Source organism: Nothoprocta perdicaria, unplaced genomic scaffold (genome assembly GCF_003342845.1).
Source record: "Nothoprocta perdicaria isolate Ctin4 unplaced genomic scaffold, notPer1 scaffold_151, whole genome shotgun sequence".
In the NCBI taxonomy this organism is placed as follows: domain Eukaryota; kingdom Metazoa; phylum Chordata; class Aves; order Tinamiformes; family Tinamidae; genus Nothoprocta; species Nothoprocta perdicaria.
In genome coordinates, this window is record NW_020454661.1 from 68,859 (window position 1) to 138,158 (window position 69,300).

The 69,300-nt window shown below is 44.5% G+C and overlaps 5 protein-coding genes across 6 annotated transcripts in view; 2 read left to right on the forward strand and 3 right to left on the reverse strand.

The window, feature by feature from the left end:
- Window positions 1-6,542: 6,542 nt before the first annotated feature.
- On the reverse strand, window positions 6,543-12,074 carry TDP2 (tyrosyl-DNA phosphodiesterase 2). The gene is made up of 7 exons (XM_026034896.1): window positions 11,982-12,074; window positions 11,707-11,927; window positions 10,312-10,479; window positions 8,937-9,028; window positions 8,356-8,474; window positions 7,786-7,956; window positions 6,543-7,134 (listed from the first exon to the last, which is right to left on the reverse strand). The coding sequence occupies exons 1-7, from the start codon at window positions 12,072-12,074 to the stop codon at window positions 6,853-6,855; spliced, it is 1,146 nt and encodes a 381-aa protein (XP_025890681.1). The 3' UTR covers window positions 6,543-6,852.
- Window positions 12,075-12,166: 92 nt separating this feature from the next.
- On the forward strand, window positions 12,167-16,836 carry ACOT13 (acyl-CoA thioesterase 13). Its single transcript, XM_026034908.1, has 3 exons — window positions 12,167-12,274; window positions 13,960-14,144; window positions 16,200-16,836. Exons 1-3 carry the CDS (start codon window positions 12,194-12,196, stop codon window positions 16,351-16,353), a joined length of 420 nt encoding a protein of 139 aa, XP_025890693.1. The 5' UTR covers window positions 12,167-12,193; the 3' UTR covers window positions 16,354-16,836.
- A 6,738-nt stretch (window positions 16,837-23,574) lies between these two features.
- On the reverse strand, window positions 23,575-29,998 carry CUNH6orf62 (chromosome unknown C6orf62 homolog). The gene is made up of 5 exons (XM_026034876.1): window positions 28,975-29,998; window positions 27,001-27,177; window positions 26,338-26,463; window positions 25,329-25,463; window positions 23,575-24,755 (listed from the first exon to the last, which is right to left on the reverse strand). The coding sequence occupies exons 1-5, from the start codon at window positions 29,101-29,103 to the stop codon at window positions 24,630-24,632; spliced, it is 693 nt and encodes a 230-aa protein (XP_025890661.1). The 5' UTR covers window positions 29,104-29,998; the 3' UTR covers window positions 23,575-24,629.
- A 9,418-nt stretch (window positions 29,999-39,416) lies between these two features.
- GMNN (geminin, DNA replication inhibitor) lies at window positions 39,417-45,489 on the forward strand. The gene is made up of 7 exons (XM_026034877.1): window positions 39,417-39,427; window positions 39,776-39,839; window positions 41,700-41,798; window positions 42,114-42,252; window positions 42,925-43,007; window positions 43,082-43,192; window positions 45,017-45,489. The coding sequence occupies exons 2-7, from the start codon at window positions 39,783-39,785 to the stop codon at window positions 45,149-45,151; spliced, it is 624 nt and encodes a 207-aa protein (XP_025890662.1). The 5' UTR covers window positions 39,417-39,427; window positions 39,776-39,782; the 3' UTR covers window positions 45,152-45,489.
- Window positions 45,490-53,046: 7,557 nt separating this feature from the next.
- RIPOR2 (RHO family interacting cell polarization regulator 2) overlaps window positions 53,047-69,300 on the reverse strand; it is a 31,574-nt gene continuing 15,320 nt past the window's right edge. For both annotated transcript variants that reach the window (XM_026034879.1, XM_026034878.1), the window contains 10 exons: window positions 68,229-68,918; window positions 65,551-65,735; window positions 63,623-63,791; window positions 62,074-62,209; window positions 60,959-61,120; window positions 60,129-60,287; window positions 58,881-59,083; window positions 57,369-57,452; window positions 55,962-56,052; window positions 53,047-54,315 (listed from right to left, as the gene is read on the reverse strand). In XM_026034879.1, the coding sequence (XP_025890664.1) occupies window positions 54,215-54,315; window positions 55,962-56,052; window positions 57,369-57,452; window positions 58,881-59,083; window positions 60,129-60,287; window positions 60,959-61,120; window positions 62,074-62,209; window positions 63,623-63,791; window positions 65,551-65,735; window positions 68,229-68,918 (1,980 nt within the window). In that variant the 3' untranslated portion in view covers window positions 53,047-54,214. The remainder of the gene's footprint in view (window positions 54,316-55,961; window positions 56,053-57,368; window positions 57,453-58,880; window positions 59,084-60,128; window positions 60,288-60,958; window positions 61,121-62,073; window positions 62,210-63,622; window positions 63,792-65,550; window positions 65,736-68,228; window positions 68,919-69,300) is intronic.

Consider the following 69,300-nt stretch of genomic DNA (forward strand, 5'->3'; position numbering starts at 1 on the left):
CGCTGCTCCCGCGCCCGGCCCCACGGCGCCCGAGCCCCACGGCGCCGGGCAGGCAGCGCCCGAGCGCGGCGCCATCGGGCGGCGGGCGCAGCATGTGAAGCGCCATCCCGCCTGCGCCTCTCGCTTATTAACGAGCGATGCTGCACTTCTGTCTCTGTTTTCCCTTCACCATTGTTATTATTACTGAGTTATTCCTCCCCAAGGCCCTCTGCCTGGTGACCTGCCTGATGCCGCCCGCCCTCCCTGGCCCCTCGCAGCGCTGCTGGCAGGGGGAAGGCCGAGGCACCCGCACGGAGCAGGAAGGCGCCCGGCTTCTCCCTGGGGCGCGTGAGGACGAGCGCGGCCCCCAGCACCTTCCCATTGCGCCTTGGCACCTCGGCAGCTGCTCAGTGCAGCGTTGGGGCACCTCACTGGGGACTGAGCGCTTCCCACAGCAGCCTGGTGCACAAGGGGTTGCAGGTGGAGCGGGATGGAGCATGGCACCTCCAGCGCTCCTCCTCAAGTGCCCTGAGCCACATGTCCTCCATCTGCTTTCCTTCTGGTTCCTCCTTTTTAAGGATTGGAGACTCAATACCGCTTAGCTGGCAAAGCCTTGCATCCTAGTGAAAATACCTCTGCCTAAAGCCTCTGTAGAAGTACCTATACCTTATTCAGCACCACTTTTCAATAATACATTCAGCATTTCTTTCTCTTTGATGTTGCTATACTCCGTTTCATCCTCATTCACATTCTCTGCTGAATGACTACAGCATATTTGTAGCCAGAACATGCAGAAATTGTTTCTTTGCTTGTTTTTTTGGAGTGCTTTACAATTGCACTCCAAAATAATTGCCCTGTTTCCAGGTGGCAGAAGGATCTTTTCAACTCAAGACCAGAGTCCACGTTCCACAGACAAGAACTGGGTTAAGCTGGTCCCTCTTAGCAGTTCCGCTCTGAAGTGAATTTGAACAGAAAACACACAAGAAGTTTGGGCTTGAGCAGAACACACACACAAGTTTGTATCTTTACAAAGGCGGGAGGAAATTGCTCCCCCTTCTTTGGCTGATGAGCAGGACAAAGGAACATAGGCGGAACACAGGCAGGTGGGAGACTGAGCGGAGCCATGAGTGGGGGGAACAGACTGAGCAAGCCTGGCATGAGGGGGACAAAGGACCTGGAGTGACCTTAGGTGAGAGCACATGGAGGGAGGCAGCGAGTTGGGTGTAGGTGGACGGGCAGGCTGTAACTCCTGAGTTTCTTGGTCAATGGGGAAACGGAGAGGGCCACCTCGGCTGGGAAATCAGGATAAAAAGGGGTCTGTGACCCCCAGTGTAAGGCCTGTAAGGGGTTAACAGGGTAGCGTGCTATCTGCTTCTGTAAATAAAGCTTGCACGCTGAAGATGTATAAGATATAGACTAAGTAATTTACATTTAACTTTGCCATCCGCTTCTGTAAATCTCGCTTGCTATAAGGGAGGATAAGGACTAACAGGTAATTTATAGTTAACCTTGCCATCTGCTTCTGTAAATATYGCTTGCTACACGGGAGTATAAGGACTAACWGGATACATACCCTGCTCTTGTTGCTTTTGCCGTGACCCCAAGATAAGATTCCAAACATGCCAAATGGTAAGGGGATTGTGAAAAGGGGGGTTAGTCAATKGTGGTCGTAAATAACATTTAACAAAGAAGTTGTAGTCGTCTATAAAAACACGAACCTCTCCTCAAACGGCGCGGATCTCGGGACAATCTGTAAGAGGTCYACCGCCGGCCGGCTAATAAAGCTTGCTTTTAAACCACCAGGTTGAGCGTGCGGGTGATTACTGGGATTACGGACTAACACCAGCAACTGGAGAGACCCCACAGGGATATGCCTGGTGGAGTGTCCCTTTGTTCAAATAAAGTTTTAGGTCTCCTCTGTCTCCTTTTTGGACATTCAGTTCTTGACAGCGAGGTTTTCCGCACAAAATAAAATAGGAAGAGCTTTGAATTTCAAACTTCAACCATAAAGGTTTTGTGCCTATCAAGGCTGGTACCCATACGCTCTGCAGGGCTGTGAGATCCTAATTTTACTAACTGTAAAAGCACCAGATGGGTCTGCACAAGATCTTCTATGTCTTCTGCAAGAAGGAACATTTCTTGTTATGTCCAGAGCCAGCAGCTTTTCAATGACCTGTGCAGGTGTGGAAAAATGTTGATTAGTGTGGCACAGGCTTGGGGAGACGAGGCCTCTGCTCGCTCTGCGAGGAGGTGCATCCTACCATCTCGGTGACAGCATTAGGGAGAGAATCAGAGCGGGAACTCTCCTTCCCATTCCTCTCCCTGCACGGGAAGAGCTGATCCAGTGCCCCTGATGCTCACAAACAGCCCACTCACAGTCTGTAAACTCCCGAAATGCGCCGAAACGGAGGAGCAGGATGAGAAAGTGGGTTTGCTGCAGATGGCTGAGGCTAGGATGGCGTTCTCTTGCTGAGCCAGGTCTTGCCTTTCACAGTGCTGATGAACTAATGGGCTTAAGACTGATGAAATAAGAGGCTTAGCACGCTGTAACTCTACCTGAAGACCTCTACAGCCTCCAACTGTAGCCTCCTGCATAAATTCTGATCTGGTTACCTCCATCTGCCTTTCCACAATGAGTGCAGTCATTTGGCCAGACAAAAAGCCCTGGGCAGCTGTCATCACCCGGGGGGACATCCCGGGGCACTTTGGCACCTGCCTCTCATACGCGCCCCACGTGGCCCCGCAGATGACTGGGGCACCGAGGCACGGCCAGGAGAGGCCCGAGCTGGATTACCAGAATTTTGTGAGGTTTTGTTACACTTTTTTTAAGAACATCCTCCCTCCTGCTTCTTAAAAGAGAAAAAAAAGAAGAAATAAATAGTGGTGGGTTTTTTTATTTCTTTTTTATTTCTTCTTTTTATTTCTGCCAACATGACAAAAGATTTTTTTGTTTTTTTTTTTTTTTTTTTTTTTATTTTGTGATTCATCAGTTTTCATTTTTGGAGGTTACCAGGAGGCGAGTTCCCCTTTTTGGCCATGGTTGGCCAGTTTGGTCAGTTGTTTTTGTGGATTCTTTCTGGTACTAAGCTCAAGTAAAGCTTCTGCCTGTACAAATGATGCCTTATTACAACCTTTCCTCTCCCACCTGTGGCAGCATCAGGAATTCTAATTACAGCAGAAAACTTGAGAAGAGCATAGTATAAACCTGCCTTTCTTTCTTTAAAGCGTGCTGTCCTTCAGAATGTTCTTCTTCAGAGGAATACTCTTTCCGTATTCACAACACTACTCTTACAGTATCTCCTTATGTCAGTAGCTCGAATCCTTTCTGCTTGTGCATCACCACATTAATAAGGCACACCAGTGATTTTGCTGTGAGTTGTCACAGATAACAATATTACTTCCATTTGAAGTGGTGTTATTTAGCAACGTTTCTGCCTACCACATCTTCCATTTAAGTGCCCAGCCTTGTCAACCTTTGCAGAAATGTTTAGTGTTACGCTGATGGCTTCCTAGTGGCTGAGGTTGTGGTTTTTCTCAGGGCTGTTTTTTCACAGCATGCCTTACCTCCAATAAATAAAAAGATGTTCTTTTGGAATTGCTCTTAATTAGCCTCCATTAATCTTTACCTTAGTGACGTGAAGCAAAGTCACTTTGTAACCCCTGCTTGAGCTTTACCTGCTCCATGTATTTCAAGACAGCATCAGCACACGCTGTGTCTTCAGTAGGATTTTGTATGGAGATACCTCACACTGGGTAAAAACACAGTAAAATATGACCTTGGGAGAGTGTTTTGGTCTTGATGAGCTGATACAACTGAAAAGCACACCATCTTGTCATCCAAACACCACCCACCTGCCTCTGGGCTTCTTTCACTTCATTCCCTTCTTGCCAATCTTTCCGACTCTCTGCATTGGGTTAGTTTCTCTGTTAGGGCCTATAGGGCTGGGAGTGTGTGCAGGAGCCACAGCGAGAGGCACGGCAGGTGTCGCCACCAAGCTAGTAATGGGCCTCGTGTTTTCATCGAGGGATTTTGGATGCCCTGTCTGCTCCTGTAGTATCAGATGAACTTACCAACCCTCATATAATATGGGATATTAATAGGCTCGATCTTCCTTGCACTTCTTTGTAAAACCAGTCTTTCAGGAGTTCTGGTTTCAGATTACTCCCTTCAGTTCAGTGGACAGACACTCGTTAGGTACATGCTTTTAGCCTAGACAAGGTTGTTTTCTGCAGTTACACGAGTTTTTGCTTTCTAATCATTGTTTTACATTTGATTTTTTAAAATATGCCCTTTTTTAAAGCAATTTTATGCATAGCTCTTCTACATAAAATATTCTGAAATTCCTAAAAGAGAAATGTTCAAGATTTTAGCCTGATCCTCAGAGGACATTGCTCCCTTTGATGTCTGATTCAGAATATTAATGAAAGGATAGTACCTCATTTTCTCAAGCTCTCTTCTTATTATCAGTAACAGAGATGTATTTTATTTTCTTGTATTCATGTTTGCATCAGTCCTTTGGGATATATACATGCCATTACATCACTGAATCAGCAAAAGAAATCAAATTATTGTTTGTATTCCAAGAATTCTTTTAAATTGTTTTACTTTACTATTTCTGTCCCTTTAAATATTTAGGTTTAGTGTTCTCACAACTTTGAATTACCATATCCAGCAGGTATTTTACCTTTTACATCACTGATTAAATGAAGAGGCAAATTAATTTAAGTGCTCTGACTGCTCTTGACTGTCAGCAATTTGGGTACTTACTTAAGTGGTTTTAAGTGTATTTTAATTAAAGAGTGTAGTGGTTGCTTCTCATTCAATAATCAGTAAAACATATAGCATTTATTTCCTTTTTTTTTTTGAGTATGATTACTTTTACTACAGTTCAAGAAGTTTTAAAAGCTGCATAATTTCCTCAACCTGAAAGAATTACTAACCACTAATTATACTGAATATAGTCTTTTCTCCCCTCTTTATAATTAGAAAAATGAATCGGCCCTTACGAAGTGTAATGTCTTCACTTGTTTTTAATAAAATATGACTCTAATTATTTCAAAGGATAAGAAAGGCTGCCAATGAAAAGAGGGATCAGTTAGTCAGTGCTAGAGAGGGATCCAGAGTTTGGACACCCATAGGTGCAGCTCTCGAGCTAAATCTTACATGGGCCCAAACAACTTTTTTTATCTTTTATTTTTTTCTTTCACAAATTAAAAACCTATCCTAGAACATCACCCATGAGCTTTTCTAACCTTCTCAAATAGTCCAGAAGCTGCAGCCCATGTCCAAAAGCAACCAAAATACAGGAAGCCACCTCAACCGGTGCTTCCTCTGGCAAAGATCTTTATGACAGTTAAAGCATCACCCTCTCATCTTCTCCAACTACCAGCGTGAGGAGGGACTCTAAATGAGAAGTATATCCAAATGCTAACGCCTGCAGTTATTTTCTCATGCATGCAGTTATTTTCTAGTAATTGAGCTTCAAAAATAAGGAAGACAGGGTGGTGCTGCTGTCGTTTTCCTCAGACTCTGCAAGCAGCTACTCAGGTAGCAGAAAGATCCCAGCTGACTGAAGCCAGGCCCAGGGGTCAGATTGCCTTCATCATCATCATCATCATCCCATCCCAGCCTTTTATCCTTTTCACCCGCAGCATATTCCACTTGTCCAGCTCATCTAAGGGAGTGCCTGTGCCAGGGAGCAGCAGCCGGCACCAAGAAGAGAGAAGGGCAGGGAGGCGAAGAAGAGGAAACACAACTTTGATGCTTCAAATCTTAGCCCAGCAGTCTACACATTTTTTCACTGAAGTGATTTTACCAACATCAGACCATTCTCTATAGATACATACACACAGATACATATACACACACACACATATATATAAAGTACAGGAAAAAAAAAGTCATTTTTTAAAGCTTGGACCGGAGACCCAAGACAATAATAAAAAAATTAGACTCTCACAAGACCTAGGAAGGCAGGTGGCAGTTATGTGCATCGCTCTAATCTTTAGAAAGAGTGAGCCTGTAAAGTTGTGCTTGAATACAGACACCAACACAGCTTCTTTTTCCATGCTTCCTTTCCACATGAGTGCTCTAACCTTTACCTTTGAAATTTAGGTGTCAGGGTTTCCATTTTTACATCATCGTGATACAGCTTGGTACTTTGTACACCTATAAAAGGACAGTTTCCAAGACTGATTACACAGTTCTCTGAGTAAGGAAGTCTGTCTGATCTTTTGCCTGGTCAGTTAAACCTCGAACTGCTTAAGCTTTGCACAACAATTTATAATGCCCTTCTTTTTCTAAAACTTCCCTGGAAATAGAAACTGTGTTGTTATCCACAGCTCTTACAGGCAGGTTAACAAACATAAAGCAAGTTAGAGCCCCACCTAATTGTACACTGCCAGGCACCTGGCTACATAAACACTTCAGAAGCTACAACAGAGCCCTGCAAGAGCCATGGCTGTAAGTGACAATGGGGAAGAGAGGGGGGGGAAGGAAAAAAAAAAGAGTTAAGAAAATTTAAAAATAAAATCAATATTTATTATGAGACATTATAACACATAAGAAAAGTCACTTAAGCAAAAAGTCATTTAAACCATCTCCTATGTTTATGAACTGTATTTAGTTCTTTTACCTCCTGCTTTAATATCAGAATTTGCTACTCTATTTATGTACGCTGTTGAAAATGGGTTAAGGAGTGATTCAAGAATCCATGCAGAAGAGGAGCAGAGCCTTAGCTTGAAAGGAAGACATTCCAGCAGAAGTCAAGAACAGAGACGTCGCTACGACTGAAAATTTACACAAGCCTAAAAACTGAGAACGTAAAAACCCAAAGAAAACACTTAAAATGAAAAACACAGGCCTTCTTCCTTTTACAATATGACATCAAAGTGACACAGGACACCCCAGTGATCACTAGGGAATCGGCCACAGTCCAGTTTTTCCAGTCCGATGAGGTCCATGCTTCGCGGCAGGAGCTGAGCCCCGCGCGGCGCGGGCCGCAGGTACACGCGGTCGAAGCGCAGCTTGCACGTGTACGCCGCCGCCAGGTTGCTGTTGCAGCTCGTGTCCCACGTGTAACGGCAGTGCTTGGGTTTACCCAAAAACTCCCAGATGTCCACAATGCTCTCAGGCAGGCCGCCTAGTTTATTAACCTGAAAGAGAAAGCAAAAAAAACAAAGCAAAAAACAACAAACTCCACACCGCTGAATTCCCAAATACTTCTCAAAGAGAAACACAAAGCCTTCTCTCCCCCACCACTGCCCCTGCAGAACATTCGCTGTGGAAAACAAAGCAGTTTAGAAAGTCTAATTAATTCCTGTAGTACTACCTAAATGAAAACATGCTATAAAATTGCAGCTTTGTACTTTCAAGGTATCGAGGTCAGCGTGGTGTGCTCTAAAACCATGCCATTTCAGTGCATCCGGATGGAGATTCACTACAGAAAATAAATAAATAAATCGGCCTTTTAGTAAATGCACAAATTTCACTTTGAACATCACCAGCCAAAGTGACCTTAAATTTTGAATGTCTCCACGACAGTGGGAATAATTTAAATTTCTAAGATCTCTTTGGAGAAAGCACATACTCTCTTGTTCACTCAACTAGCTTCTCTGAAAAGCAGCGCCCAAGCTGAGCAAATGAAGACCGGACTCTCAAAATACCCTCGAAGGTGAAATCTCATTAATTCTCCCTGCATTTTCTAAGAAACAAACATCACTGACAAAAGCATTTTGTGGTGCACGTGGGAAAAAAAAAAAAAAGATTTTTGTCTCAAAATAATTAGGTTGCTAATTTTTATTTACCTCACTGTCTCTGAGATTTGTATCCCCTCCAAATATAACAGTGGTGGACTCCGATTCCTTCTGCATGTTTTTAAACACCGTTTGCAGTTGCTTGATACGCTCCTTCGAGTGATCTTTAGTGCTTTCTAGATGAGAGGTCATAAGGCAAAGTTCATTGCCGGCCACATTCACCTGTGCATGAAACAAAGCAGCAACATTGCATTCCGCACCAGGACAAGAAGGTTGAAGAGAAAGCAAAGAATGATCACAAAGCGACCTGCTCTGCCAGAACTCTGATTAATATTGGTATTAAATTGGAGCAGAACGGCTCAGGCTTCTAGTTCTCTCTTCTAGCTAACCTCAGAACAGCTAGCAGGCTTCTAGTTCTGCTGTTTGAGGTTTGACAATGAGGTATGGCCAGTAACCCTCTTTAAAGATTCAGATCATTAATATCAAACTTAACTGAGTTCACACATTTGGAGTAAAATTGTTTCTGCTCTCTTGAGACTGCCATTCACTATGGTCAGTCCAACCTTTTGGGGGATGTTTTTCAAAGGCAGACATGCAGCTCTTTAGCACATACTGACTTACATGCACAACCAAAAGGTTCCTCATCATGGATGTTGTTGGAAAAGGCACAATCTCTTGTTTGACTAACTTCACTCTAGAATTCTTCAACATTACAGCAGTGAAATAACCATCTATGTTACCTAAGGAACAGGAGAAGAAAAGGTCTAGGAAAGGTTGTCAGTCTCATCCTAAGGAGCTCACAGTTCTGAATGAGATCTCTTCACTATCATCTGGGAGAATCGTGCTAATCTGGAAGACCTGCAAACTCATTAGTTCAGAGTTTCATAGCAAGGGTGAGAGATTTTTTTTTTTTATCCAAAAGTTTAAGAAACTACTTGGCTAGGACACTTTTTGGCCAATCTCACAATTGGTCTTTCAAAATAAAAAATAATTAAAAAAAAAAAAAAAAGAGAAAACCACTATTCACATGGATATTTTTGCATCAAACTATATCCCGGTATCAAAACAGGAAGTAATTTAATTGTGTCTTTCTTCACTTTACCCTTTTAGCTCCTATGAGCTTTTGACAAGGGAGACCCAATAAAATGGAATTTATTTTCTTTTCTAGTTCCTGTCTCATGAAGTTAGTGTTTATTTCTTACCTGGAATAATTGTGTAATTGCCTGCTCTCTTCTGTAGGTAACACAGGTACGGTGGGATGACCTCCTGTAAAAACACCACATCGGGACTGTATCTGAAATCAGTAAGATAAGGTTTTTAATTAAACTCTGCAAGGTGACAGTATCACCCCTGTTGGCAAACAGAACAGGCTCAGGGATTTCAGATGCACCTTTTCCCTTGTCTTCCCAGTGTAAGCATCTGTTAAAAAACAAACAAACAGACAACCACTGCTCTATTTACTAGCATGTAAACACATTACCATTACTGAGGGGAGCAAACAATGATTATTACTGCCACAGCAATACAAGGTAAGAAGCTGAGAGCTGTGCAGCCATATGCAGGCGAGATGCGCGACTCAAATGGACAGAGAGCAAGCTTTGGAGCAAGCTCTTGCAAGGTCTCTGGCAGACGCCAAGCCCACCTTGTTCCCTTGCAGTAACCTGTCATTTGCTCCCTCCAGTCCCAGCTCTGCCAAGCTCCTGTTTCTTGAAGGGCTGTGAGCAGCAAAGGTTCATGAGGGCAGCAGCCTCAAGAGGGCTCCTTCAGATGTTCTTTTGCAACTGCCCCTTATGCTGCACCCCAAACAAGCAGCTCTAAGCAAGTGAAGGGCAAACCTAAGGACTTTGCTCTACAAGAAAAATTAAATCGCCCCAGTTTAATAAAATCAAATTAAAATTGGTTTAGTTAAGGGCTTTCTACTGGCTTAGCAGGAACTTAACACTTTTTAAATGCAGCTTAATTTACATTGATGAGTTAGTGCATTAAGCTAAAACTATTTCTGTAATTGTTACACTGTTTAGAAATATACATTCATGGAAGGTTTCCAGTGGTGTAACCACAGAAGCTGATAAACGCTGCAGTTTTATTCTCCTCACAGATTCTCCTGCTTTTGCCTTAACCTGCACATTTTCATTTTTGATAGACAAAGAACAGTAATGTCAAAAGAACCACTTCCTCATATACACCACATAACTTCACTCTAGAGGAAGCTATTTGCCTGATTCTAGCAGAATGAGTAAGTTTCTTGGATTTTTATCCCATTCTCACACACAGAAGTATGCTCTTGCTATATGATTGCAATTTGGTATTAGCAACGTTATTCATTCTGAAGAGCATTTTGTAAAATGTAGCCATTGTAAAATATTTAACCTCTGTGATGTGGCAAAGGTTCAGACCTCTCCTGGACAGTACATCAGGTTTTATTCATTTATTTCAGGATTTACACATTTAGGACTGCTGAAGCTAGTGTTGAGATGATTTGGGCACCAACACTTTGTTGGCACCTCGAACTAGGAGACTGCTTTCTCCTTTGAAGGGAGCGGGTACACGACACCCTAGACATGAAAGCACACTTACAACGCCAGGTAAGAACAGACCCCTCTAGCTCGGTCTTGCTGGTTTCCTAAATCGAGGCCATCGATGTTCCAGGTGAGAAGTGAGAAGCTGCTGTCATCTTCTTGCTGCTCTGGGGCTGTGCCATTGACGGCAATATTACTAGTAGTTGCATCTGTTGTCAGGTCAACGCTAAAAAGATATTTTATTTGTTTGTCAACATCATAACAGCAATTCTCCCTTCGATTACATTCCTGACTTTCTTTAGGAAAAAAATGTTTTAGAATCCTTGCAACTTTGAAGTGGTCAACGAAAACCCTTCCAACAAAGAAGCTACTGTAAATTGATCCCTTACTCCAAGAAAGGCACCAGCTGTAACACACACGTCCCAATGGGGCAGAGGCTTCACACTTAAGGTGAGTTACATTAAGGTGCCTTAGGTTAAGTGCCTTATAGACACAAGACAACACATACCATTCCATGTGTGCCCTTCCATGCGAACCATTCCAGCCCGAGTTCATCTCATGGAAACCAGCCTAAGTCAATGGACTCGAGCAATCCAATCTTTTCCCTATTTGAGCCTTTGCAGAGGGGTTCTACACATTAATTTCTCAAAAACTTACCAATACATCAAAAGCAAACAACTGCTGCCAGAACTGGCTTTTGTGTGCCCAACTTGGCTCAGCTTTCCCAAAAAGGCCTCACTGCTCTGCCCGCTGTGGACCCACACGTGCTAACTCACTGCACCACAGAGCTGCTGCCCCCTGTGCTGCCGAGTTATGGGCACCCCTCTAGTCCCTGCTCTGAGACCGTGTTGCTAAAGCGGACCAGGCTCTGTTCTGTTAAACCTGCTAAATTAGAATCTGTTAAAAATTAGAAATTAGAATCTCTTAAATTATAATCTGTTAAAAATTAGAATCAGAATCCGTTAAATTAGAATCCGTTAAAGCACCATCCGATGCAAACCCTCACAGTAAAGGGACAATCCCTAGCAAAACATGTCAACTAGTACAGATGGGACTGGACAAGCTACTTTGGCAAAGCCTTAACAATAGAGTTTTGCTTTTAAGCATCACACACATAAGATTATATATACGCATGCAGATAAGGCCTTGAAGCAAAGCATATTTAGAACTTTTTTCACGCTTGATGTTGCACAAAAAGAAAGTACTACTATGCATAAAGTAAACTGAACAGAAGAAGATGGGCCAAGAAGGGAGGCGGGGAAAGGATACTGAAATAAGTGTTACTTATGGTGTAAGCCTGTGAAATTCCCCTGACGCGGTAACACCCTATATATGAACTTATCTGCACCAGCACCGCTGCTCCTGCTGAGCAAGAGGCCGGGGCTGCTGCCAACGCGCCAAACGCTGCCTTCCCCCCGCAGTTTCGGAGGAGCAGCCGCCGTCCCGCACTCACCAGGCGCCGGGCTCGTCCTCGCGCCGCGGCGCCTCGAAGTAGGCGTTGAGCGCGCCCTGAAACACAGCGCGGGCGCCATGGCGTCCCCGTCCCGTTCGCGTTCCCGTCCCCGTCCCGCGGAGCGGCCCCGTCCCCGGCGCCGCGCGCACCTGCAGCTCCCAGCCGTGCTCGGCCAGGCAGCGCCGCGCCGCCTCCTCCCCGCTGCCCGTGATGGCGGCGAACTGCGAGCAGAGCCCGCGCCGCCGCTTCGCGCGCCCCGCCGCCCGCGCCCCGGCCTCCTGCTCCTCCTGCTCCCCCTCCTCGCCCTCCTGCCCGCGGCCACGCGGCGGCGGCTCCGGGCCGCTCTCCCGCACTGCAGCCTCCTCCATGGCGGAGCGGCGTCACGGCGGAAGCCGCCGCCACGCTCCGCCCCGGCCGCCCCGCTCCGCTCCGCCCCGGCTCGTCCCGTCCCGCTGGCGGTCGCCGCGGGGAGGTGACCCCCGGCGCCATGGGCCCCACGGCGGAGGCGCTGCGCGAGGCCATGCGCTACATGCTGGAGTCGCAGGGCTTCGACCGCGTGCTCCGCAAGGTACCCGCGCCCCACGGCCCCCGCGCGGGCTTCCCGCGCCCCCAGCAAAATGGTTTGGGGGTGCCCTCCCCCCCACGGCGTGATGGGGGACGCGGCCCCAAATGAAGGTGCCGCTCGGGGCCGTTTGGAAGCAGAACGTGCCCGGCGGGCGCGGGGGGGCTGCCAAGAGCAGAACTGCTCGGTGGTCCTTAAGCGGCTCGCTCGGTAAAACCCCGCGGGCCGGCTAAGCTGCACGCGCCGCTTCGCGTTTCTCTTGTGGTATTTTATCCTCTCATCATCATTTAAACACAAGGGGGAAAAAAAGCAGCTCAGAAAAGCAGCAGCTCAGGCCTCTCCCTGCCGCAGGCCGGGGGCAGAAGCTCTGCTGGGTGCCAGACCCCGGGGAAGGTCCCGGTGAAGGGACCCGCGGGCGATGCTGCCCCGAGGCCGTCGCCAGTGACCCTGGGCACCCGCTTCCTGAGCCCCCGAGCCTTCAGACCTCGTCCAAAGCCCGGAGCTGCGCCTGGCTTAACCCAGGGGTCACAGTCACGCGGGCTCGCACAGGGCGGCCTTGGGAGCCTCTTCCGCTCCGGCTGTGCGCGGTGGTGCTGGGAGCCGAAGGAAGATGAGCCGTGTGGGAGGACGGGGCAGGCAGGCACCACCGGCCCTTGCAAAAAAATGGGGCAAAATCGGGATAAATTTGGGCCTGCCAGAAAGGGATGCTAGCTGGCCCTGAGCTCTTACACCACCTTATAAATAAGCGGTAGTGAAGCTAAGGTTTTAGGATTAAGGAGAATAAATCAATCCTTCTGATATAGCATGGAAACTAGGGGAAAAAAAAAAAGAGTAAAAAAGGAGTAGAAATTGTAATAAATATCATGCCCACATTTCCCGTGTCAGTTTATAAAGTTACTTCAAAGTACTAGTTGTAGGGCTGAATATATACATGTATTTATCCCACTTTTGCACCTATAGTGCTCCTCACTGAGGAAACTCGAGCAGAACATTTTAGCTACTGAAATGCAATGAGAAAACTAGGAGCTAGGTCTCAGAAAAACTAGTTCCTCGGGTTGCGTGCACAGGAAGGCCTGGGAGCAGAGGAGTACTGTAGTTTTGTCACCCTATGAGCCGTGATAAAGGTGTAACACAAGTTACAGTGCTGCAACATACCGTGTAGAAAACATTGGATACCTCTACCAAGACACATGAATTTCTGCACAGAGAGGTCAGTCTATTCAGCACTTCCAGTGTTCATTTGAAAATACTGATTTTTTTCAACGTGTAGATTAGGTTGCTCTAGTAGTAAGGTTAATGGACTCGTGTCAGTCTTTATTTTCATTTGTGAGCTGACACACCTTTTTAACTCAGTATGCACAGGCCATCAAAACACTTCAGTGTTCCAGATTAAAGCAAGAGGCAAAGTCATGAAGAACTCCATCTATGCAGCTCCTGAAAGCTTAGCAAGTATTAGTTTTTGTTCAGCTGTCAGTGTGAATATTTATCTGTACCAGAATTAACTTTTATTTTTTTCCTAAGGCAAGAACCTTAAGCTCAAAGTTTACAGATATATCTAACGTGGCAGCTGAACTTTTTATGTTTAAAGTCTCGAAGTTTTCCTCAGAATCGGACGAGGTTCCCTTGGGGCTCGGTGCCGCGCAGCCCGCGGGGCCGCGCGCGGGTGCTCAGCGTCTCTCCCGGCTCCACAGATGCGGCTGGTCTCGGCGGCGCCGGGCAAGGTGGTGTGCGAGCTGAAGGTGGAGGAGGAGCACGCCAACCGGGGCGGCACGCTGCACGGCGGCCTCACCGCCACCCTCGTGGACGTGGTGTCCACTGCCGCGCTGCTCTACACGGAACGAGCAGCGCCCGGCGTCAGCGTGGACATGAACATCACGTAGGTACCACCGCGCGGCTGCAGCACAACAGCTCTCCTTCCCCTAGCAAGCTGCCGAGGCCAGGGATGTGTCTTTCTACGCAGAAGAACCTGCGTGAGAAGATTCTCTTTTTTTTGGTTTCAGAAGACTTGTTTCGGTAAATTAAGGGGAGGCTGTACTTGAGGATACTGCCTGTTGTGTGGAAAAGTGAGTCGGGCTTGTTTTCAGTTTGCCCCTGCTTTGGGAGGCAGCAGCCCTTCGTCCACAGGATGCCCAAGGGGTGTTGAGGGGTGGTGGCTCACCCAGGGGCCTCAGCTTCGCTCTTCACACGTGAAGGTTCTTCAGAGAGTATCCTCAAGGTCTAAGACCTAGGGTAAGGGGCTTTCTTTTTAGTGTTAGTCCATAAAATATTAAACCAGGAAACATTTTAGCTCCATTGTATGATGCAATGGGATAAATCAAAGACGGGTTCGGAACTGCTCACTCGAGAAAGACTTTTTTAGTGTACTTATTTAAAGCTAGCTTTTATATATTGAGAACAATTCAGTAATATATTCTAAAGCCCTTTTTTTCTTAAACTTGTTCCAAAGTCTTCTTTGATCATACTATTACAGCTTCTATTACAGCTTGTCAGCTTTGCTTGATAACTCTTAATGAAGAGATTATGACTGTTTGGAACAAAAGTAATCCTACTTGAAAAAAAATCTGGAAAAGAATCCCACATCAAAACAGACTGAAAAAAGAAAAAAGAAAGAAAAGAAAAATCCCACAAGCTCTGAAAGCATGAGTGAGAAAGAGATCTGTGCATCTGTACCAAGTTCTTATTCACTCTCAGAGTATCTGATCAAGCTTTCTTCTACTACTGTGAGGATGACAAAATTACTTGAAATGAAACCCCGGAGTTCTGATATAGTTACACTCCCACCCTCAAGTACATAAGGGCTGAAATCCTTAGGATTGCTCCCTCTGGAGGCACTGCAGAATGATGCCGAGCAGCGTCACCTTCAGGAAACACCAACTGCAGCAAGGTCAAAAGCTCTGTTCAACCCCCAACCACTCCTGCTTTCCAAGAACGAGCGATACTGGATATCAAATATTACTAGAGTACATTTTATTTTTCCTTCTGGGGAAGAAAGCTTTTTAAAAAGTTGTCACAGGAAAGCTATTTCAGTAATGCAAAGAACAGAGACACTGATTTTTTTTTAAATTTTTAATCTCAATTCAAGAGGATCAGCAGTGGGTTCTGAGAATGGACAGGGGCTGAAATCCCACCCACTAATGGGGTGATGCTGCCCTGGCCTTGGGCTTGACTGACATGCTTTGGAAATGGGCTGGCTGAGGAAGCTTATCTCAAAAAGAGATAATTCTGCCCTCCTGCATAACTGCAGCACTTAAATATTGCTGCCTTACCTCAGATCATGGCTGGATCACACTCATCCCGATTCTCTCCAGACTTTGGGGGGGAATTTCTTCCCATTCCCTGGAGAGGGTATATTTTAGAAGCATACTCACCCACTCATGTAAATAAAAAGTTACCCAATGAGTGAAAACCAAGTTACATCAGGAAAGCTTGCAGGCCTCCCAAATCTCCATGACTTCCCTAAGACAACTGCAAGAGAAACAAAAATGAGTTAATCTGTTGTTGGCTTCTGGAAAAGAAATGACCACCTGCAGCTTTTGTTCCAGAGACATTTTGCAACTAAACCAGCCAGACTGGTTTAGAAGGGCTGTAGGGAGTCATCATGTGGGGAGCCCTGGAATGAGACTTGAGCAGGATCTGTAAGTCTTCGATACCTAAATGTTTCTGCTCCAAAACGGACCTTTATCAGAACAAAGCAATGATTCCTTCTCCACTACTGTGCTCCAAGTCCCTGCTAGCTCCTACAGCAAGTAGTAGGAGGTTTAGTTTAGTAGGAAGTTTGGCAATTAGTTGGGGTTTGAAATCAGGCAATTAGAGATGTATGTTTATTATGCAGTTTTTCTAGTTCCTTTCATGTTTACCTGACATTTGTGGATTATTCTTGGAATTGTGCTCTGTATAGAATCTTACTTTTTCATTTTGTTTTCCATTTAAGATACACCACTGCTGCTAAGATTGGAGAAGAGGTGCTGATTACAGCCCAGGTTCTGAAGCAAGGAAGAAATATGGCATTTGCCAGCGTGGATTTAACAAACAAGGCAACAGGGAAGTTAATAGCACAAGGCAGACATACAAAGTATCTTAATTAATACAAGAAGGTAATTTAAAAAAATAATAATGTTGGATGTAAGAATCCCCTATGGAGTGATTTTCTCATGTGTGCACTAAGATGGATCATTAGCATAAGATGCTGATACCCTAATGAACGTAAGCCTGTACTACCATGAAAATTGCTACAAGGCTGGAATTAGCATCTCCTTTGGCAGGAACAACAGAAAGTGTTAGGATGAGATACATGTAAATTTTTTGTTCCAGATGCCAGAAGGATAAAGCCTTTGGACCAGCAAATAGCTTACCAGCACGACAGTGTTAGCTTGGTGGGTGAATAAGCAGCTCTCTCTCCTGGTTTGTCACCAACACAAACACTGTGTTTGCATATAAAGCACTTGCTCTTTAGGACAGTAGCAAAAGGTTTTTACAGATGTTGTTTGAAACTGCATTTGGAAGTGGAAAGTAGGCTAAATACAAAGGGTAATTCACTGATGCTGTAACAGATAAGTACTCAATAAAACTTTTGTAAACTCTTTAAAGACTAGTGAGAGTAATTCTGGGATTTCTGCATTGAGTAAAAGCCCTCCGGCATGGAGTTACTGGAGAAGTGTGCTGTAGATGGTTTGGCTCACTAATTTCAACATTATCACCCTGTGATTCCTATATGGGACAAAATAGGTACAACATCAGTGGTTTTTAAGTTCTACCTAAATTTATGGTTATAGTTCTTTAAAAATCATCAGGTCGAACTCCAAGCTGAGTCTATCTAGTAAGTCTCAGATCAGACTTTGGCTGAAAATTGCCTGCCCGCTGTTGAATTATGTAGGCAGATATTCATCAGCTGAAGACCTGTCTCCTCATGCTCTGCTGTGGGCAGGTTTAATAACATTCTTTACACGGATGACAAATGATCCTTGGCAGGGCGATCGCACAGTATGGAAACAACACCCGTGGTACGGACACCGTGTTCTCTACACCAGGACCTTTGTTTTTCTCCTCTAGAAAGCTTGGAAGGAGTTGAATACACACAGTAGAACGCATGCAGAACTCCTCCAGAGATCTGAGTTGTGATCACATGTGTGTGTAGTTTGGGTTTTTTTTGCTATTTGCAAAACCATTTGCAAACTATTTGCTGTGAATCAGCTTTGCTGGGTGACAGTGAGCTGCCCTGCAAGCCAATTATCAACAGAGTGGTGAACACATTTAGTATCCGAAGTCCTTCTAAGATGACTTTAAAACAAGCAGGATTGGCTCCTGTAACTTAACCCTCAATGGCAGCTTTCCACTCGAGTCCAGTCAGCTCGAGTCCAGTCAGCTCAGGCATTTACCTTTGCTGCAAGTCTATGACCCAGTCCCAATGGAAGCTTTTTCTGGGGGGCTCCAAAGTGTCCTGGCTCACACCCCTGCGGCTAATGGAACTCGCAAGGGTGCCAGGCTGGTATTGAGAACAAGCTTCCCCTCTCCATATTTGCTCTCGTGCTCAGAACCACCTCTGAATCCCCTTTATAGAAACATGATGTTCTCTAACACAAACCAAGACAACATTTACCTCAGCTCCAGATTTATCTTTTTCCCTTTCTTCCCCAGAACTCTATGCTTCACCAGATCAAGTTGTTTCTCCCCTTAGAGCATCCTCTTCCCGGAGATCAGCTGTGAGCCTTGAACATCCCCAGCTCCTCTGAAATTACAGGGGAGAGGATCAAATTGAGAGCAGATCCATCACTGTGCAGATGAGCCCTTTGATTTAGCAATTGCAGTTCTGTCTTCCCGTTAGCGTATTCTGGTACCACCAGTTGTCATTCACTCTCCTGCTCCTGATTCTCACCTCTATTTTCCCCTCCTTTTCTCTCAAATTTCCACAGGTTACCCACATTGTAAGAGTACAAGAGGTCAAAGATACAGAAGTGAGGAATAGCCCCACTCTCCCTCCCCACTAATATAACCCCATGCATCACTGAAGCACAGGAGTGATTTTGACTGCTGTCTGAAATAAAGGGCAGGCAGCGACAACGAACAAGCTGCTGAACTTCAAGTGCTCAAAGACTGAGAGCTCTCTGTGCACCGGGGCCACCCCACTGCTGCGTAACTGCCCCAGGGCAGCTGTCCTTGGGCGTCCGCACCAGGAGCTGCCTGCTGCAGGATGCCACCAGGTCTCATGCCATCACCCAGCATTCATCAGCAGACCTAATTACCACCAAAAAGTGTCCAGACTAATAAGGAACAGCAAATCTCAACACATGAACAGCAGTGTCCTCCCGCTCTGGTTCAGGTTGGGAAAGGACTGTGGCAGTTGACGGGTGAGGAGGAAAACCTTCCTAGAGGAGCAAGTGAGCTCCCTTCTCCCCGTAACACGGGATTTCAGAGCTGCCCAATTAATAGATAATTGGTATTAATATTAGTATATGGGCCAGTTATTTTAAAAGCAGTTGATTAAACTGAGTATTTCAAGACATCCATGTTTGTTTGCAGCACCTCTCTGATCTCATCATTTATTTCCCAGCTTAACATCGGCTTGGGAACCTTCTCAGAAAGGCCTGTCACCCCAGGGCTTGGGTATGCTTGGGTGTACGCTGTCTAGCGCCAGGCAGTATTGGGAAGTTTTCTTTGCTGATTCCAGCCTAATCTCCCTATTGAAAGAAAAATAGTATCTTATTTCAGTTATATTTGAAGGAAAACAACAGAGAAAATATTTGCGTAATAAGGACAGAAAGCACGTGGTTCCCCTTGACATCAGCACAAGCACTTCCTTTGGGGTGACTGGGTTCCAGCAGTGTAGATTTAGGCTTAATTCCTTACAAACAAGATAAAAATAGAGATCATCCTATGATGCTTATTGGTGTATGAAATACATTCATCCTTGACTGCTGCAAACGATGGGCCAGTCCCTCCCCAGCCATACTTTTCCAGTAACGTACTAAACATCAACGCCACACTGAGATCCGTAGCTGTCTTTATGCAGGGCGAATGTTTTCTGTCCATGAATCTCTAGCACTCAGTGGAACCGCCCACCCCAGCAGCGAGCACGCCTGCAGCCAGCCCTGCACGCAGCCCTCTGCTCAGCTCAGACTGCGGGTGCTGCACTGAGCAGTGGCTCTGCGCTGCGCTGCTCCACCGGCGGGGTCCGAGCCGCTCCCGGGGCACCTGGAAGAACTCCCAGACACGCTGCATCACTACGGAGTTTCACACGTTTTCTACCATGCACAGAAACTGCCTATTCAGGGAAAACAAAAAGAAAACTTAGAATCATAGATTCCTTAAGGTTGGAAGGGACCTCCAGAGATCTTCTAGATTAACTCCCCTGCTCACGTAGGGTCACCAACAGCTCGGGGCACAGGGCGGCATCCAGGCAGGTTTGGAAGACCTCCGGAGAAGGAGACTCCACAACCTCCCTGGGCAGCCTGTGCCAGGGCTCTGTCACCCTCACTGCCAAGAAATTTTTCCTTAAACTCCTGTGGAACTTTTGGTGCCTCAGCTTGTGGCCATTTCCTCTAGTCCTGTCGCTGGCCACGACTGATAACGAAACACCCATACTTCTCCTACCGCATTCTCTGTGGGCGGGGAGAAGGGCACCCTGACCCTGTTTTGTTGGGATGCTGTTCCCCAAGGCTCTACCCTTGGGCTGCACAACCACAGGATGACTCAGGAGCTTTGACAGCTTCTGTTTAAGCAAAGCAGCAGCTGCCTAGAAAGCTATTTTCCAAGACAACACAGGAAAGCAGCTTGCAAAGCATGTGCTCTAGGCCCAGGGTGGGTCTAGCAAACTGTAACCATTCCAATTATGGGACCTTTCCATACATAAAGGCATTTCCAGCAGAACAGCTAGGTCACACATACGTGCAGCTATGCCAAGCACTCTGGTCAGCCATGCAAAAGAGCAATTGCGCTGGCGTGGTGACTTTGGCTTGCTTCAGTTGGCCTGGAAAGTCAATGCCTCCTTGCAGAGCATCAGTGCTGTAATGGCAGCCTTACAGATTACCAGCCAAGGGGCAGAAATGGCAAGACAGGAGCCACTGCTGCAGAACCGCGCTTTTCTTCTTGGTATTTCCCACAGCAGAAGCCATCTGCTATTTCAAGTGCACAAGAAGGCTGCAAGAAGGAAGAGTTAAACACCAAGCAAACACAAAGCAGCCAGCTCTTAGATACTGCAGCAGGGGAAGAGCTGAGGGCCCCAGCTTCTAGTGAAGGGCCTCCAACACCCTGCGCATTTTCACTCATAATCACATCGAAATCCTTCAACATCCACATACTGAATAAGCATGGAAGATGTCTACAAGCTGTGGCCATATTCTCCCCAAACTGCATAGCATCATATAGCATAAGTGCAAGATCAGACCTGTACCAAGGGAGGTCATTTTAGCTATTTTTATGATTTGGAAAAGCATGGTTTGCAAATAAACATTACTAGAATAAAAAAAAAAAAAAAAACCCACACCTGCTCCACAAAAACATTCCTAAAACTAGCCTCAAGCCCCCAGGAAAACCAAGGGTGCTGGTTAATCCTCTACCCTTTGCTCCTTACTTCATTCCAGAAAACTTCCCTGGAATCTGTCAGCTTTTAAAGCTCCTTATCCTCCTACTTCCACAGCTACAAAGCTGAAAACAGAAGGAGAATTTCCAGGCCAATTAAAAAGAAAGGCATCAGCAATTAAACAAACCTCAGCCCACATATCTATCTGTTTACTACACATAAGTATAGTCTAGTAATCCTTCACTTGGGCAACCTGGGTGCTATTGCCAGGCACCTCTACACAACCTGAATCACCCTGTACAGTGCATTGGAACAACCTCGCATTTGAAGGGTGAAAACTGCAGCGAGCACCTGCGGTGCCCAGAGCCTGCAGAGAGGCGCCACTAACTGCGAGCTGCCTCGCGACTCGGCACGCGACACGCCACCCTGCAGGGAAGCAGCCGGGCGCGCGGTGACAGGCATGGGTACCCAGGCAAGGAGGCACCTAAAATTTCTTGAGCTGATGCAAAAATGCGCTATGCCTCACTGAAACATGCTAGCAAGAACAGGATGCTCTTGGAAAGATGTAACACGCTGCACGTGTCCGCCTGCGCAGTGCACTGCGCCCCTGAACGCCACTAAGTGCAGCTAATAAATGCAGATCCTAATACACTGAAGCCCAGTGTAAGCTTAGCTGCCAACTCAAGGAGCAGTCCAAAGGGGACACAAACTGCACAGGAAGAGTCTCCTTGGCACTACGGGGCTGCCCGTGCTCTTGCAACTCTGCCACTTACTCTGCATTTATCCATTCACTGCAGCATGAAAGCAGTGCAAGAAAAAGGCCTTTCACAAAGGTTCTTACTACCTCTGTATAGGGGGAAGACTAAGACCTGGCTTTTAGATTTCAAAAATAAAAATCAAGTCTTCTGAATATTTGGTTTCTTAAAAAACAAATCTAGAAAATTAAAACAAAGGACTACAAGCTTTGTTTCCAAAGGGCTTTATATTTGCCACCTGCAGCAGAACTACGTAGCTTGAGCCAAGATATTCAGCATTCAAACTGCTTCTAGTCTGAGCAACAGAAATGCTAAGCCATTCAAATATACGTCTAGTGCCTGACATCTATTACTTAATACTGCAGTTACTGTATAAAGCACAGCTTTGGAGCAGGAACTTGTGCTGTTTCTAGGATAGGTGTGCACACTGTCCTAAAGGTGAAGCCCATCAACTGCCAAGCCGCTACAAAGCTGCGGCTCCTTTCCATGGGGCACTGTGGGACGGTGTCGAGCCTCCTCCCGTGGGGCACTTGCAGCAAGTGACGCACTATGGAAGCGGCTTGAAAAGCTGAGGAGAGCCTCTGCAGGCAGGTAGAGGCCCCGAGGTTTAACACAGTCCTGCTTCTCTCTAGAAGCACGAGCCATTCTCCTCCAGCCTGCTGCTGCCACCACCTTCCTTCCTGCCCCGAGGGCAGGTGACAAATCTGCAAGCAAGAATCCGGCAGGACTCCCGCAGGCCGGTGACCTACTGAGCTTGTTCAAGGCGTCAACTAGAAGCTCTGCTGAGGGAGAGAAGGACAATTTCAAATTACACTTTTTTCTTCTTTGTACGGCCTCCCTGTTTGAGTGGAGAGAGAAGCACCAAGTGGTTTAAGAGCAAACTCCTGGACGTCCCAGCTCCAAAGCCTGCTGCTTTTGGTCTTTTTGATCCCCTAAACAATACAGACGTTTACCAACTTCATCTGGCAGCACAACAGAAGCACCACATCTATCAGCTCTGTAGAACAGCCCGCATGTAACAAAGCTAGTGCTGTGTATGTATGTTCTTATCCCAAGAAAGTGTATTTAGCTCTGGTAACACTGCCATACAAAACAGACTAGCAAGCTGTGTGTTTTACACCTCCCATAAAACCAAAAAAAGCAATCAAATTATCAAATTGAACATGGTTATCTCTAACAGAAAACTGTTAAGTTAAGGATCTGGCCAAATCTGGCACTTAAAATGGATTGTACGTTACCATCCAAGCCAGCATCTTGAGGTTTCTTCCAAAAGATATGCACAATTGAAGAAAAACAGTCATTCCTACGTTACCAAATTTAACTCATTTTCTTTGTTAACCAAGGTAACCACCGCAAAGCTCTCACTGCTCTGAGATAATGAGCAAACCAAAAATGTAAGCAGCAGATTTTCACCTAGGAAGCAAATTCAAACTAAAGAACCTTGGATGTTAAAGACCCTACAAAACCCATTGCAAACCACATATTGACATTTGTTAGGATTTCTTACAGGCCATTAAGATGAAGCGTTATTTTAAGCTTGGAAATGTATCTTTTAAGCACTATCATCAAGAATGATGATTTCCAAATCTTCTAGGTGGCCGTAATATGAAGAATTCCATACAGCAGCATTTTCAAAACGTTATTCCAAAACATCAAGAGCAGCAATTACTTTTTTTCTGTAAGCTGAGACACACATTAATGTAGCTTGCAGCTGCCAGGTAATGTTTTTCTAGGGTGATCCAGTTTAACCTGTAGGACGCTGTGACCAGAGAACTGGATTTTTTTCCCCTACTCACGTACCAGGTGCACATCCCAGCCTCTTAATGGCGAGTTCATTCCACAAGCTGCAGGTCTTCAGCGCTCACAATGGGTAACATTTGACTATCAAGACAGGGTCTTAGCAAAACTCAATTTACAGAATTTCCATAAATCAACCCACTCATCTTTCACCTAATTTATTTAAGTTCCAATTTTTTTCCAATTCCAAACAAAAGCTAAATACAAGTTTTAAACAGGTAAGCACTAGTTTTATCCAAAGGGAGCAGGCTTATACAGTTTTACTCCAGTAAAGTACTCAACCCTTAAGCAAAGCCTTCTTTGTCATCAAAACTATACAGTAGTCTTCCTTTTATCATTGCACAATCTTAAAATGTTCTCTCAGAACCAACTTTTGACACTCCAAACGCTATTTTACATTGTTTAATAATGTCTATTCCAAAAGAAAAAAACCTCAACGGGTTTTTCTTAAGAAATGTTTTAGAAACCAGTATTTCCTGCACAGTTCACCAGCAAGCTTGCAAGTCGCCACTCGAGAAAAAATAATCCTCTACCAACACTGTTTCTGCAGCTAATATTTTACTTTATCTTTAGCTGCTTTAGCGACTTCAGACTCCAGGTCTGCCTCATCTGTATAAATGTATCCGACTCAGAAGGATACTACCATACAGTTATACAGCAACTTGGGGAAAGAGATCCGAAAACAAAAGTGCCAGTAAACTCAAACATGGCCAAGCAAAACGAAACAAAAAAGGCAAAAAATGCCTACACATTGAATGAGATGCTTTAAGATTTCTTTCCCACATTTACTTTCTATTGTAATAGCCACTCTGTTCATTAAAATGAATCTGATAGTGCTCTTTGAGACAATCATTAACAGCAAAGCTATAAGGCCTTTATACCCGTTACATTCACTTCTCATCCTCCAAATACTGATGGTTAACATTACAGATGTTAGGGGGGAATGACCAGCACAAATGGGAACACCACCACAAATGATCACCTTGTGCTTTCTGATACATTTGTTTCAGTGTACAGTCCCTTCTTTTCACATATTAGCAAGATGCTGATGCTGTGCAGAAGTGTGCAGAGCATCCTCTCTTTCACAAGGTCCATGCGGAAAACATCTAAAAAAAATTTTAAAGTTCTGAGACACAAATGATTAAAAAAAGAATCCAGGATGATCAAGTTTCACAATGTATAGTGTTCTGAACATGAGTCCATTTCCTTCTAAACTCTGAAAGAATAAAGTGGTGAGAAAAGTGAAAATTCACTGCTGCATTCTGTGATCTTCCCCATTTTGCTGGCCAGCACCTTACTCTGGCAGGTAAGGACGGAGGTGATCCTCAATGGTACCGACCGTCCAGTGAGTGAGCTGCTCCTGTGGCAGGTACAGGCAGATGCTGCATAACTTGAAGATTGTAGCTTTGTTTTTCGGAGTCTAAAGAAAAAGGGAAAAAAAAAAGAAAAGGTGTTAAAAGATAAAAACCGACCTGAGCCCAGGAGGCAGAGCTGTAGGGCCAACAGACCATTGCCAGCTTTGCTGCAGCGAGGAGAGCAGAGGGGAGGACACATTTTCGAAAGCCTTTCTTTCAAACCTACAGGTAACCTGACCTCAGGATAAGTCTGCAATATTTAATGACTAAAATCTTTTAATCATTTTGCTGTTAATTCTTACCCCCCTGGCCAAACTTTGCGTTTTTTTCTCTTCCCCGCCCCCCAAAAAAATCTAAAATTATTTTTAAAGACACTTAACTTTTAAAACAAGAACATCAGCTGCTTCTATATGGCAACACATCTGTAGCCCATACACGTTTTTTGCATGTCTGAATTCTATTTATAGTCTTAAGTTTCCTCTGAAACTACTAAAATGCAAGCATGAATGCCTTAGCAATTCTTCTACTTAATTATTTTGCAATAAATCACCAATGTTCCTCAGAAAGATCATTTTATGATTAGAAGACTTGAAAAACGTCTTGCACTGGAGGTAATAAGAAACACAGAGTAAGCTTACCTGCAAGTGCTGTCTGTCAATGAAGAGAAACACTGACTGGTTAGGGTTGTTGACAACAATTCCAGTCTTGTCCTTTCGGCTCAGAACATGCAGAAACTGTTTTTCATAGTCACCATGATGAAATTCAAACTTGGCCTGCATCAGGTGGAGGAACAAAAACAAGTATGTTAGCCTAAGACTCACACATAACCAATTGTTCTCCTTTAATCTGCAGCTTTACAGGAACTTTATTTTTTCCTTTTCTCTGAAAAGGAGATCCCTGAAAAACAAACTGGGGATAGCAGTGAAAAACTGTGTATTAGCACAAATAATTTAAAGGATTCCTGTACAGTGTCATTAATCATGGCATGACACATTAGCAAACGAAAGAAAGGTGTGACCTTAACATACTAAACAAAAACAGATAGAGTTTGTCCTGGCAGAACACCTGTGCCCAACCTATTTCTTCCAATAAACTATCATTAACACAGAATCAGTGCAGAAAACAATGCATATTAGGTTGCTCAAAATCTAAATGCACATAGCTAAAGCTGCTAAAATATTGTTTGAAACGTTTCTTCCCCATGCAAAAATTATAATTAAAAATTCTATCCTTTTCCATTTAACAAAGAAAACTTGAGATATTCACAGAACTTTTAGGACATTATCATGCTTAGTCGAAGATCTGATTGTACTGAGAACAGCTGTATCTAATCAACTTCAATTACTAATATTACATGTATTTGAATGTATGCATATAGAAGATATATATTAAAAATTAAAATGTCATTTCCAAATGTCACTTCTTTCATGCAACTCAGTTCTGTTATCACTAGCATCAGAGTGCACACTGATAAGAAGCAGAGTTATAAAATTCTGCCTTATCAATAAAGCCAGCCAGCACACTTTGTAATGGTCACAGAACTCCCATGCCTCAGCAAGCACCACCCCTTGGTTAAAAAGAGTCCCTCCCTTCCCTCCTCCCTAGACACTGGTTACTTATTGGAGAGAGAGAGGAAAAAAAAAATACCTGAACAGGCCTAAAGGGTTCATCATCAGATCCCTTCCACCGAGAAAACAGGAGACAGACTATCTTCTCAATGTCATTACGAGGCCAAAGAATAAAGTCCATCTCCTGGGTACAGCCGATCACATCCTGTAAACAGAGTTATGTTCTGTACTTACAGTCCCTCCAGGCAGATAAGCAGATCATGCATACAGGTACGTAATTAAAAAATGGTATTTATTACCACCTACTGCGTCTATATAACTCTCCATTTTTATTCTTCCTAGCACAGTTGAAGCCTTTCTTGCTTTTGTTTGAATTAAAAACAGTACCAATCTTTAAGACAAAAATATCAGTCTTTGGAAGATTCATTTGCCTTCTAATATTCACACACACAAAAAAACACTTAAATTGTATTAGAAGCATCAAAGTAGGAATTAACCCATGCCTTTTGAGACAGAGACAGCAAGATACTGTTCCTAAGATATCCCAATGAAACAGATTAGATGCAAATTAAACAATTTCCAGATGCGCTACATCATCCTTCAGACTATACCTCAAACACATACTCTCAAATTTCTAGTGCAAAAGGGGAAGCAAGGAAGCAGAAAGGAAGGATTAGCTACAAATCGAAAGAAAAAGCACAAGGTCAGACCTCAAACCCAAATTCAGCAAGATCAACTTTACCCTGCGCATAGACTGGTAGCGGGGTGCATGAAGCTGTACTACATCCTTCTGCAGAAGCTCTAAGGAACTTTCCAAAGAATAGCTGGAATCCCGCACGCCCTTCAGGATATTTTCTTCATAATTATTGGTCATGACTGGTATCACTTCAGACACTTCAAAAAGCGCTGACTTTTTCTTCTAAAGAAAGCAAACAAACAATAGAGTTACATTAAGATTACAGTCCTTTCTAGGTAATTGCCTGCAGTTTATGCCAGCACTTCTGAATTCCTGTTAGCATTCATGTATATATGCACATTATTTAAGTTAGGACTTACAGAAGCCACAAAAAAGCTACACACAAAAGAGCTAAAGTTGAGTGAGGTCCACCACATGTTTAGATTCAAAGTGAAGTCTGTCAACTCCCCACTCAGTAACAGAATCACACCAGGATCCAATGTGATTTTTTTTTTTAATAAACTTCTCAATGTAAGATCATTTCACTTGGTAAATAGCTTTTTACACCTCTATGAAAATTTCACCCTCTCTCAAGCATGGGCAAGATATCATAATGAGAAAAAAATAAAAAAGTTACATGTGAAATGTCACAAAAAATGTTTGCCTGCTACTAACAGTTTTCCTCCAGTTCATAAGAAGCCTTTATCTATTAAGTCGTATGTGACAAAATATATATTTTTTGAAAAAAACGACTATACTATAATATGCATAACAAAAATATTTACTGATTGAGCTTGGTTGACCTTAGGTCCTGATCTAAGCAAAACGGCACAGGATGGAACATCCTTACAGTTCACTTAGGTATAAGCCAATTTTGAAGTGTTTAAAATAGATACTGGCAATAAATTTCTAAAAAAGCAACCAGAAAGTAGTGGGAATGCTGCCACTAAAACCATTAAGATGTGGACGCAAACATATTAACACACACACACCCCAGATAAGAAAAATCTAGCTCTTATCACTGCTTAAACCTTCGTGTCTCTTTTAAAACGGCAGTATTTGTTTTGTTACTCATGAGGTCACTGAACACAAAACAGGACAAAAAATTGTGCTATAAAGGCACGAAAGTTAACCCAATACCAGACCACTTTATGACAGAGGAACTAGAGACTATTACGCCCCACTAGGTCCTGCTCTGTTAGCACCAGAGTTGATGAATGAGATCAAATTTAAGAATGTAAGGAAAGTTTTAGTCAAAATATTAAAAGAACATACGTTCTTCGTTATAAAATGTGTAATTATTACACCCAAAATGCATGTAGGTGGAACTATTTCAGAGCTCATTTACAAGCACTTTGTGTATTTTAGTATATATTCTGTTGACATTTGCTTTTGTCTTCACTTGCTCGCCTGTTCAGTACTTGTTTACACCAACTTTTCCTCTCTTTCTGTAGACAGAAAGCAGCTTAGGCTTTCAAGCTAGATTCATAAAAACAGGCTCCCCACCTTGGCATACCAGTAAATTAAGACTTCCTCTCCTCTATTTCCCTCACAACAAATGGCAGTGCCAGTTTGATATAGGGCCACATGCTTAGGCTATTTCAATACCGTGTTTAGTGACTCCGCCCTTCAACTGCCTCCATTTCCCTTCTGCTTTAACCAGCTAAATGCAGCAACTTCAGCAATGGCCACAGTCAGTTCTCCTGTCTCAGCTCAACTGTTTCAAAAGCCACAATTAGGAAATTGAGGCCCTAACCGGGCTTAGTCAAGTATAATATTAAATATCTATCCAACACAGAAGTTACCAACTAGACTTTTAACTGAGGCATATGTATGCTGTTACGAAACTACCCATATCCAAAAAAGGAAAGCAAAAACGGTCATTAACATGTAAACTGGGTAAATACTACATCAGTAAAAGAATGTTAAAATTTCCTAAGCACAAATGACAGGCAGTGAGGCAGCAAGATGTTACACAGCACAGCTAAAACAACTTGCATTGCCACAGACAGTGAAAGAGAGCCATGAAAAACAAGTTACCTTGTCCTTGAATACAAAGGCAATGTACATCTTGAAGTCAAACTGGTCAGCTAAAGATTCTTTTTTCTTTCTAAGCTGAGCACGAAGTCTGTTCAGAGCTTGTTTCTTCCGGGAGTTTGGGTCCCCCATTTTGTAACAGAGGTGGTACTAAAGCCTTGGAAACTGTCACTAAACTATGGGCACCTTTTCGTAAGACTCAAGTACAACAGAAACAAGTCATTTTATTCCTGCTAATACGACTGAACAGATAAAACGCGAGTGTAACCCAAAAACGCACTTTGGGCAGTATTTTAGGAGAATGTCATATTAGAGGGGTCAAGAAACAAAATAAGCAGCTGTCCAGCCATGGCTGGACAAGAACAGGTTTTACAATAAACCAAGAAAAAAATTAAGAATTTTCAAGAAAACACATTTGTGTCAACAGTTTAGCCACAGGAATAAGTGGGAAAGAATTAAAAAAAACCACAAAAACCAAATATTATCACAATTTAGGTGAACAATAAAAAGCAACTGGCACGAGCCCAATCCATGGGGAGGGGTTACTTTTGCTCTGCTTACAAGAAAAAAAAAAAAGAACAAAAAGAAGCTGAACTTACAAATTGCGTTTTGCTCCAGCCAGATTCATGACTCTACTGATTATTATCCTCAGATTTCCACTAACGCTACGCTGCCCCTCTTTTTTTCCTCTTTAGAATTATTACACTTGGTGGAGAGCAGAGAAAAGAGTGCAAAGAAGGAGTGCACATCCCGGGACGTGTGAGATTTCTCTGCCAACAACAACGGAATCAACTACAGGCAACACAGTGCTGGTTTGCAGGGGAGCAAAGAGGAAGAACAGCAGAGCCCCTTCCAGCTTCATCCTGCTCATCCCGAGGCACATCACTGCCCTGACGCTACGGCTGCCCAAGAGAAGAGGGATCATGACGGCCGAGGGGTGGGCAGGGGTTAAGGGGACCCTAGTATCTCACGGAGGGAGAACCCGAATCAGCGCCCGGAACGCGGCCTCCCTGGCAGCGGGAGCGCCCTACGAGCCCCTGGCCGGGCTGCTGCTCCCGCGGGAATCCTCCTCTCCCCGCTGCTGCTGCGAGCGCGGGGCGCTTAGCCGCGGCCGCGCATGGCGGCCCCTTCTCGCTCCTCCTCGGGGCTCCCTGCGCGCGAGGCGGCGGCGGCGGGCGGCCTGTGCCCGGCGGGGCTCCCCGGCAGCGCGGCCTCCCCCTCACTCCATGCTCACGGCTCGGAAAACATGCGGAGTTTCGCTTCCGCTTTTCTTGCAAAAGAGGGTTTGGCTCTCGGTCTTAAAAAAAAAAAAAAAAAAATCTTTTTTTTTTTTTTTTAAACTGCAAACCTAAGTTGCAGTTTTAAACCTCCAAACACCCTCCCCCCCAAAAGCACATCCCCAATTATCAGGTTATTTTTTTCCGCTCTCCGGACATTTTTGCCCCTCCCAGGTTTTGGTTAGTTGGGATCTAAAGTCGCCAGCAAATTCGCCGGACCAGATTAAGAAAAGGGGAAAAGGTATTTTTCCCCTCCTCTCTCAAGAGGAAGAAAAAAAAAAATGTAAGGAAAACAAAAACAAACAAATCCAAAGCGGAACCCCTCCCAAATTTCCCCCCCCACTTAAGCAAGAGGCTGAGAAGCTCAGACACGAGACCGAGGCCGTGGCTCGCTCGCTACCCGCAGCCGGCGGGCGCAGGAGGAGCAGTGGAGGCGGCGGCGCTGCTGGCAGCACGGAGAGGAGCCATGTCAAGATAAGGCCACGAAGCCGCGGAGCCCCCCCATCGCTGCCGCAGCGCGCACGGTGACCGGGCCGCCCGCTCTGCCGCTGCTCGGCCCCAGCCTCGTCCCCATAGTCTAGCTCAGCGCCCCGGTGCCGGGGAGCGGGGAAATGGTGGCGGAGAGAGGAGGAGGAGAAGGAGGAAGAGGCGGCGGCGGCGGCAGCAGCGGAGGGAGGAGGAGACGGCGGCGGGTCCCTGCGCTAGTGGCTCCTACGGAGGGCGTTGGGCATAGAGCTCCCGCGGCGGCGGAGGGCGGGCGGGCCGGGAGGCAGGCGGAGGCGGCTGGAGAGGCTCTCGCCGCCCAGGCGGTGCCGGGGCGTCCTCGAGGGCGACGGCGGGAGCGGGCGGCGGCGCCTCGGTCTGTGGCTGCGTCTCGGCGCGGGGCAGAGCAGCGAGCGCACGAGGGGCGGCGCGGCCGGAGCGACCACTCAAAATGGCAGCGCCTGAGTCACACAGGCACCGCCCGGCCCGCACTGCGCAGGCGCGCGCCCCGCCGGCGCGCACCACGCGCCAGAGCCCCCGGGGTGGGTGTGGGGGGGGAGCAGACGTGTCGCGCTCCGGGCAGAAAGGCTCGGCGGTAGCTTCAGTATGCGCGAGCCCTCCGTTCGGGCCAGCACAGGGAGCTGAGCGCGACCGCGGCAGCGCAGCGCTGTGAGAGCCGCGCCGGTAACGCCGGCCACGCGGCCAGGACCCCCGCCACCCCCCGCTCCCGGTGTGACGGCCCTCCTGGCCCACGTGACCCCGAGCGGGCCGCCGCCCCCGCGGGCGGGACCGACGGGAGTTGCCCAACGGGGCGCGGAGAAGGGGGGGCAGGGAAGGAAAGCGTAGAGCGAGGAAGGGAAACAACCCCCCCCCCTCCCGCTCCCCCTCCTCCCGACTTGGTATCGCTCCAGCGCTTCCCGCGCGCGAGCTCTGCCCGGAGACAGGGGGTGCGCCCCGCCCCCAACCGCCACAACCGCCCTCAACCGCCACAACCGCCCCCAACGGCCTCCAACGTGCCCCCCGCCCGCTGAAAGTCTTGGGGAGGGCTTGAATGCTTTGTGTCCGCTAGCAGCCGAAACCGAGGCGCTTGGAGAGGGGAAGGGCGTTTAGAGAGTGCGTGGAGCCCTCCTGCAGGAAAACATGTTCAAAAGCATTACAGATGCCGGCCATGGCTGTTCTAGACTGAGAGATCCCGGCTCTCAGTATGCAGCTAGGCAGGCTTAAGTCTTTAAGGGGCTTCTTCTTTTTTTTTTTTTTTTTTTTTTTTTTTTCCCTCTATGTTTCTTCTGAACAATTCAACTTTTTAATCCTGCCGTGACACGCTTGTTCTCGAGAGTTCCGGGGCTTTTGCCCTTCTAAAGCTAGTCAAAGCACGAGACGGACATAGTGTCCTTAGAGTGTCAGATCTTGGCTTGGTGCCCCGCAGGCAGCCAAGGATGTGCCGTGACCATGTGTAGTTCTGGTGCAGACCTTGCATAGGTGCTAGCGAGACGCGGAGCAAAACATCCTTGCCCTGAAAACGCCAAAAGGACAAAGACAACAGACCAACAGACACGTGGAAAATACCAGTAATGTCATGTCTTGTTTTAAAGTCAGGCACAATAAATCCATTTGTCTCAGTTCAATCTTGCCTTTTTTTTTTTTTTTTTTTTTTCTGCTTTCTTGCATCTATTACAAATTGCCTTTTTTTTCCCCCCAAAAATCCATGCTTCCTTCCTAGGTAAGAATCCTGCCATAGAAAATGGGAAAATTTGTCTTATTTCTTAAAAATAACTGTATATATGCCATAGGGATAGGCAAATCTGTATTTTAAGACTTGTAAGGACTCATTTTTCTAGTTTCACTCCCTACATTTTGCATCAGGCCAGCATTTATATTTGAAGTAAACCATGAATGATAAAAATAATAAAAAAAGAGACTATCTCAAATAGTCTTGCTTACAGAAACTGCTATATTTACAGCCTGTGCATAACTGTGCTCCTCCATGGTGTTTATTTTACTTTCTGAGTAATTTTCTTTCTGTCTTTTTCATTATGATTAATTGCTGCTCCAGAGATCCAAAGGTAAGCCCTCGAAAAAGGAGTGTCTTTTCACTTCTGTACTCAAGGGGAAGCTTTATACCTTACACCGCGTGCCTTTTCTGCAATGAGGAAGAAGCACGGAGACAGTTTACTTGGAGCTGGGAGAGCCCAGGAGGGCTGGAAGAGGAGCGGGTTTCGGTGCAGTGGGAGCCCCTCGCCCCCTGGGCCGTGCAAGGGTGAGCTGCTCTGTGACCGTTCCTGCAGAGCCGAGGTGCTCGCGCGGCGCTGGGACACAGCGTTTGCACCCTGCGGGGCGGCGCGACGAGCACCGTGACTCACTGTTTTGCAGTTACGCACCGCGGCTGCAGTGGAAAGTAGGTCGCTGGGGTGAATTCAGCTCTTCCACCTTCCCTCTGGGGGTGCCTGTGACTCACCAGGACAGGAATAGTATTAAAAATGAAATTGCAAGCAGAAGGCAAGTGCGGGCACGCTAGCTCCCGTGATTGTGTTTCAGCCGCCCCGCAGCGTGCTGAAGGGCACCCCGTAGCAAATGTCACGAGCTCCGGGAGCCTCCCTTGCTGCCCCGGCTGCTCGCTGGCCCTGCCACCTCCTTGGCGCTCTCCTGTCTGCGCCTTCGCCCGTCTCCAGCTCGCCTTCCCTTAGCATGTCGCCCCTGGAGCACGCCACTGACCCTGCTGCTGCCTGCCCCCTCCCTAGGGAGCTGTCGTGTCCCCACCACACGGCTTTGCCGAGCCCTGCGGATGCTCTTCCCTGTCCGTTTTGGCCGCTCTGAGAGGCACTTCCTCGGCAGCGGTGCAAAGGGGATCTTTCTCACCCACTCACAGGCTTTATAGGGCTGATGATTTTTCTCCTAATAGCAAATGCCTATCAAAAATATCTCTGTATTTGGAGGTAAAAAGCGAGCTGTCCAAACAGGGCTGTTATATCAGCTCTAGCCCATCAGCACTATTTCTGCATGTCACTAACTTTCAGCTGCAGTACAAGCCTGACCTTAGCGAGATCTATATTTAGACACCGTCTTTTTTTCTTTTTCTTTTTTTTTTTTTCTCCAGTGAAAACAATTTTGTTTTGCCGTGCTGTCCTTTGCCACCTCTTGTGCTCCAAAGTCCTCGCTGCGATGGCTGCTCTTGGAAGCCCTGTGTGGGAGCTGCGCCAGGACCCTCTTTGTGCCAGCACGAGCCCCACAGATCCCCTCTCCGAGCCCAGCAAACGCTCTTCCTTTTCCATCACTGTTTTTTCCCTTTCCTTATGCTCAAAATGAGGACTCTGTATGTTAGCATGTAGCTGGAGTCCCGTAGGTTTTGGGAAGTGGAAAGTATGCGCATCCCTGCATATACCTCCAGTATACCTCCATCCCTGCAAGAGGGAGTGACACCTGGGAAGCAAGGGACATAACCACAGCCAAGGTAGGGAGGTGTCTGAGTAATGGGGTTTGGAGAAATACTGCAAGTCTATTCCTGTTCTGCTCTGAAAATCCTACATTTTCTCCATTTTGTAGTTTTCTTACTGTTTTCCAATGAAGTTAGGTACTGTACATTTTTTTTCACATTTTAGTTGCATAACTGTGGGTTTGTTTTCAGATTAAAAAGAATTGATGGCTTTATAAGAAAAAAAAAAACTTGAATATTTGTTTCAAAATTGACATGATTTCAGATCCTAGCACCAGTTTTCAGAATTGAGTGTTTACTCTTAAGCATGTGTGCAAGGTTGAAATATTCTGCCTAAGGTCTTAATTTCCAACTTACTCCTAAGTTTTGTTTTTTCAGAAGATTGTACCAAAGTGATATTTAAGTTGGAACAATAATTAGGAATAGCTGAGATGGAGCCTGCAACCTTCCTGTTGAACTTCCCATCCACACCGTGCTGCATGTGCATGTTAGAGGTACTAGCAGCCCTGAAGCTACTCGCTTCAAAAGCAGAACGATGACTGATTTGGTGCCAAATGTTTGTTCATCAGACAAAAATAAATTAGCATCCCTTTCTAAGTTCAAACAAGACAAATTAGGTGGCAATTAAAACCCTTTCGTATCCTTCAGAATATGTGGTACAACTCACTGCTTTCTGCCTTTAGAGCAAACATTAGTTTCCAGGAACGCTGTCATAGAGGGGAGTGGCAGTGTTTTGTGTACAAAACTTACTAAACATCCCACTGTCGACAGGGGTATGTCCACAGCTCAGCTGTGGCTGCGGCATTCAGCTTCGTCCATCCCTTCCGTCTGTCCTGCTTTCTAGCAGCAAGGCTGTCACCCTACAATTCTTGGGCACGTGAGGTATTGATCTTAAACTGGCGGAAGTTCATCCACTATCTTACTGGGTCTGTTCCAGCTTAATAATTAGCAACATATATATATATATATATATATAAATATTTGAGTACATTTGATTTTGTGTGTTTTCATTTTTCCCTTGGCAAGCTTACACTTTCCTACTCCTGGTTAGGCCTGCTAAGTGTATGTGCAGCTAAGATGTACAGGAGACATCTTCCCAAAACACTGACACGGTCAGCTGCCTTTCTGAATACGGCAGTGACAATTTCTTCAAAAGCATGGCCACCACATCCAACGTTTTCCATAAGAAATGCAAACTGCACGCTGTGGTTTCTAACACTTTGCATTTATTCTGAAAATGTCTGAAAACACAGTAAAAAGCCAGCCACCCGGCCTGCAAACTCAGCTTGAGATGTGTAAATAAATTCGCCATTCAAATCCCCTTGGACAGAGTCATGTCCAGTGGGCAAGGACGTGCAGAGTCAGTGCAGTGGGCGCTGACTCTCTGTCACGGAGTCGCCACCTTCAGCTCGCGCCGCGCCAATGCGCCCGTCTTCGGTCAGTCAGTCCCACGAGTCAAAACCAGAGGTAGCCGGGTCTGTTTCAGTGCATTTCTTTTCCTTGTTTTAGTTCAGCAGGTGCTTGCGAGAATAAAAATCTATTATTTGTTTCCTGTTTAATCTCAAAAGTCCTACAGAAAAGATTTTTTTTTCAAAGAAAAAATACAGAACCTAACAATGTTTTAAGGGATGTCTTAAAGATGTGTAATTCTTTACTAAAAGAATTCAGAAAGAGAGAGATGATTTTTATTTTTTTTCCATTCTGGAGCACTAAGGACCACTGTACTCACAGGAAAACCTTTTCTTCTAATTCAGAGAGGAACTGCAAACTTTCGAGAGATGGGATAAATAGCAGTGGCCATCGTAGGCCTGCTTGTGTTATGGGTTACGCATGGATTGGGCCGCGCGTGTAATCGTTTCTCTGAGCCACTTTATTAGAACAGTTAGGTTTGGGGATGATTTTCCTGGGGAAAAGAATCATAAAAGAGACACCAACTATAAGCTCCTTGTGCCTAACACACGATACAGCAGGAAAACATTCAGGGTGCAAGGTGTTAATGCCCCAGAAGGAGGATGTGAAGGGAAGGGAAGCACAGGGCAGAGCAAGGCGGCGCTGCCACCTGGAGCGAGCGTGTTTTTGGAGTTGGTGCTGTGAAGCCCCAAATATGCCGTGCTCCAAGCCAAGGCTGTCAGGAAACAGCAGCTGAGCAGCATGTAAGACAAGCAGTTAATTCACTGCAGGCCAGGCTTCCTCAGTTTTCTTTTCATCCCCTAATAAATGGCCATTTTGTTGGACTGAAGGGCTAACGAGAGCGAGGAGCTGCAGTTCCTGCTTATTGATTTGAAGATCAAAAACGCGGCCTCGGGGCTGTCCTCCCAGGACCTTTTTGCAAGACTTGCACTCAGAGCAGGACTAAGAGGAAATTGATTATTTCTTAGAGGCACAAGACGGAGCTGAAGCCCTTGAGTGTCTCCACAGTAGTTCTCTTGTGTCTGAAACGGTTGCAGCAGTTGCCCACATTAAGTACTAATAAGTAGGAAAGCATTTAAGATCTTGACAAATGCACAGCAGGTGAAAACAGAAATGAGCCCTTGAGTGCCACAGAGCTGGCTAATTTGCTGCGTGCGGCTTAGGAAGATCCTACACATAGGAATCCACGCAGGACTGGATGCGTGGAGTTACAAGGAACTGCACAGTGCCTTCCCACCTATTCCCAGGTACACAAAGTGCTCCGAGAAACCTTCTGCATTTGTCCCTTGCTATAAGAACAGGTAGGTTTTATCCGAAGGATAAAACCCTCGGCAAGTGCACATACTCCGCTGCCACGAACTGCCTGACAAGTTGGCCGAGCTCTGTGGGAAATGTCAGCCTGTTTGCATAGGCTCACAGGAAATGCGAATAGTCCTCAGTTTTCATGACACAGTTTTGGTTCTTTATGAAGCAAGCAAGCTGAAATGCAGCATGTCAAAGTGAATCTGAAGAAATGTATTTTTCTACTAGTATTGAGAATGACAGTTTTTTGCAGGTAAAAGCACCATACCTTCTATATAAATGTAGCTTACAACCACAAAAATGGGATTATGACAACAATGAAACCTGAAACCTATGATTTTTTTTAATATATAATTCTACTCGTTTCCCACAGTTGGACTCTGAATAAGCTTCTGACAATAATCTCTCCGCCTTCTTTCCGACGTGGTGCAGATGCTTTACAAATGCCTCAAACTGAAGAAACGGAGCAGAAGAAAAGCTGTGAGCAGTTCATTCCAGGGCCTCTCCCTGGCTGGATCAAGTAAAGGAGTGGCACCTTTGTAATACACCTCTGGACTGCATGTGCCTCCCACAAGGAAGAGATTAAAAGGAAAAGCAAGCAGGGCTCTGTCACATCAGACCCATCTCCCATGACCTCTGCCCATTCCAGTTATCGGCCCTTTCAAAAGTAGTTATTACTTTAGAATTGTGGATTCACCTGAAAACTTTGGATGAGTTACAACTTGTAGTTTTTAAAAGGTCGTCTTTTGAGTTAGCTTCACTCAAAAGGAGCAGATAGGATATCACAGGTATTACAGATATGATACCACTGCCATATGAACTACTCATATTGCTGTGCATGCACATTATTTTAACATATTTTATATAACATGTTTTGTGTTGTCGATATGTACTACAAAAATTATGTATGTATTACCTGTATAATTGGTTTAGACAAATTCCCCATCCAGGATCTTTCTGATGGGAAATCTAATTGTGCAAAGATTTATGTGTAGGCTCAATCAGAGCGTAGCATAACTACTAGTGTTTTTGAATATAGAAACCTCAAACCTCCTTCAGCAATCAATGAGAATTAACATTTTTTTAAAAATGCTTTTTTTTGCATAATAGAACCATAATAAATGAGATGTTTCTGTGCTTAATTTTATTTTCTTGGGAGAAGATCAAGCTAATTGAAGTGACAGTTTGCTGATGAAAGAAAATTATTCAATGTAATATGTACAAGGCATGACTGCAAAGCTTGGAAGAGCATTACCAGATAGAGTAGCTGGACAATACAACAATCAGTGAAATTCAGTGTAAAAAAATGCAAAAGGACAAACAAGGGGAAAAAAATCATAGTTTGATATATCAAATGACAGGTTTGACCATCATTCAGGAGTGAGATCTTGTAGTTCAGACAGCTTGTTACCCCCCAAAAATGCCAGGTCAGTGTTGAGCTGCTGCTAGAAAGGCTGGTTGGAGTGGACATAGTTTGTAGAAGACCCGAGTGACGGAAGAGCTGCCATGTAAGGCGGCGACCTAGTAGCCCTGGAGGAGATGACTGGAATGGGATATGACAGAGATGGATGAAGCCAAATGACATGGAGAAAGCAGACAGGGACTGCTTTTTATCTCTACAAGACTAGGTTATTGTGAGAAGACAGGTTCAAAAGAAGAAAAAAAATAATAGAGTTGTGTTTTACAGCCAGCAGCCATTTGAGCCCTGCAGCTCTTTGCCAAAGCATGTTGTGGATAGTAAGAGTTTACATGGGTCAACAACAGACTGAGCAAGTTTATGCAAGAGAGACCTGCTTTATTTGTTCACTTTTGTTTAAAGATTTCTTAATTCTGTATTTTTAATACTCTGCCTTTCTCTTTTCTCATCTGTTGTTCCTCTAAAACATTCCTCTAAGTGCATTTACTTCCAAATATGTGTGACAGGGTGGCATGTTAATTTAGTACTTCTTTCCATAACTATCATGATTTCTAATAGGAACATTGTATTTCCTGGAAAAAAAAAAGAAAAAAAGCTTGATGGCCAGCTCTAGGCTAGCAATCTACTGCGAGTCTTGACTGCAAGGAGTGCATCCTTAACCCCACAGACATTTCCTCAGAAGTTAGCAGACTGCTAACATAAATAAAAAATAGAATGTAATATTTACAATATCGTGCTTGTAAAGTTTGCTCGAGTAAACTTAGCACAGCACAGCTGATACATACTTAGCGGAGCTAATTAAGGATAACTGGGATCGTATGTGACACACTGAATTCGGAGCGTTTTCCCTATTTGAATTTCAGTCCGTATTTCGGCAGTTAGGGCGACCGTTAGCGCCGCTCACGCGGCTGCCCTCACGGCCCGGCCCGCCCCGCCCCCCGCCGCGGCTTCCCGCCACTGGCACGCGGGGCGGGGCGAGGATGGCGGCGGAGGCCCGCGATTGGCTCGCCGGGCGGGGGCGGCGCGCGCAGGAGGGCGGGTCACGTGCGGCGGGCGGCCCGCTCGTTTATAGCCGCGCGCCGGAGGGCGCCCCAGGTGTGGCGCGCGCGTTCGAATGCGGCGGGAGAGTGCGCGGCGGTGAGCGTCCGTTACGGCCGTTGGGCTTCGCGCGGGCGGTGGGGCGCGGGCCCGTGGGGAAGGGGGTATGGCGGCGTGCTTGCGCGCTGCCGGGGCCGGCGTTGGGGTGTTCGCGGGCTCCGGGCTCGCTTCCCCATTGGCCGCGCTGGGGAGCGCGAGAGCAGTGGGTTTGGGGAGGGGACCTGCCCTCCCTGGCTCCCGCGGCCCGGGAGGGAGCCGCGTGCCCGCGGCCCATCCAGGGGGGCGGTGGGATAGTCTGGCGCCCTGGGATGTGAGGCGGCGCTGGGCGGCGCGCGGTGGGGGCAGGGAGCCACTGCGATCTTGCAACGTTTGCTTTTTCTCTTGCAGTGATCCTATGAATTCCAAAATGAAAAAGAAACTTCCCGTGGAAAAATCATCAGGTTCTCTACAGGTATAAACTCTAAGCTCTTGCAGCTGGAGCACAGTGAATAGATTAAAGCACATAAAATAGATGGTGTACATGACAAATCCCTGGAACACAGCCTTCTCTTGTGAAATGTGCTCCCTAATCCTTGGGAAGTGGATGCACTGTCTGACATAAGCTGCTTTATATCCTCTGAAGGCAACACAAAGCAATCACTTGTACTGTGTTCTCACCTGCCCATGTTCTGTTGGCTTGAGCAATCTTCTGGCATGCCATGTGGCTTGGGAATGCTGTCCCTGGCTTCTAGTGTGTATGTGCTTATGGCTGCTCTTTTTCTATTGCCCAGCAAGAAATAAATTTGTGTCTTTTTTTTTTTCTTCTTTTTTTTTTTTTTCTCTTTAGCTTGACCCTGAGGTAGCTCACTGCCTTTCCATGTGATTTAGGTGCTGGCTTTCCCTTAGACTAAGCCTGAATACCTGGATGTTACTGGGCTCTCCTGGATGCTCAGAGCCTGCAATGTGGGTGCTAGCCAGCTTTTGTTGCATATTGGAATGAATTCTAAATGTTGAATCTGTCTCACTCTGAGCATCCTTTAACTGACATACCTATGCAGGCAATTTCCTTTCTAAAGCCCCTCTCAGGAGAATCATTTGCCCTGGAACTGGTAGAAATGCAAGATATAATTTAATTTAAGGGATGTCTTGGATTAGAAGCTGTGAAAGTGTGTAAGTAACTTATTCTCCCTTCTTAAATGATGTTTTTATAGTCTTTTAATGTAGCCCCTAATGGGAATGCAAAGAGGCTAGTATCTCTACTATGCAGGATAAATTTAGATTTGTAATAGTCACTGGTATTAATGAAAAATCATAGATAAGTCTGACTTAAAATATGGTCTTTTTTTGCTCTATTGAATATTTCTAAATTCTTCAGATTGTTTAAGAATTGTAAGATTGTTTTGGATTATTTAAAATAATTAAAGGCAATGGATTAACTTGAGTATTGGTCAATAAATCATTGGCAGCATATATTTAACTGTGATCTTCAATAGCAGCAAGCAGTGTCTGACATGAGTTTGTGTGTGTGTTTTGGTTCTCACAGTGGCTGGTGTTTGTCCTTCAGTTCAATAGTAGGATAATTGGTGGCAGAGGCTTAACCGTGGGAAAGGTGAACTCTGGAGTACGGTGTGAATCAGTGACTTTCTCACGCTGCTGTGGCATTGTGTTCTGGCTGTTCTTGCTTGGTTGTCTGCCACTGTTTGCTATCCCTTGGTGGCAGTATGACTAGCCCAATCAGAGAGCTTTAATCCAGGAAATAAGTGTTTATGCATGACAAGAAAGGTGATAAACATGCTGTTTATACAAAACAATAGTGGGTCTGGATCCAAACAGGGAAGCTTTAGACCCCTTTTGATGGAGAAATGACACTTCTAATTACTAATAATCAGAAGCTGACAAGTGGTGTGCATTTCATGAGAACCAGTACTGGCTAAAGTGACTTGCATGGCTTTACCACGTAAAATACAATTACACTGTTGCTTTCCCTGTCTCTATCTAGTGCTGTTGTTGTCAAATATGACTTAACTAAAGTTTTACATGTGTCATTGCATTGTAGCTGGCCTTGAAGTATTTCTGCTTTAAGACCTCTTCAAGCTCCCTTAAGAAGGCCAAAGGTTAAGATGGGTAGGGATTGAGCCTTCACATGATTAAGATCAGTCCATGTTACAATTGACCAGACCAAGCAGAAAAAAAGGAATGTAGTTAAGTCTTAAAACAGACATTTCATCTTAAAGACAAGCCATGTGTTAATGCAATGAAAGCATGATATGCACCCTGAGTTTCAGTGCAGGCAGAGAAGGGTAGCTGTTTGATACCATGTTCTTTCTTTCAGAAGTACTTCTCAGATACCATATGCAATACTGCCCCAAGACGGACTCTCAAAATGATTCAGCCTTCAGCTGCAGGCTGCCTGGTTGGCAGACATAATGAGGTATGATCACGTCTAAATACATGATGGTCTCTGCTCAGAGCAAACTGCTTTTGAACTTTTAAGTTGAAAAGCCATTTTTGAAAAATTGTGACACAACTTGAGTATAATTCTAAGCAACACTAACTGCAGTAGCTTCAGAATAATTCAAGGAAGTATTTCAGAACTTTGATATTAAGTATGTGGGTATCAAGGAGGTTGTTGTGAGATAGAACTTCTAATGTGAAGAAATGAGGCTTAATGCAGATCAACTTATGTGAGAATGGGCAGAGTTAAATGTATATTGGTGTTCTGAAGTCAAACACCTGTTTTATGCAGGAGAAATCTTCAATCAAAAGGAAACTCTGGAATAGCAAGCTAACTTCAAAGGTGTGCAAAACTGAGACTGCTGTGGACAATGAGCAAGAAAATGAAAACACAGATGATGTCATTCAAGCAGTAGATCTCATGATAAAAAGTATGTGGTGGCTCCTGAAATATTTCCCTGCACTTCAAAGGTGATGTTTTTGTTGGAAGCATAACTTGAAGCATGCTTCCTTTGTCAGTTTAATAGAGGTTTGGTGTTTTATGTCTTGCCTAGCAAGAATTAACTACACTTTATTTACTATAATATAAAATATAAGCATAGTTAGCTACCATAAGCTTGTACCATGCAGCAGTGTGAAGTCTTGAAGTTCTAAGCCAAATGAAACAACAAGCTGCAAGCAACTAATGACTGTGTCAAAACAGATATCTGCTTTGGCTCAGTGGGCCAATATTCAGTCTGGTTAGTTCTCAGAGCTAGTTTTAAAATGGTATCTGAAGCTTCATGGAATGCTACTTAGTCCTAGTGGACAGTGACTTAATATCAAGATTTGTTCTCCGTAAAGTAGAGGCTAAGTCTGACTCTTGCAAGTGTGGCTGTCCATCTTGCAGTGTGTGCTGGCAAGCCTGATAAAATTTTTTGCAGATTGAATATGAGGTGTCCCGTAAACTCATGTCTCCAGGTGCTTTCCCAGAGACAGCTGAAAACCCACGCTATACTGAGAGCTTGTTCATGCAGTGTATGGAATACTTTTATCCAAGCTGGGTATCTTGAATCTATTAGAATCTTGTCTTACCATAGACTTACTGTAGCTTCTCTCTTCAGAAAGTCCTTCATCTCAGTACTGGAAAGAAGTGGCTGAACAAAGGAGGAAGGCTCTGTATGAAGTACTTCAAGAAAATGAGAAGGTAGCAAGTGAAAGATGAGATTTCTTTACTATTCACTACTGGCATTTTTTTAACCTCTTGTTTTTTGACCTTAGTTGCACAAAGAAATTGAAAAGAAAGATTGTGAAATTGCCTCTCTAAAGGAAGAAAACGAAGAGCTCCTGTCACTAGCGGAACATGTGCGTTACATGACCAGCGTGATTGAGGTATTTGAAGGAACTTTAAACTAACACAATGGAGTGAATGAGAAGGAAGCTTTTTAATCAAAGCTTCTGTTTTGTGCTGGCATGACTCTCTGTACTAAGTTTGTACAGATGTGCTGTTTTCTTGTGGGGTTCCTCTAAGAAGAGACTTAAAGGCTCTTGTAAGAGAATGTCTTTTCCAGATCAAGTATCTAGAGCCAAAGCTTAATGGGAAAGAGGCTGCAATGTCTAGGAATAGACTGATGACTTCTTTGTTATTAGACGTGTAGGAAGACAACTGGGAACTGGAAAAATCTGAGAGTGTTAATTTTGAAGCATCTAGTGCTTGTGTGGCAGATGTGGCAAACAGCTGCTGTAGATGAATTAAAAATGTGGTTCTAGATTTAAAGTTTTACTAGTTGAAAAATGTTTAATGAAATTCTGTTCTAGCCAAGTGAGGCTTCATACCAATGAATACAAAATAATAAGAAAATTACTACTTTAAATAAAAGATTTTTTTTACATAATTTTGTAAACACAAATTACCTTGCCCTGTCCAGGGAGTACATGTTTGCACACCTTAAGCAAAGATATTAAAGGTGATGTCTCCTTAGGTAAAAGCTAAGACTGATACCACTAGGGATCACTTTGAGGAAGTAATGCCTGTTTGTTTTGCACTTGAGGCTGCAAACTTCAAAATTTAATTTCCTAAATAGCTCTACACTGCCTGGTTCTCCCTCTCACCTAGTTCCTAGGGAATAAGTAGCCTTCTCCCTGGTTCTGTGAAAGGAGGAGTAAGTTGTCTGCAGCAACTACTGACCTGTAGTCAATGGTTAGCTATGGAATCTGCAAATTTTTAAAAAGGCAAGTGATTGTCTATGGTATTTTTCAAGAATTTAAGCTCTCAAGATGAAGCTGGGTGATTAAGTATTTTGACTCTAATTAGCCAGTGGAGCTGAAAACAAAGCTGGGAGTATTACCACAAGCAGCATGATTGAATAACTAATTTGATCAAGCTGGTTTGATGCAATTGTTTGGCTCAGTACTGAAAAACTTCACTAATTTACTATACTTGATTTAGTTTTGTCAGTGTTCATTGACACTGACAAAGAGGGCATTGTCAGTTCAGTTGTTAGTAATAACCTCCAAGGCAGAAATTAAATGACTTACGGGCTTAAAGAGCCAGTGCAACTGGAAACTGTTTGGGAGCCGCAGATAAGACAGTTAAGCTCACTTACCAGTGTTGTAAGCTGCTCATTTGTGAGCCTTTAGCTCAAGAAGTGAGTGGTGATGACTCCTGAAGTGAGATGCCTAACAAGCTGGAACCTCAAAAGCAGACTCCTCCAATTCTGTCTTTATTCCCCTTGGCACTTTAGTTTGATCACCCAGTGGTAGCAGTTGCCAGACCAGTATCCTAGTTTAGCATTTCATCTACACTCAACTTGGCTTCTTTATTGCTAATTATAACAGTGAACTGATTTCTTCCTAGAAAGGACTTAGTGCTGCAGTATATAGTAATACAGCAAGATTTGACTTGTGAAACAGTTGCCCATGTTTTAGGTTGTCTAAGACAAATCTGCTGAACAACTTCCTACCACTTGAAGACCAGTTAACAAGCCTGTTGCTTTCTCATCCCAGTTTTCTACCTCCATCTTGCAAATTACAAGTGTCGTCCTAAAGTCTCCTTGTCTTTACCCCTTGAACCCTTCCCCCCCCCCCCCCTCAGAGTTCACCCTCTCCAAATGAAGCTGACTCAATCTTTGCTTAATCTAATACACAGCCTTTTTTCCCACCTGGCTATTAACTGCAAAGAATGTTAAATTCACATTGTCTTTGTTGTTTTTCCAGAGGCTAACTGGGCAAGTACCTGACAATCTTGAGGCACTGAAAACTCTGGCTCTAGAGGATTTTGAACAAGAAAATGAAGAAATTAACTCTGGGGATGTAGATGACTCTCCTGAAGAAGGGCCAGTACAAGTATAGTGTGATTTGAGGAAGGTTAACTTTCACTTTGTTTAAAACAAAGTCTGAAGTAAAGGGGTTCATGCATGTGGCTTTTTTAATTGCAGACTTCCTCTTGAAAAGGTCTACTAAAGTTTCTGACATAGAGAAACTCTTGTGGGAGGATTAGAGATGTTTGTTTTAACTGGAATTATGTAGCAGTGGGAGTAACTTGATACCAATTAGAAAACGTTACAGGCTGCACTTAGTTGCTTGTATAAATGCAAATACTGTGTATTTCAACCTTTTTTGTAAATAGTATCTTGTCAGTTGGTCTGACATGATACATGAAAACTGATAAATAAATCTTTACCAAAACACTTAGCCTCTTATTTGGATGAGAATTATTTTTATGTTCCAAGTTGTAACTACTGTATATTGAAGTCATCAAATTAACTGGTGAGTGTCTCGGTGCTCTTGACCTCCCAGGATTTCTAGATCTCTGAAGAACAGCTTTATTGAAGGCTGTTTTGCTACCCATGGCTGCACATCAGGATTTCTTGCTCTTGTCTATATTCTGCTGAAGGATTCTGCTTGGCTAAGGACATGTTCTGACTTTTTTGGCTCTAAGAGCAACCCTTTGATTGTGTCACTCTTCTGTATTCAACACTGATTTCGTTTGGCTTGTGCTTAACTGAAATACTAAACTTTAAATGAACACGTTTGTATGTGAGACTTCAGCTTGATAAAAAGTTGTACTTAAATTTCAGTGGCAGTTAATAGGTTACATCTCAGTCCTTAGGAGCTCCCTGATAGGCAAATACCAGAGCTTCAAAAATGACTAAACCTATTGTAAGCATGGAATTGATGCATGGGTTAGGAAGCTGAAAGGTAAATGCAAAAAGTCTGTTGTACCAAGTGTTGGGGAGACTATGTAGTACTAGGCTGCTTTGACCTTCTCATAAAGTTTGGTGCAACAAGATTCTTAGTAGAGGAGGGAGCTTTATCTAAAGTAGCCTTACTTGTGAAGGGAAATAAAATATGTCTGTGTTTCTTTGGAGGCAAAGCTAGTGTTATCTTACTGGGAGTACAACAAAGTTAAACTGGTGAGCAAGCAGTGATGAAAACAGTCCAGGCCTTTTCCTGTGCTTGGTAAACAATAAGCTAATCTCTGATGTTTAAGGCTTTTCAAAGGAAGGTTACAGTGAAGTATGGTATTTATAATAAAAGAAGCATGAGGGGAAAAGAACATGACAAGACTGTTAGTGTCTGGAAAACAGGCAACTTCTACGGACACAAAACACTCTTGTCCTTTCCCCATTTTTGAGACACAAATTTGAGCTGTTATTGAGACTTAAGGATGACTCCAGGATTGATAATGAGACTCAAGGTCATCTGAGGTTTACTTAGGTTTATGCTCTTGGGTATTTTCAAAGAACTGCCTTTGTCCCTTTTTGGAGGGAATTTTCTTTTTTTCCCCAAGATCTGTCTTTAAGGGGGAGCTTACCTAAACAAAAAGTGCTAGATCATTCTCTCTAGAGAGATGACATTTGCTTAACTTAAAAGGAAGATGGGTTATTATGTTTGCCCTTAAAAGCAGCTCCACTGAAAATTAGATGGGAATAAAACAGCATATGCTTGAGAGCTATTCTAAGAGGTAACTCAAGGTTTGTTTTAAAAGTGAAGTGTTGGTATTTACCAAGATGTGAAGCAGTTTATGCTTATTAGAATAGGAATGTTTGCTTCATTTTGGAAAGCATTTACAGGACTGAAAAGGGTTTTTTTTGTGTGTGTTTTTATACTGGTTACTTTAACCTTATTTGATGTTTATATGGGGGGGGGGAGGGGGAAGCTCATTGTGCAAGCACTGAAGGAATAGAGAGAGAGTAAATACAGAGTTTTTGGCCTGAAGTTCATTTTCAGCAGTCAGCTTGTTAAGTCTTCCTGAGGCAGCTTTAAAAGCAGGTGGTGGCCACTGACTTCCAGTGGACTGAGGTAATGGGAAATGTTCTGGTTTATGGATTCTTATCAGAATTTCTATAAGCTACGTGCTGAAGGTCTTGCCAGCATGGGCACTTAAAAACCCTCGCGGGTTCCTGAGAAACTATCGGATGGGCGCTATGGAGCTAGGCTTTTGAGGAATGCAGCTCTGAACTTTATGTTCACCTGTAAGCAGCTATATTCTGTTCCTACAGTCATTTATCATTATCTTCACTTAAGCTTGAGACATGGTGTGTATTTTGAGTCAAATGGATTTTCTTCATGCATTTCCCAAGTCTTGTGCACAAAACTTTACTGAAGTGCAATAGAAAGTTGAGACACAGCGACAGCATCCTTAGTTAACAGATTTCTATGCAAGCTATAGTCTACAGGTGAAGCCTAGTTTCTAAGCACATTTAGATTTTTTCCTATGTGCATTTCAGGAATTTAATGGATGTTTTAATGCTTCTGGTGTTATTGCCTTTGAAAGTATTTGGGGGAAGTGATATTCCGCCTGGCTTCCATTTCATGTTAAAGCCCAGTAGCACACAGGTGTAGCAAACCACATTGAATAACTGCCCCTCAATCTATGTGTAGAAAGGCTGGGGAAAGATGTTTCCTTTAATTTGCACTAGTACTTTTTTAAGGAAACTGGATGCTAGTTTACAGTGTTCAGGCCATAACTCTTCTTTTGAGCTGGCCCTTTTAAACCTATGAAACAGTTTGAAGTCTCTGAAACCCTAGAAGGGAAAAAAGCGCTGCTGCATAGTTATCTGGCCAGCCAAACCAATCCATGCGAGACAGGGCTGTCAGCTTCTTTTCTAGCTTCTCACCTCCTACTTTGTGCACTGCCATGATACAGGGGATGTTGTTAGAACACAGAACTGTCAGCAGGTAGCAGATCCAGAACTGGACCGTCGCTGATGCTGACTCCTGCTCTTCTTCCAGGTGCTCAAGAAGACAGGTTATTAGATTTAAATCTTTTGCCTTTCTTCGGTTGCCAGGACTTGTATAACAGATACAGGACAGTCCTTGGAGTACGAGGATCCTTGCTTTTGTTGATACGGGTTGTGTGCAGAATAGATCATACAAGTCCTGTATGTATTCTGATGCGCATATTGCAGCGTTTGTCCCACCTGTAACACACAACATGATGGCAATGTACAGAGAACCTGGGTTAGAAACACGGTAACTTGCACAGGAGATCTCCAAACCAAGGCTGCTGTGGACCTCTTAATTGCTATGTCGTAGAGAATAGTCTGCTATATAAACCCTTGGAAGAATACACAGCAGGACAAGGTTAGGTATGAGGACAGACTGATAGTATGGAATTTGAGCCCATACATATGCTATTGCTCTTTCATGTATGCATTGGACCTTAAATAGTGTAAGCTCCATGTGCCTCAGTTATTGTGTCAGAAGGAGAAATATGAAAATATTTCTCCTATAGAAATATGAAAACAGGTGACAATGTATTAATGTAATGTAAGCACTGCATATGAATCTTCTAAAAGGATGAAGAATTTGAAGGTTTACTGTCCTCAAAATGCCTTTTTTAAAAAATACACGCAGTATGATTACCCTACATAGTATATATGGCAACTTGGTATGTATGTGTGAAGGACTTGTCAAATATATAGTAGTGATATATGAGTACATTATTCTTTTACAGAATTTGTTATTTTTGTATAAGTGTATAGGGAAGCTCTCATCTACCACTGACACACAACCATGTGACAGTGGCTGATGAGCATCACCTGGGGCATATGGAGGTTAGAGAGAACATTCTGCTAGCAGGATCAGATCATCCATTCAGGAACCTGACTGGGGAATGGGATTTTTCAGAAATTTATTGGTTTTTTTTTTTTTTTTGTGTGTGTTCCAACTTGGCCAGCAAACTGACTCCCTTTTCCTTGCACAGGTTACAGCCATGACTTCTTGAATCACAGAAGTATCCAGAGGCTTCCCAGAGGTAGGATCCACCTGCAAGGACCAGGTTCTAGTACTGCTCCTGTAAAATGTGCAGAGGAGCCTCACGCAAGTTGTGACTTTCAGGTAAGTCAAACTATAGTGTTTTTTCTGTTAGGAGAAAGAGCTTTTTCAGATGCCAGATGTTTCAAAAAGTAACAAAACTTTAAAACTTGGGTTCATATGAGGAAGAACTTTATAATTCGAAAATATGTTTAGCAAAAATAAAAGTTTCAATGGAAACACCTATTGTATTTAAGACATAATGTGTAGCAGGTGTGAGTTAGCCTATAATCACTACTAGGCTGGGCAGCTGAAATCCCTTGGTGTTTGGCATTGTATTGCTTACCAGGGGCCTGCACCCTTGTGTTTTGCAGCTTCGTTTGCAGGCTTTGCACAGATAGTTCAGTTGCTCAGCAGCTTTTGTGGGGAAGCACGGTGCATATTCATTTACTCTACTGGTTTGGAAGTTTTGAGCAGAGGTTGAAAATCTACTTGGGCTCTGTTGTTCTTGAAACTGAATTGCACTGCTATCATCAACTGATGTTATGTGGAAAATATTGTGTATTGTTAATTTTTTTTTCCAGTTATCTAATAGCACAAAATAGTTCTGCAAGTGATAATGGTGCTGCTTTAAGATCTGTCTGTAGGGAGAAGTTATCGGCTACGTTCCAAGTTGAATCCCTGGGAATAATGATACGTCTGTAGTACCCTCTGCTGGCACCCAAGCATTTGGAGAGGACTACAGTGCATCTTGTTGTTAGACAATCCCACTGCTTATCAGCAAAATTTATCCCACACTAATATGTTTTGCTGCAATAGTAATAAGATAGATTAAGAATCTTGCTCTTGAACCTAATAGTGCTCTCAGCAGTTTGCTGTAATATTAGTAATAACAAGCTGGAGTTTTTATTTTGATGCCTAGAAACTGTGAATAAGGTGTAGGTAAAGACCATGATTTTAAACAGAACTAATAAAGCATAAAAAGCAAAACACTTGAGGAATTCTCAAAGATGAGATTTTTCAGCAAAGCTTTAGGATCTGTGCTTCGAAGTGATTTAATGTTTAAAATCTTATTTACTTATTCAAATTGCATTAGCTGCAATACCGAGTACACTTACATGTATTGTGTACACAATCTGGACACTTGCTTGGCCATTTCTCAGAGCATCTTAGCGTTTGATTACCTTACTAAAGCTCAAATTCTGGAATTCAGGACTATCTTCTCACTGGCTTTTTTTGAGAGTGAATTTTTTTAATGGTTGTGGTGGAAAGCTAAAATGTAAACTTGAAAGTTTTTAAAAACTAAAACCTAACTAAACCTAAACATTTTCTTGCGGCTTCATGGAGTTACTGAAATGTGTCATGTGGGTAGCAGAGAGAAAGCAGAAGCAGCTGGAGAAGACTCCAGCTGGAGGCTCTTTGGGGCAGAAAACAGCCTCTTGGCAAGCCTGGAAGAGGTGAGGTCCCTATGTCATGCATACTGCCAGCTGGTCTTACTGAATGCTAATTTTGAATGCTTCAAGTTAGCAATAATGGGTATGTAACACAGAGTGCAGCTTTAAAGCAGCACTAGGTGGTTTTCCTTGGGCTAGATGGAGTACAGGAAGCCTCTTCCTCAGGGCAGTGCGAACTCTGGGCAGGCTAATTTATCCTTCTGCTGCAGCCGGAGTAGCACAGAGGCAATTCGGGCTTATATCCACCGGGGAGAAACCACACACATGACAACAGTATGAAAACCCTGGCAGAAAACCGAGGTTCCTGGGCTGGCCTTCACCTTTAGGTTTGCGGGAGTTGGCCGGCTGCAGCCCTGAGTAGAAGGGTTTGTGATTAGTGCCTGCGGGCTCGCGCGGCACTGGTTGTGCCAATGTTTGCTTGACTTTGTCTCTACGTGGTTGTTTCTGTTCTCACTCCTGGAAGAAGAGCTCTTGCATTAAGCAAAGTAGGAAAAAGCAGAACCGCCAGCCTTGTGGGCACAGGAACATCTTAGGTAGGAGACAAATATAATTGGCTGTTTCTGGTTTTAGAAGACTTAGAAAACTTTTGGAAAGTGAATCCTATGTAACTCTAAAGGCAGAAACTTCTGGGCCTTTTGTTTGGTTTTGTTCTTAAATTTAAGAGATGATTCTAACCGTTCCAACTGCCATTTCTATGATTTTTTTTATGACTTTATTAAGAGCGGGGTTTGCTCCTACCTGTTATGTATGAGCTATATAAGCAGCTGTTAAGAGGTTATAACAAAATAATAGACTGGCTCCACTTTAATACACTTCACAAAGGGTGGATTCAAACTACAATTAGACAAAAGTAGAGTGTATCATCAAACCCACTTGTCACGGTACCTGTATATGCCAGCAGTCCTATGCTCATTGCAGCCTGGGCTCTCTCCTCTATTGGTAGTTCTGTGTTCCTCAGGTCTATGCCGTAATCCTGAATTTTTTTATGGTGAAGAGCACTGTCATTTGTCTGGTCAGGCCCTTTCTTCACAGAAGGGAAAAGATAATCGATAAAAGTTTGGTAACAGTTTTGGATCCTCTTCAGCATTATTTCCTGGTACTCCTTGTGGAGCTTTTAAAGCAACTTGAGTGACATTGAAAGCTGTTTTAGCTGGGAATGTAGGGCACTTGTGTTTGCTTGAAAGAAACCAGGTAATTTGTAACTAAGCAGCGGTTCCGAATGCACTACATAGAATTTGGTGACTTCATAGTTTCTAAGTAATGTTCTACCTTGTAATAAACAAAATATAAGCAAGTTTCTGATAGGTATGTTATGTACTTCCTGCTTTACTTAAATAAGAGTTTTTAGTAGTTATGGGAATATAAGAATATTCTGTTTTTTCTTAAACATACACTTCTTGCTGAGGTTCTAGGATGGGAACAAGAGCTACTCACTGTGGAACAAACAGAGAAGGAGCACTGAAATGTGACAACTCCCCAGTAAAACATTAGTTTAAAACTCCTCTTTGTAAAATGTATCTTGGTTCACTTCATATCGCCAAATTTTCAGCATGTTTTCATCTTTTTTCTACTTCTCTTTACCTGTCTGGTTCGCGATATATTTAATTTCTAACATAGTTATCTTTCTACTGTCAGGGGAAAGGTAGGTGTTGCCAAACCAGTCTCCTATGAAAAAGCAAAGTTGTGCCTATTAAAACACAAGTTAAGACTGCACCATTTCTTCTAGCACACAAGAAGCTGGAGTTCACTCTCTGCCCTCAGATAGAACTCTCTACTATGTCTACTGGTCATGTGCTGTAATCTGTATGTTTGGATAAGATTTAGAACAGGACTGCTTTAATATCTCCATGAGCTGGCCTTCTACAAAGCGGGAATTACATGTTTCCACTCTGAGAGACACTTAGCAGGTGGTTTCACATAACTTCGGTAAACTTTCTGAGACTGCGATAAAATGGTGACTTGATGACCAGACTTGGAAAGACAGCTATTGCTCACAAACTCTTTGCCTTAAAATGATTAAAAAAGTTTACCAATAACAAGTTTAATCCAATAATAAGTAGGGAGCCCTAACTGAGCAGTCTGGGAGCTGATTTCCACTGTGGTTGGAGGTTGTATGAGCCTCACTTTGGGGAAGCTGCTGACATAACGAGTGACTGTACATACGGACTGATGTACTTAGTAATTAAAAAATAATCTTTATTATAACTTAAAAGTGATAGGAAATATGGTGAGTACAAATACCACAAAACTAAAGGCAAAAAAAAAAAAGGCAAAAAAAAGAGCACAAGTCAGTACAAAAGAACACCTGGGAGAATTCAGCTCATGGGATAGATGTGTTATAAAAACACATAAAACACATGGTTATTTCACCTTCTATAAAAAGAGTCTATACTCAGTAAACAAGTAACCATTTTGAACTGTACAAAATGTACTTTTTAATTAAAGGAAGAATATAATTTTATAAATATACAGATATGTACATTGTAACATTCACAGTAAAAAAAAAACCTAAAACAAAACAAAAATCCTGCCTGCCAAATGCGTTTGGCGCACAGAGCTTCTTTTTGATGTGAGATGTTTGCAATCTTCCGTTATATAATCTATGCAAATCTGGATACTTTAATTGACATCTAAATAGCATTTCATGCATAATGAACACAGTACAAGAACACTCTTCTGTTCAATTCTACTCATCTCTGTTAACTTAAGGCCCACAACCAACATCGTGAGGCACCGTCTTCCATTTTTGCAGTGAGGGCAGCGACCGCACTCACTTCACACTGTTTATTACTGCCTCTGAGGTCCACTTTTGTTCTAGTTCTAGTACTTTATATTGCCATCACTCTAGGGAAGCTACTAGTTAGAGGGTATGAGTCCTGCTTGCAGCCTGCAGAACTTGGCTTGGGGACTTGTGCAATATGTTGTACTCGCTTTTGGTCTCCCTGAAAAGAGGGGGTGAGGAGAGCACTTCACCTTTCCATATCGTTTTTCTGAACGTACGTGATTGTTCACCTCCCCCCAGCAAATCCCAGGATTAATGACGGTCACTGTTGGAGGGCAAGAGGAAGGAAATAGAAGAGCAGCAGAGGTGCTGAGCATGAGTCACTGAAGTGACGCCTCCCAGGGCTCGCATCGTGCTGCTTCTGGAGGCAGCGCTCGGCCACACGAGTCCTTTACCTCAGCGTCGAGGCAGCTGTGAGACGCCGGCGGCGGCGTGGGCTGGGGCGGCGCTGCTGGCCCCGCCGCAAGGCCGCAGCCACCCGCCTCCCAGCGGGAGGGAGGCTTATCCATAGCTCTGCTTGCGTGGACTCCCACGTGTCCTGTCTGATACTGCAGCACATATTTCAAGCTTGCACAACAACTTAAAAGAAGCAAATATTATATTCTGTAAAATCTAGGAAGAAGCTGGGCTTTAAAAACTCGGGAGTTTGCTGAGGCTGAATAACTGCAAATACATTATTACAGAGCAATCAAAAGACTATTCTTCCTCAGCATCCAGCTGTTCCATCATAAGCTGCATAGAGGAGCCAGTAGGAACTCTATAGCTGGATCTTACATTTTGCTTTTCTTTAAAAACTCTTTAAATTGCTACATTTCAGGACATTCACATGGAATTCTGCCAAGTCTTCCTTCTACTTCCCGTACTCAGTTATGCTCCATCTTTTTTTGACTGTTAAATTTTAGGCAGGTTCTTTTTCATCTAAAAAGCTGTGGCAGCTTCCATTCCACGTCGACTTCCAACTTTAACGAATTCTCGAGGGAATTTGTCCAGCTGTTCGTATGCCAGTCTCCCATCCTCACCTGAACACAAAATATTCAAACTTAATGAAACATGTTAGCGTTATAGAAAACTGAAAATCCTGGATTCTCTGCTCTTAGAAAGCACTGATCTGCTGGCATCTTCTTTCCATTCTTAGACTTTCTTATAACATTAAAGGCAACTTCAGAAATTACTTTAAAAAACAAACTGTGCTCTGAATGTTCATATTATTATTTTTTTTATCTCCTTGTAGTTTGTTGCTGGTTTTATTTAGAGTAAAACAGTAGCAGATGTGGTTTGTATGATTATATGAGACTATTTGTTGTCTTCTGAATTATCTCTGTCTCTCAAGGTCTCAGGTGCAGCTGTAATACAGTTGAAGCAGAGGATGTTTACACCGTTCTTGAACAGTATAAAGTTTATCTACTTCTCAATTCCTGCCTTGGCACTTCTAACAAGTAAATCTAACTGTGTGTCTACTAACATGTCACCAAAAAAGGCAAAAAGGAAGTGCTATGTTTGCTGAATCTGACTATTTGTGTCTGTCAAGCCCTTTTTTCTCAGGTACTGACATCTGTATGCACCGAAGTGCAGCATGTATATAGCCTAGTGAATGGAACTGACAATTGGGCAATACAATCTCCTGGAGTTTATGAATGTAACCTTGGTTAATTGTGTTAAGACCAGATCAATAACGTGTCCAGCAGTGGATTGACTTCCTGCTGAATTGCTGAGTGAAAAAGAGAATGTTTGAAGGATTTGCATGATTAACATCAGAGAGGGACACACCTGTGAGGCAGAAATAAATTCATGTGTAGCCTGCGGAGCCAAAGGAGGGCCAGCAATAGGCTTTTTTTTTTTTTTTTTAATTTATACTGTAGCTGTGTCCTGGAAGTAGTGTGACCCTGCAACTCTGCAGCTGTGTTTCAGCCTCACACTGAGGTGCAGCTGGATGACCGGCAGATGGGCAGATTGTTCTGCCAGATACAGATGAAGGTCTATACAAGATGTTTGAGTTCGGCAAGACTGGTGTCCAAATAAGCACAGAATAATAACTTAGCCCACATGGAACAGGTGGCAGTGCTAAGGGTGTTTGAGAGTAAGTTTTGTTTGAGTAGCCTGTTGAGCTGAGTAAGAACTGGAGGCTCAACACGTGACACAGTGTTCTCCCAGAGGAGAAGGTTGGACACACGGTGTGCTGCTCCTGTCTCCTTACGACTCTCAGGTGGAGACTTCCCATGAGATGCAGGACACAAAGGCTGTGATTTTAGTTCAGCCAAATCACTGGCGTTACTGGCTTGAGTGCCGGGCGAGCAGGGACCTGACTAAAATCATGAAATTTTAAAACGCAGCAGCTCTCTTTCCTGGTCCATTTTTTTTAAAAAGAAAAGTATGACACAGAACATCTCTGCTTCTTCAGCTTCGTTATAAAATATTTCTGTCAACTTCTTCGCTATTTTTTTCTGACTTCCCTCTCCAAACTCATGCAATTTAATTTCTCTTGGTCCATTTTCATGTTTTTCAAAACCAATGATTTCTAAGAATATGTATTTTAAATCTGTTTGAGTCTCTAGGTAAAGTTTTATTTTAGCCTAGAGCCTTGCATTTGTATATCTTAGGTGCCTTAATTAGCTGCTGTGTTTAAAAACAGAAACACGTGTATGTTGCTATAAAACATGCAACTCACCGAGGGAGAGCAGGGTTTCAGATGCCACTTTTCTGATCTCTTCATTGTCAGACTGGCAGAGTGTGACTAGCATTTTAATACTCTCAGTAGCCTGGAAAGTACAAACCCAACTGTATTAGCACTACATGTTACAACAGGGGTTCTATTTCACAACCTTGTGCGACTGCATTGAGTCTTGTTTGCACTTTCTTTCTGACTGTATACATATGCACAAATACTTCTGTAAATATAAGTATGTTATTTGCATAAATAAGGCTGACTTTTGACTACAGGCTGTGCGAGGGGCTGTAGGACAAGGCTGTCCGTGTGCCAATGTATGAGTGCAGTGGGAAGAGGAAAGGGAGGCAGGTGACAAGGGAGGGAGTTTCATCCCCAGCCTATCAAACTTGGTGAGTCAGAACAGGCTGTTCCTGCTGGCCTAACTGTATTTGTAGGAGCAGTTTTCTGGTCAACCAAGTCACTTGAATTTATTGCTGCAGGCTCCTCACTGGTGTCTGTGCTGACCAGCCCTTGTACAGTTTTCTTTGCTTTTGCTATTTTGAGAAGAAAAGGAGTAAATCTGCTGTGCTTTGCTGCAAAGCCCTGCAGAGAGAGCAGCTGTCATCGTGTCTAAGTAGGTCTTGCAGTAACCCTGTAACAGAGCGAGGGGAATGAAGGGCAGGTACCTTCCTTAGCCACGACACAGGGAAGAGGCTCTGGGCGAGGGAGTCGGTGTTTGTATGTGTCTTGTTTAGGCTGGGAGTCAGGGTGGGTTGTGCAACAGGCTAGCGCCCTGCTGGCACCTCATTCAAGGGAAATGAGTCTTTTGTGTCTAGGTGATATTGGAGGAGGTGCCGATTTTGGGATGCTGCTACATTCTAGAACTGTCTTCTCCAGGTGCAGTTTTGAGGGAGAAATAATCAGTCTGTAGTGTTAGTTCTTCTGAACATATATTTTTTTGGCCTGGTATCTAGTACCAGGCAGGCATAGACAGCTGCTGCCTCCCAGGGCTCTCCACGACCAGTGTAAGGGCAACTTTGTTTTTCCTTTTTGTCACAAGTAAAGTGCAGAAATAGCAGCACAAGTGAGCAAAAGACCCTATATTCATGTGTACTAGTTATCTACCTGTGTGGTTTGTGCTTCTGGCTTACACAGTCCGTGGGGTATCACAAAGTGAGTTGTAATTTCTTTCTCTCTTTTTTTTTTCTACAGTTGCAAACCATGTGCGTTAAGGCTAATTTTATTTTGGGAGAGGATGTCTTCTCGACCAGAACTCACATTTTTTTTCTATATTTTGCAGAGGTCATTCTCTTAAAATCAGTATGATAGGGAGCAAAAGATGAAATGCAAAAGATAAACCCTGTCATTTTCATATGCCCCATCTTAAAAGCAATGCCAAGTGCCACAGCTGAGTGCCTTGCCTCTTACCTTGAGGTACCTTAGAGCCAGGCAAGCTGCTCTCTGCAGCTGGAGGTTGGGCTGGGTAAGTGCTTCACAGTAATAAATCAAGGCCTGCAAACAGATAAAGAAGAGAATAACAAGATAAAGAGCAGTGGAACAGTGAAAATATCTGCACAGATGTGAGCAGAAGGGTGGCTTGCAGATATGCTGCTGCCCCATGGAGCCCAGGGCAAAGCCCTTCCTTACTGGGGGCCGTGTGGGCACAAGTACAGAGATGAGGGAGGCTCTCAGCACAGAGGCTGCCCAGGCCACTGACTCATGGAGGTGCGTGCTCTGAGGGCGGCTTCTGGAGAGCAAATGCTCACATTGAAGTGAGCAGCGCAGCCTGGCGTCTCTGCAAAACCTGCCAGGGAGCAAATAGGCCTTGGAGTCTAAATACCTCGAGATGCCTCTTGAGATGGTTCCTCTAATACAGTGATGGTAGCAAACAGGCTGGGACGGTTTTCACCAGCACTGGGAATGACTCTTGCAAGCTCACCAGGAGCTGCTTAGACCAGTTTACAGCTCGATTGGAGAAATCAGTAACTACTGCTGTGCAAACAAAACCAGCCTGAGCTGCAAAGTTTAGTGGCACGCGGCAGCGTCATGAACTCCATAATGCCTTAAGGCATCTGGGAGGGAGGGGGGCGGTTTCTTCAGACAGGGAACCAGATGTTGTCTGAGTGTACAATCCAGAAGAAGGCTGTATTTTCCCTGAAATGCTGCCTCCATGAAGCTGGAAGGGTGAGAGGGTGGTTTGAGATACCAAGAGACCGCAAAAATGGAAAATGAAGCGGGTGGGCAAAGAAAGAGGGGGCTAAATTGGTAGAGAAGAGCAGGAAAGAATGAACTGCCTCTTATTCTTCCCATTCTATCACTCTTGTCTCCTTCCACCTTCTTGTTCTTTCACTCTATCCTGACTGGGAACAAGGAGGGTGCAAGAACTGAAGATCTAGGGAAAGGTCTGCCATGAAAGAGAGAGAAGTCAATCCATAATTTCTTCCTCTTCTGTTTTCTGTTTAATCTGGCCCTGCTTGTTACCTTCTGTATCAGTGATAGATCTTAGACTGGAATTATTTGGTTTCACAAAAGCTATCAGAACTGATGCTGGTTCACTCAAGGCAGTTCCACCCTTCCCAAAATGGTGGGAGAGCCCATGAATATCAGCCTTCTTTGGAATAACCTCTCAAATTGATGTCTTTGCACAGTGATGATGTTGGGGAATGTTACTTAGAGGCTAAGTCTGAGAGTGCCCATCCAAATTGCTAAAATGTGCAAGACAGCTGGAAGGGACAGGGCTTGCTACCTGTTTGCACAGTTTTGATTAATAGCTCCGTAGTATAACGGCAGATAGAAACAGATCTACATATTTACAGAAAAAAATAGATAGGAACATCCTCTGGATCAGTTTAAATCTGGAGAAAATTTACATGTAGACATTTGAAAGATGAAGAAATTTATAATGTCTGAGTAGGGGATAGGTGAATTTCTGCCCCTTACCTTCTCCCTGAAGTGCCTGTTTTCTGCAGTAGCTGTCAGAAGCGATGCCACAGTCTCACTGACTTCATTTTTATTCTCCGTCAGAAGCAAAGCCAGCGCTCTCAATACTTCTTGTTGTGGTGGAAGGTTATTAGAGTTTATCTTAGGCATGTTCTGCTGCAGTTTCCCATCTTTCACTGACTGTAGCATCTGAACCACAGAGGCTGGAAGTGCAAAAGGCAGAAAGGTTCTTGTTACTTGATTTATCTTCCCAGCACCTCCCCATTAGCAATCCTCTTTTTTTTTTTTTTTTTTTTTTTTTTTTAACTACCCTCAGAAAGGACAGACGAAAACCCCTTAACTTGGCAATTGTCAGCACTGTGATGTGCCTATATGGGGCTCTCTGCTTCTAAGCTGGGCTGAGTTTCTCAGATACCTTTCCTAAAGAGGAGGAGATGAGCAGATGAGCTGGAAGGGATGCTCGGGTTCACCCAGAGATGGCTGAGTGCCTGCTCATTGCTCCGACTCTGGTGGAAAATGGGAAGTTCCCCCCTCAGCAAGTGAAACCAGAGCTCTAGCTGAGGCAGTGACTTCGAAAGCATCTTTGTGATACCTTTTTTTCTAAGCAGGTTGATGCCCCCCACCAAGAATCAGGGCTTATGTTTTTCAGAAGTGAACTGAAATGCCTTTTCCTTTCCAGGCTTTTGAGTAAGAGCCCGCCAGCATGCCCAAAGTGGAAACTAGGCAAAGTTCCTCAGACTTTCTCAATTGGAAAAGAATACAAATTTGCTTCCCAGGAATAAAAGCTGAGCGTGCTGCATGGAAAGTCTGCTTCCCTCTTTAGATCTCAGGGCCAGAACCTGCCAAGCCCCACAGTGCTGTGATGCTTCACCTCCTGACAGGAGCTCCGCGCTTCAGAAGCTCTGTGCATAGAAGATGATGAAAGACTGGAACTCCATCAAAGCTGTGAGCACAGAAACCTCCCTGGATCTGGAGCCCAGCCCAGCAGCATCAGCCATTTAATAAAAAGCAACTCTTTCAGCATAGATCTTTCCCATTCTAATACAGAAGTAGAAATTGCTGAGGATGTGAGTGCATCAGCTCTTTTTCTTTAATATGTGCAGCTATATGTAGCATCTACTGCAATTGTTTGCCTTCTTTTCCACTTTCTTTTAAAAAATCAAGCTTAAGGGCCAAACTGTTTTATTCTGACCTCAGAAAGACTCAGAATATACTTCCCCTTTAGTTTCCAAAATGTATTTATCCTACCTTCTTTTGCAAGCTGCAGCAGATAGCTTCCAAGGTCATTAACACTGTGGCTGGCAAAGTAGTTGTAATACTGAAAGACTGTTATGATTTCTGAGGACATACTGGAGTAGAGGACGGGCTCTGTTCGGTCCAGGATCTGAGACACCAGAATTCTGAAGACTGCAAGCAGCGGACAAAAGAGCGTATCAGAACAAAAGCTGCTGGCTAAATCCCACGCTGCACTTCAAATCCTAAAGGAAGAACTGTATTTTCAAAGCCAGGTACCTCCCAACATTTCTAATCACCGCTATGGGCACAGTTAGTTTCCCTCTGTCCAGCTCATCCCCAGGGATAAGGACTGACTTCTGTCAGTTTACAGGCAACGGGAGGCCCAAGTTAGACTCTGCTCTTTCCAGGGCTGCACTGAGAAATGAAACCAGATCTTGCAAGGCCAATGCAGCTTCTTATCCAATACAGTGTCCTCCCTAACCACATGGTATAGGGAATCCCTAAACACATATCCACATACACAGTCCAATTGCACCTCAGCAATGCCACTGAATTAGGGAAGTCTTGCTTAGACACAGAATTTACTTTCTGAATAGTTCATAAATGTTTTTTTTTTCTGCTGCTGACCTCTCATATTCTATTCCAATATAATTATTTTGGGACAAAATTGTTTGAAGAGCTGTTACATTAATTTTCAGGTGAATTGTGGAGCTGCATCCAAACAGACCTCCAGGGGATTGGAAGAAAGCAACCAGAGTTGAGTAAAGTCTGTTAGAAAACAATAATACCAAATTTGTCTCTATTCTGATGACAGGTGAATATATTTTTAAAGCATTTGGTACCCGTTTCTGCAAGTCCTGGACATTCTTCATTCACAGTGGTGGCAAAATTGATATCTAGCTGCTTCATCATCTTGTCTGCAGATGTGTGATACACTCCTGAAGGCCCAGTACATTTTGTCCAGAAAGCCAGTAGTGACAGCTTCTTGTGAAACTCTGGAATCGCTGGAGGAGAAGACAAAATGAATGGTGAGAGAGCGCCATGCTGAAAACATTATGTTCCTAAAGATAAAATATCTCTAGTGTGGAGGGCTGCTGACCTCACTGATGGGCAGGCTGGTTTGGTAGTTTGCCCTGACATTAATTTCACAGTGCACGGTCATGTGTTCACAGCCACGTTTGTAATGGGTTGCTTCCTTTTGCCACAGTAGGATGGCAGAAAATTTGCTCTTGATCCAGTTCAGGGCACTGATGTGTCATTCCTTTAAATACCACGAAGCACTGGGAGAATGCAGCAAATGGTGTGAACACAGGACTGGGGCTGGGGAGCTGATCCTTGTCCTAGTGCTGTTTGTGTGGGTAAGTCACTCAACTTTGCCTCTGTATTTTCATTTAAAAAAAAAAACCCAATGTGTGTTTACCTATCCTGCCAGGGTGCTCACATAGATGAGTAACTGAGTCTATGTTAAACTCATCCAAGGTACGAAAATTCATGCAACAAATGCCATACAAACAGTTCTATATAGAAGTGACTGAAAACAATCTTCTGGGTAAACCATTCAAAGAGCTGTATTATCATCTGGTGCTGTAAAACAGATCCCACTAAGAGAGGTGGAGAGAGGACTAGGCTCTTTCAGAGTGGGAGCATCCCCTCCCCTCTGCAGCTATTTTGTCCATCTGCTGCACGTCAAGCAGGATAAGGATCCATATATTCCCTTCTTTTTTACCTCTTTTATTTCTGGATAAAGCCAGAAAAGGAGTCTGAGCCAGTGCTCAGGCTAGAATAAGGCCACTGACCAGCTCCGGTGACTACAGCAGCATCTGTACCCAAGTGGGAGGCAACTCTTGCCGCAGTGCATTTTCCTACGGGTAGTCACGGAGAGTGGCTATGGAAGCACGTGCACATATCCAGAGCAGTCCATGTTAAAGCGAAGCCCCTAACTTGTCCCATCTCTTACCATCCGTGAGGGAGGTAAGGTTTCCCAAGTGCTCAGCGCTGATCTCCGCAATGTTCTCCATCACCAGGATCTGTCTTGATAGCTTATCCAGGAGGTCTCTTGCGACAAATGGTGTTTTACTGGAGAGCACAATTTGCTGATGAAAATAAGTGGGAATAGAGAGGGGGGAAAAAAAAAAGTTACTGAACTAGAAAAATTCAAGATGAAAAAAAATCCTTCCCAAAACCCTGGCACCTGACAAAGTGTAATGGCAAATTCATCAACTGGAAGCTCCTTTACTTCAAACTTTTTTTTGTCTCTGTGATATTTTATGGTCCCAGTTGATAAGCATTACTGCATATATTTTTAGTATCTTCAGCCAGTTGCAGTCAGTTAAGTATCCAAGTGTAGGCATTTGCATAAGTTATTTCTGATTTATGTGCTCAGCTTTATGAATCTTAAGGCCAACAAATATTGTTTGAGTTTTGCATAATATCGGCCATGGCATTTCAGAACATTTCTGCCAGTGAGCAGACTATAAATCACTCTTTTTCTGCTCTGTTTCACCTCTGATCAACTACCCAGGTGCCCTCATTAATTTGGTGCTTTTCCCAGGCTAATGTTTCCTACCGCTGAGACCTGCATTTCCTTCAGCCGTCTGCTCTGTTCCTATCAGATCAGCTCAGTGTGGGGGACAGACTCTCTCCTCGTCTCTCCTGACTGTGTATTTATTGTATATTTATTTATTTAAGCCAAAGCCATCTTCTCATACTTGTGATGCAGCGGTGTCTAACTGAGCACTAAAGGTACTGAAATCAGGATCACTTTGCATTGCTTAAGTGGGACCTTTGGAAATAAACAGGAATTATATCTATCACTGCAAAGTCCAACTGTAATAAGGAAGCTGCGGTATGTTTTGATTCAGCAGGAAACCCACGATGCCTTTGCTGGCTACAGATCTAGAATCACACTTGCTGTGCTTAGGCTCTGAAAGGTTGGGCTGGTCAGATGCGAGTGTGGACAGGCCATCTTGACATCCCGGAGAGGCTGTCATGCATCCACTGTGTTTGTTTATGGATAGTTTGAAGTGGAGATTCCCCTCTTCTTCATACATAGGAATACTCTTTCGCTTTTAAATATCACTGTCTAGGGCTCTGCTAGAGTAAATAGTGGAGCCCCGGGCTTCCATTTTACCTCTGAAGACATGAGTTGCCCTAACAGGGAAACTGCCATCATTCAGTATCCCCTGGTGAAACCAGGGGAAACCTCTAACGCTTGGCAGTGGCTGATCCATGCGGGAAGCAGTTCTGGCAAGTTGCCCGTCCTTCCTACCAGGCGGCATCTCAGAAATGCCTGTAGTTTGCATGTCTGCTCTGTTCTGAGTGGGCCGAAATGATAGAGGCTTTTCCTTTGGCGCGTTGGGATGAGGGGTGTCACTGGGGCAGCGTTTGGGGAGGTTTCCGCGGTGGTGCCCCCAGCCGCCTCCCGCGAGCGAGGCCGGCGTCGCAGCCAGCTCGCACCCTGTGCCACTGGCACCCCGGTGCCCGCAGGAGCAGAACGAGCTGGGTACCTGAATGAGCTGCGTGCAGTACTGCAGGTGCTTAACTATGGTAATGTCCAGGCTGTCGTTTCCCGTGGTCAGGGGAAGAGGACTGCCTGCCACGCTGGTCCCAACGCCCGTGTCTTCAGTGAGAGCTTCGCTGAGGTGGCCTCTGGCCTCGGGGTGCTCTGGCCTGTAACTGCCAAGGGAGGGAGGTCAGTGAAGGGCCGAGCGCCGCCTCAGCAGACAGAACACACGCTCACTCGCAGGGACTAGCAGCAAGCACAGGAAGAGCTGCTGAAAGCAGCGATCCGCAACCACACAGCCCTTGCTAAGCCAGAGACCTTCCAATGAATACATCGTCTCCCAAATGAGCAGTGGGATCGCCAGCTAAGCGCAGAGCACGTGTGTGCACTGAGGGGACAAATGTCTTCCGTGGTGCCCTGATTGATGGCCTTGGCCAAGGCAGTGCCCTCACCAGCAAGTCTTTCCAACCTGCAGTTATTATTGCTTGGTGGTGAAGGTGTTTTCTTCCATTTGTAGGTAAATTGTTTCCCAAATTGGCCTGGATTAAGCAGCGTTACAGTTTGTGCCCTCAAGCATTAAGCTGTTAAGAACAAATCTATTTTCCTGGTGCCAAATTCAATGCACAGTGTAAAAGGGAAGGAAAGCCACTGCTGGAATGAGAGACATGATGTTTTCATATGCTCTTTTAGGCACAATGTGAACAGCTTCATTTGCCAGTAGTTTCTGTAAGAGCGTAAAGCTATTCTCACTGTGTTTTAAATCATTATTTCCACCTTTGTCTCATAAAAATGGTCCTCCCTGTGCCTAGGTGCAAAGCCCAGGCTCGCTCCCTGGCGAGCAAGTGTGTCTGGCTGCAAGTCCAGGTTCCAACACTTGCAGGCCTTTCACTGAGTCACACACACATCAGAAAGGGGAAGGAACAGGAATCTGTGCTGTCTAGGGATGAACTGCAGGGAAAAATGATTTTTTTTCTTCTAGTTTAATTTAAAAATATCAGTTAACTCGAAGTTATTTTGTAACTAACAATTCTTTTTGCCGGTTAACCTAAACTTTTGCTAAAGTGTCGTCTTAAATTTGCATCCCCAAACCAATGCAGTTTTGAGTTCCAAGTAGTGAGCCACACAATGTTCCAAGTTTCTCTTCCCACCAAGTCTTAATCAGGGAAGAGAACACGCCGTGAGGTGATGGGAACCGAGTGGTGCCCGCTTGTTTGTACTCGAAATGCTTTTAGAGTGGCCACGATGGGCAGTGAGGTCCCTTGTGAGGAAGCTCAGGGTGCTGGAGCTGCACTGGGGCCTCAGCCTGCCCTTAGGATCTAATGATTGAAACACAGCGTCTCCCGCTCCCCCGACAGCGACAGACCACAGCACAGCAAAACAGGTTTGGGGGTGGTGGGGTTGTTCTCAGACCCAAAGAGGAAAAAAAAAGGGCACGTAACACGCAGGGCCATGAACAGAGTACCAGTCATCACTCTTACATTCCAAAGGAAACCTACACCATGCTGCTTAAATCTGGCCCTGTGTTATTGTTACTGACAAGCTTAATCCACTGCAAAGACTCATTCGGCTAGAGAGAAAAGACAAGGGGAGGGGGGGAAAAACCACAGAGGAATTAGTAATTACATCCAAAGCAAGGAAAGCCAGGTCCAAACCTATGTCAAGGAAGAGGCTCTGCCAGTACTGATGTCTGGTTAATTTGATTTACCCTTCTCTTTTGGGGGAAGAGATTGTACACATTTGAACAGGAAAAAATATCCTGGAAGCTGAAGATTTTGTATGCAGCAGCCACAGGAAACCCTCTAGCCTTATAATCTCCTGCAGGATTTAATTTGGCCTTCCTTGAATAATGTGTGCACCAGGATCCCCTGTTAGTGACAAAGAGCTACTAGATCAGTTTTGCTTAAGCACAGCTGGCAGTTGCTACGAACTTACCTATTCTTCTCAATCTCAGTATCTGAAAATACTGAGTCTGCACCTCCTCCACCATTACAAACCTCCTCACCACCACCATCCTCATCATCAAAGTCAGAGGTGTTCAGGAAATCAAAGCTTTCTAAAGCACTTTCAACTGTTAGACTTAAACTGGAGGACCTGCTTCGGTTTACTGCTGGCTTGCACTGCAAAGGCAGAACGAACCAATGAAAACCCCAAATATTATCTACTACTAAGAGAGAGAGAAAAAAAAAAAAAAAGAAAAAGCTTAAAACTTTCAAACTCTTCATTTTATTTTCAAAATTTCATTTTATTGAGCATTTCATTTCAAACCTTCATATTCATAGCATACACAATCACTATCTGTGAACTGTAAAACCCTTCCCTTCTTAACCCCCAGCCCCTTCCCTCCCCCTGCCAAACCCTCACAGGTGAAATCCAGTGTGTTTTACAGACAGGAGAAATCCCCCTTGAATCCAGGGGCCACGGCTTTCACCAGCCTCCAAAAGCAGCAGTGGCAACTGAGCGCCCTGGCAGTTGAGAGGGGAAGGCTCGTGGCACAGTTGCTGTTACAGGTGCAGCAGCTTGGGTGCATGTAGCCAGTGCAGATAACTAACTCAGGTTTAGTCCTGGTGCAACTCCAGTGGAGCTTAGCCAGGACTGCACTGGATCCCATGCCTAGAGGTTAGCGCACGGGATCCCCCCAAAAGTGCAAACTTTTGGGGGCTTTGAAGCCATGTGATTGCAGGATAATTAAAGAAAAGCCAATCATGCATCAGCAAGGAGACTCCTCAGCAAGAGGAAGAAGCAACACGGTAACTTGGAAATGAGCAGTGCTGGTGAGGGGGAACCCTCGTGTTGCCCCACGGCAATGGGGCAACACAGGCTCTCGCTGTGAGGAGGGTCAAGGGCCTTGGTCCCGTGTGGCCAGCCCTGGCCCACAGAGCCGCACTCGGGTCCCCTTGCAGCATCGGATGCCAAATCAGTTCCTCGAGGGGTCACCTCCATGGTTTGTGCAATGACTTCTGCACCTCTGGCGTTGTGGGATCAAAGCAGCCGGGAGCCACAGGTGCAGGTCCAGAGCAAACCTTCAAGTCCTGGGTAAGAGGCAGGACTTTGTCTCAGCTCGTAGGAAGCAACGACTTGGCATCCAAGTTCAGACTCAAGGGCAGACACGAGCTCTTCTAGACCTTAAGGAGGCATGGAGGTTTGTTCCTAATTCATTTGCACATCTATAATCTTCATATGTTAGCATTTGTGATGTTTTATGCCTTAAAATAGCTGTACAGTCGTTAACTGATCAAACACTTCACAACATCCCCGTGCCACAGGCAGGGGTGGCATCCTCCTCTCCTCGCACTAAGGATTAATTGCAGCTGCTGTTCCTTTCTGCAGGCAAAAGCAACCCGCAGTACAGGGCCTTCCCGTTTCCTCCTCCCGTCTGCTATGGCCAGGAGAGCTTTCTTCAGCCACAGCTGGACTCCCACTCAGCCCCTTTGGCTGAGTGGAGCCTGTGCAGGTGCTCGTTGTGAGCCTGCAAGCTAACTGATCAGCCACCCAGAGGCATAAAACTCATGCAAGAAAGTGTGTGGGAATCTTGCCAATGGGGGCAAGATTCCTGCACAAGATTGAGGACCGATCTGTTTATACAGAGCAGCCAGGAAATTTTAAAAGAGTAGTACTGGATTCAGGCTGCCTGAACCAACTTGGGATGTAGTGCAAGGAACAGGGGCTGTTAAAAACTCCTTCATGTAGCAAAATAAATTGTCTTGCAAACACTAAAGGAAACAAAGGTATTAACCGAGTTAAAGAAAACGGTAATACAGAAGGATAAATGCTTCTTTCTTTCTCAGCTGTGTGTTTAAATAGGGAGGCTTAAATGACTAGCAGACCAACATGCATATGAATATGAAGCATTTGAAATGAGTATTTCACATTATAATACTGGGCACAACAGTGCATCATGAGATCTTGTCAAATACATGTCTGGCAAATATAAGTCACAGTTGTCAGTAAACATTAACAACACACATGCAAACCCCTTCTTTCTAATTGAAAAACATGCTCTGTCCATCCTGGTGCGATGACAGGATGTCTAACATTTAAAAAAATATGGGGAATCAAGGAAAAGGCTTGGAAAACACCAGGTGATGTGGGAAAGGCAACCTTTGGTGAGCCTTGGGCTCCTAAATTACTTTGGCAATTTAGAAAATGCAGCTTCTGTGGCTACACGGCCTGATTCTTGGCTGGGGTGGCCTTGCCCAGCTCAGCTGGGTTCAGTGGTGGCACCCAAGTACACCCACCAAAGACGTGGTCATAGGCATCTGCTTTAAAGGCAGAGGGTGGGCTATGGCCATCTCCTGCATGGCACAAGCAATGGATTCACAATGATTGCGGACAGAATTGAATTACTCTCCTTTTCTGTGCTTTCTGCTTTTCTCTGCTTTCTTTTTCTGCTTCCCTCAGGTGCCGAGTAGTTTGATAGATCCATTGCTTCAGGTATAAGGTTATAGTAAGCACATTGCAGATAAAAATGGAAAAAGCAACATGGTGAAAGGATGCTCCAGGCAGGAGCAGATCTACTGCTACTGAGGAATTTTACTGGTTCCCCACATCTCTGCTTTGATCCTATCCCCTCAGATTTTCTTTAGGGTAGTATTTTCTGAAAACATACTCACTTTTAGGATGTCGTCCAGATGCATCACTTCTTGGTCCAGGTCCTGAAACTCTTTATACTGCTCTTTATGTGGCTCAAGAGCTAAGAGCAGCCCTTGCAAGGCTTCCTCTATGCTTCCATCGAGGTAAGACTTATATCCCTCTGATTCTCCGCTTATGGATCCCTCGCACAGCAGCCGCTCTGGGGTCAGGGGGGCCTCTGCCGACGTCAGCCTTTTCACCAGCTGCTTCGTGATGTTGCCCTCGTAGGGATCCAGCTCCACCGGCTTCAGCTCGGAGCCCTCATCCGTGTCCTGCAGCAGGGACACCGGGACGCTTGTCTCCATGAAGACGCGGTCGCTCTCGGCAGCGGAGGGCTTTTGGCAATCGGAAGCTGCCCTCGGAGCTGCCTTGTTCTCAATCACTGCTCCCTCTCCCTGGGACTTGGGGTCCTTGGGTTCAGCGACCGAGTCTCTGCAGGAGGAGTCAGTGCTGCTACAGTCCAGGCTTGAGCTTTTGGAGGACTTGAGAGCTGGGTGCTGCGCGGGGGTCACGGTGATGTCGGGGCTGGAACTGACATGGGCAGAGGAGGACTCTGCTGAGCTGGCGGGGGACGAGCGGCCTTCGTAAGGCAGGTCGCCAAAAGTGAAGGAAAGAGGCCGCTTCTCCGTGGCTGCTGTGCCATTTTCAAAGACGTCATCTGACAGATTCGTCTGAAAAGACAGCAGAAACTTGTTAAAATAGAGAACGTGTTTTCCGTGTAACACTAGAAAGAGAAGGAAATCGTTTGTGGCTGGGAAAGAAAAATGCAGAGGAAGAAATTAAAGAAACGCTCAAGACTTGAGAAATGGGAAATGCATTTCAAATGCAACTTGTGCTTTCAGGTGGCACAACTCCGGATTTCAGTGGAAGTTTTTGCCTGCTCCAGAAGGACGGGAAGTCTTGTTTTCATTATCTCTTTGAGAGCAGGGTAAGCTAAGAGCTCTAGGAAGTGTATCCCAGGAACAAAGATCCCAGAACTGCATGTCTTATCAGATGGACTCAGCAACAATTCCATTCTACTGTTTCATTTCCTGATGGATATATCCTTTTAAT

Coding starts and splice junctions, on each gene's coding strand:
- TDP2 (XM_026034896.1), bottom strand. CDS start 12,074: ATGGAGGAGGCTGCAGTGCGGGAGAGCGGCCCGGAGCCGCCGCCGCGT. Junction 10,480..11,706: donor GAGGACGAGCCCGGCGCCTG/GTGAGTGCGGGA, acceptor ATATCTTTTTAG/CGTTGACCTGACAACAGATG. Junction 9,029..10,311: donor GTCTGTTCTTACCTGGCGTT/GTAAGTGTGCTT, acceptor TACTGATTTCAG/ATACAGTCCCGATGTGGTGT.
- ACOT13 (XM_026034908.1), top strand. CDS start 12,194: ATGGGCCCCACGGCGGAGGCGCTGCGCGAGGCCATGCGCTACATGCTG. Junction 12,275..13,959: donor TCGACCGCGTGCTCCGCAAG/GTACCCGCGCCC, acceptor CCGGCTCCACAG/ATGCGGCTGGTCTCGGCGGC. Junction 14,145..16,199: donor AGCGTGGACATGAACATCAC/GTAGGTACCACC, acceptor TTTCCATTTAAG/ATACACCACTGCTGCTAAGA.
- CUNH6orf62 (XM_026034876.1), bottom strand. CDS start 29,103: ATGGGGGACCCAAACTCCCGGAAGAAACAAGCTCTGAACAGACTTCGT. Junction 26,464..27,000: donor GCTACCAGTCTATGCGCAGG/GTAAAGTTGATC, acceptor CTCTGTTTACAG/GATGTGATCGGCTGTACCCA. Junction 24,756..25,328: donor TTGACAGACAGCACTTGCAG/GTAAGCTTACTC, acceptor CTTTTTCTTTAG/ACTCCGAAAAACAAAGCTAC.
- GMNN (XM_026034877.1), top strand. CDS start 39,783: ATGAATTCCAAAATGAAAAAGAAACTTCCCGTGGAAAAATCATCAGGT. Junction 39,840..41,699: donor AATCATCAGGTTCTCTACAG/GTATAAACTCTA, acceptor TCTTTCTTTCAG/AAGTACTTCTCAGATACCAT. Junction 43,008..43,081: donor TACTTCAAGAAAATGAGAAG/GTAGCAAGTGAA, acceptor TTTTGACCTTAG/TTGCACAAAGAAATTGAAAA.